The 72,089-nt window shown below is 41.5% G+C and overlaps 1 protein-coding gene across 1 annotated transcript; it reads right to left on the bottom strand.

The window, feature by feature from the left end:
- Positions 1-32,161: 32,161 nt before the first annotated feature.
- Positions 32,162-67,449, bottom strand: LOC310776664 (intelectin-like; the record flags this gene model as incomplete). Its single annotated transcript, XM_083636828.1, has 11 exons — positions 32,162-32,314; positions 34,101-34,201; positions 34,456-34,576; positions 35,375-35,533; positions 35,694-35,941; positions 36,074-36,124; positions 38,784-38,894; positions 59,347-59,480; positions 59,794-59,809; positions 60,464-60,625; positions 67,407-67,449. 11 exons carry the CDS (start codon positions 67,447-67,449, stop codon positions 32,162-32,164), a joined length of 1,299 nt encoding a protein of 432 aa, XP_083492954.1.
- Positions 67,450-72,089: the final 4,640 nt, after the last annotated feature.

Raw genomic sequence — 72,089 nt, 5'->3', positions numbered from 1 at the left:
ATTACAGACCAGCTGTTGGTCTGCTTTGGGCAAAGGGCCCAGGGCGGACCCCTTTCCAAGGATCGCTTATCACACTGGATAGTGGAGGCGATCGCGTTTGCATACTCTGCCGTGGGCAAGGTTCCCCCGGAGGGTATCAAGGCGCATTCTACGCGAGGTGTTGCTACATCCTCTGCGTTGTTGCGTGGTGTGTCGGTGGAGGACATGTGTGCCGCGGCCTCATGGTCCTCTCATCACACTTTTGTCAGGTACTACAGTCTCGACGTGTCCGGTTCGCAGTTCGCGCACGCGGTGCTGTCGGTGGCAAGAAAGTAGTATCGTTGCCACTCTAATATGTCAATCGGTTAGGCATAAACGTTGCCATATGGCCGTGGTTCACCGGTGCCTTTCGGGTCGCCCTGTGGGTGCTCCCGGCAGCAAGGTCGGTTGAATTGAGGCACTAGTGAGAGCTTGAGTTCGAAACGAAGTAAAACGTTAGGGTTGTGCTACAACCCGGGTTTTACGAGTGAGAACGAGAGCTCTCACTACCCAGCCTTGCTGCGTCGATGCGTCTCTGGGTGTGTCGGATCTCAGCTGGCTGGAAGAAATGAGTGGCGGACCCCTGGGCTGACAGGACGTCACGTGGGTGAGGCGGGTGGCCAAGTCAGCCCCGGGGGGGGCACCATGTCACCTAAGGGGGCGTGGTCGGTTTTAACTCATTGAGTGCCATGGACGTCCTTCGACGTCCAATTAAATAGTGACGTAGAGTGCCACGGACGTCCTTCGACGTCCAATGCGTTTTTTGACGGTGGGACGTCGATCAAAGCCTTCCGCAGCTCCTGTACAACTATAGTAGCTATTGGAGGTCTATAACCTATTTTACAGAACCCTTAGGTGGCGACAGTGCTCTCCAGATGACAGAAATACAGCCTGACAAAGCCGTGATCAAAGACAAACCGCGCTCATGCTGCGCGGATTGATTGCTGTTGGCAAGCAGCCCAGAGCCATCTACATGATGGCTCTGGGCTGCTTGCCAACAGCAATCAATCCGCGCACACAACTGCAGCTCCTCTGCCTGTCTGTCTGTCTGCATTTAGTTTCTCAACACACCAGAAAGGCAGCACCCAACGCCGAAGGGCCAACCCTTACCTGCAGTCGCGTTGGGCATTTCCTCATTGCTGCTGTGAGCTGCCAGGAGCCGCGCACAGAGGCTCCGAATAGACTTTGTGCGTGTGGGGAGGAGTTTACAGCTGACTCGGGGAGAGGCGGGGAGAGGGGGGGACAGGGGGGTGGGGCACGCATGCACCACAGAACTAAACCAGGTCACATCATCAAAAAAATATTAGCTAGAGTGAGTGAATGTGCTTGAAATAATGCATTTCACAAAAGGCTGAATATCTCAGCTTCCTGATAGAAAAGCATATTTTTGCTGTTTTTGACCTATCTTCTCCGGCTGATAACTAAAGAACGGAAAATGGTATCAATAAACTTTTTTTTGCTGATGATACAATAGAGTCTCCTTGTTCTTTTTGCGTGTTCGGTGTTTACATAGTAATATCACACAATATTCTGTGGGCCTCGAGAAATCACTGAAAACGCTCTGAAACTCTGGCACTGGGAGCGTCCGTTCTCCAAAAGTGGCTGGCACTCAATGAGTTAATGTAAAGTAATTTTTGGAGCAAAAATGACAGTCTTCCATAGTGCTGCGTACGCAGCGAACTAGGCACTAGTGAGAGCTCTCGTTCTCACTCGTAAAACCCGGGTTGTAGCACAACCCTAACGTTTTAAAGGTGTATTACACCCAAAATACTATATTACTTACAGTTTTAAAGGTGTATTACACCCGAATACTACAGTACTTATAGTTTTAAAGGTGTATTACACCCAAATACTACAGTACTTATAGTTTTAAAGGTGTATTACACCCAAAATACTATATTACTTATAGTTTTAAATATTGCCCTGTCCTACAGATTGTAATTCCTCATTTAAGAGGTGGCCAACCTCCACCTGAGAGCCCTGACCAAAACAGACTGCCATCCATCTTGTTTACACACGCTAAAAACTATCACAGTTTGTTTTACCATATAGCAAAAAGGCAACATTCCTGATGAAATGGTTATGGACGAAGATGATTTTAACAGTGTAGGCTACTGGTGGATTCAGATCTATGTGGCCACTTGAGCCCATAGCCTACAGTGAGGAGGAATTGCGACGTCTGGAGGGAGAGGAAGCTGTTGCTGCAGCGGCCAAAGACAGGAGCTGCGGGTCCGAACAGGAGAATGAGTTTACAGTAGGGTGAAATATATAACGTCGGCAACTTTGTTTTGTGTGTTAGCCTACTAACAAGTGTTGGGACTAATCCACTACGTTTTGTGGTAACGAGTAGTGTTCTAATTACCTTTTCAAATTCAATAACACAATTACAATTACTGAAATGTAAATGGTGTCGTTACTCGTTACTCTCCGACAGCTTCACAGGATTATTATTTGCGTAAACCAGTGGGTCTGTGAACACAGAGAGGCTCGTGTGTGTGTGGTGTGGGGAGAAAAAACACATCTAACCCACACTGTTACAACTAAACTAAACTATCATCATAAATAAAGAATAATTTATTTACATTTATTAATCAGAACATTCACAATAATCACTCAAAATCAGCAGGAGGAGGAGAGTAGGCCACAGCTGATTTACAGCCCACTCACTCTTTGATGGGGGTGGAGGTGGGGGGTGTTGTGGAAAAAGTTTGAGAAACACCTTGAAGTCCTATTTCTTGATCAATTTTTTGATCAATTGTTTTTTAATTCAAAACAATCATGACATTTTCATATATAACATATTTTTCTTCCCTTCCCTCACCTCCAAATCTCGGTCCCAGATCCCCACAAAACAGAACAGAGAAAGAAAAACTAAAACAAAAACAAAAAATAATAAATTATTATTGTTATTTTATCCCTCCACATCTCTAACGTAGTGTCCCTGGTCCCGTTCGCTGTGGCTTGAAGTCCTATTTCATATGTAATGGGCTGTATAGCCTATACTGTAAATGAGCTTGCCTTCCTAATGTGTTCATTTTTGCAGCTCATTCTTCAGGGGGAGGGACTTGTGTGGTTCAACCTTGACGATCCAAGAGGCTGCAGATGCACAAGATGATCTCTGAATCTGTCGGAACCTATTTATCTCGATGGTCGAAACCGCCTCGGCAGGTCAGACCTGCCGCGGCAGGTTGGAAAACAGCGCCCCTGCAGGTCAGTGGCAGTTATTGTGGCAGTTCGGTGATTACAAATCATGGTTGCTTAGATCATCTTCTGTTTCAGATGTGTAAACATGACTGGAAAGAAATGGTTCATAAAAGGACTGTTATAGGTGAATATCTCATCTCAGTGTGAATAATTGGTCCATGATTTTGAAATTTGTCGAAACAGATGATAAAAAGTTGGTGTTGCTTGCAATTAATTCTCTTTCCACACTTTCTTCACCTGCATCTTTGCTGGTGACCATAATTTGTTATATTACCCAGACTGCTTTTACACTAAAGTATTGCATCAAACATTTTACTGTAGAAAAAGGTTGCAAAAAAAAGAAGAAAAAAAACGAGATGCTGAGCTACTGATTATCACATCGACCAAGACATCAAGTACTTTATACCAATATAATATTCCAAAAATTACAATAAATGATGGGTGATAGAAATCATAATGCAAGCTTTATCATGACAAATCTGTCCCTGCTACATCTGTTGGATCTAATGTTGTATTGCAACAACATTCAAGGGAATTTACATTGTAAAAAGCACATGGCTAATGTGTGTGTGTGTGTGTGTGTGTGTGTGTGTGTGTGTGTGCGTGCGTGTGTGTGTGTGTGTGTGTGTCTGCCCCTGCTGCTCAGCCTCCTCCTCTTCCTTTTTTTGTTTGACCAGTTTCAGTGGTGTTTGTGTCACCTGATGAATGTTAGTCCAATATTCAGTCTTTATTTTTTATTTTTAGCTCTGTTTCATTTGTGTCCACCAACTCCAGAGGGAAATATGTGTTTCTTTAACTGTTAAATGCTCCACCATGTTCACCAGGTCGTCTCCAACCGTGTCTGTATTCTGTTTGTTCTTGAGCAGGTTGTGTACACTGTGTTACTAAAAGGGAAACCTGCACTTTCTTAGGAAGCTTTATTATTTCAGTTTATTTATAATACATTACACAACTTCTCACATGTAAACATGACATTTAGCTGTAATGCAAGTCAATAAAACACTACATGTGTAATTCACACAGCTGCTGCTGACACAGTTCAGACTTGAAGGGTCAAAATAAGCTCAGGTGAGTGAACACAAACAGTGGCAGCTGCCACTGTGCCACTGCCATAAAGTAGTATTTGGGTGTAGTACACCTGTAAAACACAAGTTATAGACATAAAGTAGTATTTGGATGTAATACACCTTTAAAACTATAAGTACTATAGTATTTGGGTGTAATACACCGTTAAAACTAAGTACTATAGTATTTGGGTGGAATACACCTTTAAAACTATAAGTACTATAGTATTTTGGTGTAATAGTGCTTTAAAACTATAAGTAATATAGTATTTGGGTCGAATACACCTGTAAAAGACAGGAAATAGTATTTGGGTTGGAATGCACCTTTAACCACTGTTTCCTGCCGTGGCAGGTCGGGAAACAGCGCCCCTACAGGTCAGTGGCAGCAACTGAACTGCCGCGGCAGGTCGGTAAACAGCGCCCCTACAAACCGGCCGCGGCAGGTCAGGAAACAGCGCCCCTACAGGTACTGGCAGCAACTCCGGCCAGTATCTGCTGCCAGTAGTTCAAACTGGCAGCGGGAAACAGCGCCCCTACAGGTACTGGCAGCAACTCCTGCCAGTATCTGCTGCCACAAAACCTGCCAGAAACAGCGCCCCTACAGGTACTGGCAGCAACTCCTGCCAGTATCTGCTGCCACAAAACCTGCCGCTGCCACTAAATGAGCCAGGCCCTACTGCCTCTGTCTGAACATGGAGCAGTAGACCAAAGGTTTGAGTTCAGTCACACCAATTTAGTTTGATCACATCAATAAATGGGCAGATGAATGTGTACAGTTTTTTTTTTAAAGGACTACAGCAACTGGATCGAGTGTTATATCCACGATATTCAAGGAAGTGCAGCCGGTGGTCTAAATTGTAAACTGCACTACACCCTCGCACCACTGAGCACCGAACCGATACATCTGCCGCTGTGGAGCAGTTGAACCCGAAATGACAGTCGAAGAAGGCTGTGTTTGAGCTCACCACTGTCATGCTAACTTAGCTAGCGAAGGTGCTAACGCTAGCGTCAATGTTAGCGCTACTAAAGTTGTCAGAGGTGTCACCTCAGACACAAAATTGTTATCCAAGATGCCATGGTATTCCCAAATATTGCATACTTTCACATGTATTCACATGCCAATACCTAAGTTTAAAGGGATACACCACTTTTTTGGAAGTTTAAGTCAAGTCAAGTCAAGTCAAGTTTATTTGTATAGCACATTTCATACACAGAAGCAATTCAAAGTGCTTCACATAAAATGGTTGACAGGAAAAGAAAAGAAAAGAAGAGAATAAAATGGACATTTAAAAGCATCACAACAAAACTTTAAAAAAGAGTATAAAAAGTGCATTAACACGTTGAGTGCCAATGACGAGATATCTCGGCTTACAGGATCCAACCATTGAGTGCCAAAGACGAGATATCTCGGCTTAAAATTTTTTTTTTTTTTTTTGACGGTGGGACATCGATCAACCCCTTTTACGTCTCCTATACCAATATTGGAGGAAGAGAATGTGTATAATCTATTTTACCGACCAGCTAAGTGGCGACAGTGCTCTCCTGACTAGAGGAAGGCAAGCAAAAAGCAGCCATTCTCATGAAAATGGATTTGGCGAAAACGCTTTCGTTTTCGCGCTGATTGCTGGCGATGCGGGATTGCAAATTTGCATAATAGATTACAGGTGGAACACACTTTGAAACACGCAGCATAAATATGACCAGAATCGCAAAAGCTTCATCAAAGCTCTCAACCAAAACTCCAAGAAGCGAGCGAGTCCATCCAGACTTCCTCAAACAGCGGCCGCGCAGACAGGCACAGGACAGCAGCAGCAAAGCAGTGAGACTGGTGACAAGCTTGTGACGGCCGCTGCAGCCAAGAAGAACGCCCACGGAGGGAGGAGTTGGAAGCAGAGGGGGGTTTCCTGCTGTTATGGAGGAAATTACTGTTCAAAACTATTGTTTAGATGTCTGACGTTTTACTGATGCCAAAAATGAATGGTTAAAGTGACTGTTCTATCGAATTTCACAAAAAGCCGTTTATCTCTGAATAATTTTTCTGACGCTGAAACCATGCTGTATTCAACTGCTAATGCTTACATAACTACTAACTCTACAAACTAACTCTTTTAGACAGAGAAAGCACACATTCTATTAGTTCTTTTGAGATATTGTGTGTTCACAAAATCTTAGCAGAAAAGAATCCTCGGGTCTTGAAAGATGAGCCAGAATCCTCAAAAAAACCCTCTGGCACAACCTACCTACAGTAAAAAAAAAACGTCTGGCAGTGAATGTGTTAAGCAACAGGCGCAGCAGTTGCAAAAAGAGCTAAAAACTTATAGAGGACTCATTGGGTTTGCATAGTAGCTGTCAGCAGTTAAAAGCGACGGTAAACATAAAAGTCTTTAGTCTATTTTTAAAAGTAAGGTTGGGGCAGATCTGAGGTCTTCAGGCAATTTGTTCCAGCTAGGCTAGCTGGCAATTTGTTCCAGCTAGGCTAGCTGGAACAAATTGCCTGAAGACCTCAGATCTAGCTGAGCTAGCAGAAGCATAGTGGGTAAATGCAGCCTTCCCATGATTTGATTTGATCCTAGGGACAGTTAATAAGCTGGACCCTGTTGACCTAAGAGTTCTAGACGGTTCGTAGCGTGGGAGCAATTCAGCTATGTATTTTGGGCCTAGGCCATTAAGTGATTTATAGACTAATAACAGTATTTTAAAATCTATTCTATGACACACTGGGCAACCAGTGTAAGGACTTAAGAACTGGAGTGATATTATCAGCTTTCTTAGTCTTCGTTAGAACTCTAGCAGCAGCATTCTGAATGAGTTGAGGTTGCCTAAGTTCTTTTTTGGAGAGACCAGAGAAAAGGCTATTGCAGTAATCTAACCTACTATAGATGAAGGCGTGAATTAGTTTTTCTAGATCCTGTCTGGACATGTATCCCCTAATTCTTGCTATATTTTTAAGATGATAAAAAGCTGATTTTCTGATTGACTTAATGTGGGAGTTAAAGTTGAGATCGGAATCAATAATAACGCCAAGATTTTTTACTTGATCCTTAGGCTTCAGGGATCGAGACTCAAGGCGTGCAGTGATTTTAAGCCTTTGTTCTTTGGGGCCAAAGACGATCACCTCTGTTACGTCTTTGTTTAGCTGTAGGAAATTCTGGCACATCCAGTTATTTATTTGATCAATGCACTGGCACAATGATTCTATGGGGGCATAGTCAGCTGAGGAAAGAGTTATATACAACTGAGTGTCGTCTGCGTAGTTATGATAGGCTACTTTGTTTTTTTGCATAATTAGGCCTAGAGGGAGCATATCAAGGTTCAAGAGAACGGGCCCCATAATGGATCCTTGAGGCACCCCACAAGTCATCCTAGTTAGGTCAGATGTGTAATTGCCAATGGAGACGAAGTACTTCCTGTCTTGAAGATAGGACTTGAACCACTGGAGGACCATACCTGATAGCCCAACCCAGTTTTCCAGTCTGTCCAATAAAATTGAGTGGTCAACAGTGTCAAATGCAGCGTTAAGATCCAGTAGCACAAGAATCAAATTTTTGCCTGAGTCTGTGTTCATTCTGATGTCATTTATGACTTTAGTAAGCGCGGTTTCTGTGCTGTGATGGGGGCGAAAGCCTGATTGGAGTTTATCTAGGAGATCATTTGAGGTTAGGAATCTATTGAGTTGTAGGTAAACAACCTTTTCAATTATTTTGGCTATAAAGGGGAGATTAGATATTGGTCTGTAGTTACTGATTACCGATGCATCAAGGCTACGCTTTTTTAGTAAGGGTTTAATAACTGCAGTTTTCAGGGACTCAGGAAAAGTGCCGGTCAAAAGGGAGCTATTAACTATTTGCAATAGGTCCGACCAAGGCCGGATTAACCATAGGGCAACCGGGGCAGGTGCCCCGGGGCCCTCGGGGTGAAGGGGCCCTCCAAAAAAAAAAAAAAAAAAAAAAAAAAATTTGGTCGGGCTCATGTTGGGCTCCACAGAACTATGACACAAATCTAAGACCAATCAGGACAAAATAAAATGTGTTTCCAAAAAGATTAAGTCTGATGATTTAGTCTCATTGGATGCCTGTGGGCAAGTGGTGACCAGGGGCGCGGGAAGTGGGGGTGCTTGTGGTGCTGCGGCACCCTCTGCTGTTTTGTATTGGAAATGTAATGTCAATTATTTTTTCATCATTGTAAAGCCACAGCACAGTGAAGAGGATATTAATGTGAAGATTAGCCTCTTCCTTTTGCTCTCATAGTGCATCAGATTCATGCATTTTACTTTAAAATGTACAAAATTTCTTTGTCCAGGGGGGAGGGCTGTGCCCCCCCTAGAAACCCCCCAGTCAGACTAATATCTTTATCCTGCTGGTGCTACCTCTTTGCAAAGCCTACAATTGCCTATGAGTGAGTGAGAAACTGAATCTCAGACACGGAATAATAACATAACAGTATAATACTAATGTTAATTTAAAATGAGATATTCCTCTAAATATGGCGAAAAAACATCCAAACATCCGGACGATGGGTAGGGGGGCCCCTGGGAGTTTCAGTGCCCCGGGGCCCCTGGGGGTGTTAATCTGGCTCTGGGTCCGACGACAGACAGTTATAAACGCTTTAAAAAAAAGCTTGTTGGAAGGGTATCGAGACAGCACGAAGATGATTTAAGGCCTTGCACAGTTTCCTCTAAGATGTCGTGGTCGATAACACTGAACTGGGACAAATTTATAGAACTAGGGATCTGCGGGTAGGATGATGTCACAGCATTTCTTGGTGTTCAGCAACGACTCGTTGCTGAACATATCATTGAACCTGTGTGCCATATTTTCAATCTTAGTCTCAAGGAGGGGTTTTTTCCTCAAGAATGGAAAATCGCCAAAATAATTCCCATACCTAAAAACAGTAGTTCATTTTGTGGTGCTAACAGTAGACCCATTAGCATTCTTCCTGCCCTCAGCAAGCTGTTAGAGAGAATTGTGTTTGATCAAATTCTGAATTACTTTTCCAGCAATGAGCTGGATTCTGTGTTTCAACATGCTTATAAGCAAAATCATTCCACTTGTACAGCATTAACAGAGATGACTGACGATTGGCTTAGTCAAATTGATCAGAAAAATATTGTTGGTGCTGTGTTGCTAGACTTTAGCGCGGCTTTTGATGTAATAGACCATGAACTATTGTTGGGTAAATTGTGTACTTATGGTTTCAGTAATAATGCTATTAGATGGATAACAAGCTATCTCTCAAAGAGGAGTCAAAGAGTGATTTTTAATGGCACTCTCTCAACTGTACGAAGTGTGGTATGTGGGGTTCCACAAGGCAGTTGCCTTGGTCCACTCCTGTTTTCACTTTTTACAAATGACTTGCCACTTGCTCTTAATAATGCATCTATTACCATGTATGCTGATGATTCTACCTTATATATAGCTAAGAATAATGTTTCTGAACTAAACAATATCCTTAAAAGTGAACTCAATTCTGTATTTGATTGGGTTGAAAACAATAAGTTGATACTTAATGTGGCAAAAACTAAAAGCATTGTTTTCGGATCAAAGTATGTATTGAGAGATGACCAGTTACTCTCCCTCTCTATGAATAATATTGCACTGGAGCAAGTCAAGGAGGTGAAACTTCTGGGTGTCACCCTGGATGATCAATTGTCCTGGACTAAACATGTTGATAACATTGTAGGTAAGATGGGTAGAGCTGTATCAATAATAAAGACCAATCAGGACAAAATAAAATGTGTTTCCAAAAAGATTAAGTCTGATGATTTAGTCTCATTGGATGCCTGTGGGCAAGTGGTGACCAGGGGCGCGGGAAGTGGGGGTGCTTGTGGTGCTGCGGCACCCTCTGCTGTTTTGTATTGGAAATGTAATGTCAATTAATTACAAATGACTTGCCACTTGCTCTTAATAATGCATCTATTACCATGTATGCTGATGATTCTACCTTATATATAGCTAAGAATAATGTTTCTGAACTAAACAATATCCTTAAAAGTGAACTCAATTCTGTATTTGATTGGGTTGAAAACAATAAGTTGATACTTAATGTGGCAAAAACTAAAAGCATTGTTTTCGGATCAAAGTATGTATTGAGAGATGACCAGTTACTCTCCCTCTCTATGAATAATATTGCACTGGAGCAAGTCAAGGAGGTGAAACTTCTGGGTGTCACCCTGGATGATCAATTGTCCTGGACTAAACATGTTGATAACATTGTAGGTAAGATGGGTAGAGCTGTATCAATAATAAAGACCAATCAGGACAAAATAAAATGTGTTTCCAAAAAGATTAAGTCTGATGATTTAGTCTCATTGGATGCCTGTGGGCAAGTGGTGACCAGGGGCGCGGGAAGTGGGGGTGCTTGTGGTGCTGCGGCACCCTCTGCTGTTTTGTATTGGAAATGTAATGTCAATTATTTTTTCATCATTGTAAAGCCACAGCACAGTGAAGAGGATATTAATGTGAAGATTAGCCTCTTCCTTTTGCTCTCATAGTGCATCAGATTCATGCATTTTACTTTAAAATGTACAAAATTTCTTTGTCCAGGGGGGGGGGCTGTGCCCCCCCTAGAAACCCCCCAGTCAGACTAATATCTTTATCTTTATCTATGAATAATATTGCACTGGAGCAAGTCAAGGAGGTGAAACTTCTGGGTGTCACCCTGGATGATCAATTGTCCTGGACTAAACATGTTGATAACATTGTAGGTAAGATGGGTAGAGCTGTATCAATAATAAAGAGGTGCGCCTGTTTTTTGAATAAGCATTCTATTAAACAGGTCACCCAGGCACTTGTGTTATCCCATCTAGACTATTGCTCAGTTGTCTGGTCTAGTGCGAATAAAAAAGGTATACACAAATTACAACTTGTGCAAAATAGAGCTGCACGGATGGTTCTGGGATGTCCTTTTAGAGCAAGTGTGCACGGCATGCATGTTAATCTTGGTTGGTTGAAAGTGGAAGATAGGTGTGTTTGTAATCTCCTCGTTTTCTTTCAAAAAAATTACACTGTCACTCAGCCAAAAAACTTATTTTCAAAAATTGTGCTTGTCCAAGATAGACACAGATACTCCACAAGACAGGCAACTATAGGGAATGTTGTTGTGCCTGTAGCTAGAACCTGTGCCATGATGAGAATGGCTATGTACAGGGCTTCCTTAAAGTGGAATATGTTGCCAAGCTACATTATTAATGCTAGGTCAAATGTGATTTTCAAAAAATCAATTAAAAGACTCTATATACCTAATGAATAACTAAATTATAAACTACTCCCTTGTCCTATGTTGAGGTGTCTTGCTATTCCTTGTATCTAGGTGTGTCTTTAATTCATTTTAATCTAGTCTTTTTTTCTTTACTTGTTATTTCCTTTTTATAGTTTGATATTGTGTTGCCTTATGATTTTGATTGATTGATTTGGGTTGTATTACTTGTTTTGTTTTATATTATGTTAATATTGGTTTTGTTATGTATTATGTATTATGTTTTTGTTTTAGTTTGCTTTAGAATTCTGTTGTAGTTCGGGTTGAATTACTAGTTTTGTTCTGTAATCATTGTAGTTATGGGTTGTATTATTTGTTTTGTTCTGTACTACTTTTGTGTATGTTTTGTTTTGTTTTGTGTTGTTTTAATTCTGTGATGCATTTTGTCAATATGCATTATGTCAATGTAAACTTATAGTTATTATGTTGTATGCATCATGCCATGTTTTAATTATGCTGTTTTAATATATTTTAGGACCCCAGGAAGACTAGCTTTCACTATTGTGATAGCTAATGGGGATCCAATAAAACAATAAACAAACAAAACAATAGCCTGCCTGATATTAATAATTTTGTCCGTAAAAAAGGCAGCAAACTCATTACATTTGACAGTAGAGAGGAACTCAGGTGCTACACAGAGAGGCGGGTTAGTCAGTCTATCAACTGTGGCAAATAGAGTGCGTGCACTGTTCACATTTTTGTTAATTATATCGGAAAAGAACGATTGTCTCGACCTTTTCAGTTCGAGGTTGTAGGTGTGAAGGCTTTCTTTGTAAATATCATAGTGAATGTGAAGATTAGTTTTCCGCCATTTACGCTCAGCTTTCCTGCAATCTTTCTTTTTGCATCTAACGGATGCAGAATTTCGCCAGGGTGCTTTAATCTTGCCAGACAGCATTTTTAACCTAACAGATGCCACACTATCAATAGCATTCAGAATTGTTGAATTGAAGTTATCGAGAATGTCATTGACAGAAGCTGATGTGGGAGGAGATAAAGAAAATGTCTCCATAAACAGCGCGCTGGTGCCTGCATTAATGTCTCGTATTTTAACGGTTTGTGACCTATTAATGATCTCAGGGGAGATTTCCATTTCAAAAAAGATGCAAAGATGGTCAGACAACGCAACATCAATAGTCAACACAGAAGAGGACTTAAAGCCCCTAGTAATAACTAAATCCAGGGTATGGCCTCGGTTGTGAGTAGGCCCTGAAACATGTTGAGACAGATCAAAAGTGTCAAGTAAGATGTTCAGTTCTTTGGCAAAATTATCATTTGGGATATCAATATGAATATTGAAATCCCCAGCAATAGATATACAGTCATGTTCCATGAAAATTAAGGAGAGTAGATCAGCAAATTCAACGAGAAAGCTGCTTGAGTATTTTGGTGGTCTATAGATATTCAGCAGTAACACAGTAGTTGAGCATTTCAGAATAGCAGCAAGGTATTCGAACGATGAGATGTCTCCAAATGTTACCTGCTTACATTGAAACATATCAGAAAAGACAATCGCTACTCCCCCCCCCTCTTATCAGCTCTGGGAGTGTCAATGAAGCTATAATTAGGCGGTGCTGATTCGGACAGAACAGCCACTCTGTTGTTCATATCGAGCCAGGTTTCGGTGAGGAACATTAAATCCAGATTATGGCTGGTAATCAGATCACTGATGAGGAGAGATTTATTTGACAGCAACCTAACATTAAGGAGTGCGGCTTTAATATTTTTAGAGCCTGGAACTTGTATCGTTTGCTTTACAAGGGGAATGGAGATTAAGTCTGATTTAGAGACAGATCGTGTTGGGGGGAAAGTATTATGTCTGTATGAAATCAAGACGGGAATCCGATAGTCAACCGATAGCAGAGCACAGCGAGCACACGTCTGTACTCTCCGAAGGCTGCAGGAAAAGTTTAGCTCATTTGCCACATCCCCCCACATAACCAAGATACACCATGGCTTACCGGCACTGTCCGCTCAGTTTACAGTGAGCTACAGACGTGAAGTTAGTAATTATCACCAGAGAATGGAGGGTAATGGTACAGCTGTTAAAAATCCACCAAAACACACATCTCACGGCGCCAAAATACATGTTGTGCTTCGGGTACTCACCACACAATGAAATATTAATCCAAAATGCACATAATTGGTCTTTTTGGAAGGAAAAGAGGTAGCCGGCACTACTTTCCAAACATGGCTGCCGACCTCTTTTCCTTCCAAAAAGACAGATTATGTGCATTTTGGATTACCATCTCATCGTGTGGTGAGTACCCAAAGCACAACATGTATTTTGGTGCTGTGAGCACTGGTGAAAGTGCACCTGAACGATCCGGTGCCTTGCTCCGGTAAAGGATTCCGTGCCTGAACAGCGCACCAGGAAGAGGGGACAGAGTGACACAGCTGCCTGTCAATCAAAACCCACAGAAGCCATCACGATCGCATTTCCAGTAAGGAAACACATCTGCTGACGTTACTGTATGTCAACATAAACAACAGTTAGTTTTCTTATAAATTCTACAAAAGCCTGCCCCGTTCCCAGCATGATGTCAGATCCATGGACATTGCATCCAGCAGCGCATCAGGAGCACATGTTAATTGATTGAACAGTGTGCAGTGAGAAGCCAAAGTGGACTTTAGTCCATGGGCCAATGCTGAAATTTTGACATATCAGTACCACCCAAGGTGACCCAATTTTGTCATTTTTGTCTTCCTACATGTCTCTAGTTTATATTTTGGTATGATAACCGTGCCGATTTGTTAGCTTAAGGATAGTTATCACCCTGTAAACAAACCTACTCCCATATAAATGACAAAACCCTGATTTCATCATGTCTCCTGAACCACACATGATAACACAGAAAATGTGATGTCTACCCCTATGTTTTCATGGTCAAGGATTACAATGACACCATATACCTGTACAACATCATAAACTGTTCACATTAGGGGTGTCACGGTACATGTATTCATCCCGTGAGTTCACGGTACGGGCATCACGGTACGGCAGTGTATGGTACGTGGAGCTCCACGACGAATACGCCGAATCCAGAAGGTGGCAGTAAAGCACCTAAACGAATGCTGTTTGAACGCCATTAAACGCCACAGAAGAAGACACGCAAAAACAACATGAGAAAGCCCTCCATTTTGTCAGTCACTTTAACGCTATGGCGAGAGGCGAGGTAGGCGAGTTTCTGCGTTGTTCGGCAGTTGTTGGGTACGTCAGTGGAAACATGCTAACGCATACCCACCCAGATGCACCGCCCAGATGCACCGCTCACCGGAGACAGGGTAAGACAGGGTAAGAACAGGCAGCACTACTACTGCCTGTTCAAAATGAATGCCCAAGGTTCCAAATAAAAAATGAAAAGATATTTTTTTTTTTGCTTTTTCCCCCGTTGTACCGTACCGTATTCGTACCGAACCGTGACCCCAAAACCGAGGTATGTGCCGAACCATGACTTTTGTCTACCGTGACACCCCTAGTTCACATGAATAGTTAATGGTGAATTCAGTGGTGTTTTGAGAAGGATACAATGCAATTAGTCCAAGGGCCAATGGTGAAATTGGTACCACCTAAGGGGACCGCACAATTTTTGTATTTTTGTCTTCCTACATGTCTCTAGTTTATATTTTGGTATGATAACCCTGCCAATCTGGTAGATTATTGATAGTTATCACTCTGTAAACAAGGCCAGGTCGACACCTGGCATAGCTACGGTGCATGGTATCGTCACCCATGTATACCCATGAGGTCCTTGCCAATCCCCAGCTTTAGCTGTGGTGGGGCATTCCTCTCCGTGTTGGAAATTAACTTTTGCATAAAGGCAACATGATTTCCGTACCAGTTTAAAAGCTACATGTATGGATTTAAAGTGGAGATGAAGCATTGAACAATACAAGTGTGGTTTGTTTGCTTTGTACCTTGGGTAAGACAGAACCCTGCAATCAAATGTGAATTACACCTACATTGGCTGCAAAACTAAAATGTATTTGCCTGTTTTTACCCTGTTTCGCCACTGAGCGCCGCCATGTTGTTGAAAGCTAGATGGTGACATCACACGCATTATAGCTCTTGTCTATGCAGCCAGGCTGCAGCGCTGCTTGTTGTTTACTCACCGGTAAAAATGGAGCACAGACATACTAACGAATGGAGAGGGGAGACATTTGAATGGAAGCACAGAGTTTGAGCACAAGCAGAGAAAATCTAAGCGTGAGCAGGGGATATTTGAGCGTGAGTGCATGAAATCTGTCCATAAAGAAAAGTAAGCGTAAAGTTTTGAGCACGAGCGTATAGTTTTGAGCGCAAGCGTACAGTTTGAGGACAAGCAGAGTAAATCTGAGCATACGCAGGGGCTTTTTGAGTCCAAGGGTCCAAAATGTGTCTGCAATGAGTTTATCAGAAGCAGGCAAGACTGTAGGGTGCGGAGGGTCGGTGAGGCCAGGTCAAACAGGAAGGAGTTGAACTCATCCAGGCATGCATGGCTCAAAATGGATGTGAAATGGTGCAAACACACCAGACGCTGAAGTGACGAAGCATCTGGAAGCGCAGCCAGTTTCATTTTGGCGCACTTGTTAGCACATTAGACCGTTCAGTCAGACCAGCCGTGATGCGGCCGGCTCGCCCCATGCAGAGATTGTTTCGGCGTCTGATCTATTTTTGTGTGAGACCCGCGAGTGATTGTGTGAAGCCAGATAGGAAGTCAGTACAAGTTGTCACCGGCGCGGAGCAAAGCAGTGCGTCTGGTGTGAATGGCCAGGCTCCTGCTCGAGCTGAATTTACACACAGCGGCACTTTGCATCTGCAGCGTCACAATCATGTTCCACCCTCCTCCCTACATGCATGCTCCAACCCGCTCTGACTGACTGGTGGCGACCATTTATGGATGACGTCATGGGTGACATCATCCAAAGATGGCCGCGCTGTGAATAAGGTCTATAGCAGGCCGTGCTCTGTGGGAAACCCCTGGACTTGTGTCGAGATCCAAGATGGCAATGGCCAAAATGCCATATGTGAGGCGTCAAAAAACACAATTCCACAGACCAATGGGTCGCCCCCTGCAGTCCATTCGAAAGAATGCAGGTTTAAGTGCACTTCCACATTGGCTTCAATTTTGACAGAGCTACCTACCCCCTTGTATGTAACACATTTATGTGTGCTGAATAGGGGTGTCACGATACACTCAGTTCACGATACGATACGTATCACGATACTGGGTTCACGATAACGATACGATACGATACGATTTTAACAATATTTTTTTAAACTTGAATAATGACAATATATGACTGGAAAAGTAGTATTTTATTTGAAATGCATAAATACAAAACATGCTGTTGTGGGAAATTGTTATTACAATAACAACTAGAAAAAACATGAGATTGGAGATAAGGCTTATCTTGAAATAGAATGAGTTACACCGTCACTTAGATTTACTTTGAACTAAAAGGTTTCTCAGCAGTATAAATTCTCATTATGCATCTTCAGTTTTTCTTCAAACTCAAACAACAAGACTTTTCTTAGTCTATTTTTTATGCATCTTCAGTTTTTCCTGTCAAGTAAACAGTTTTGCCAGAAACTCAATTGAATGGTTTCTCTCCTGTATAACTTCTCATGTGTCTCTTCAGAGACTTGTTCAACTGAACTACTTTCCACACATTGAACTTCAACAAACAAAGACGTTTCTTTGTCTATTTAAAAAAAAAAAAAAAAAAAAAAATTTTTTTTTTTTTTTTTTTTTTCCCCCCCACGATATGAGATTTCATCTCAACGATACATATCGTGACGTTTTACTATCGCGAAATTTCGTGGGACGATATATTGTGACACCCCTAGTGCTGAATGGTTTACACTTTAGATTAGCGGATGCAGAAAGTCTTGTAAATGAATTGTAAATGATTTACACATCATTTACAAGAGGTCAAGGTCAAGGTCAAGGTAAACTTTATTATCCCATAGGGAAATTCAGGTGGTCAAAGGTGCAAACATGAAAACATATAGAAACATAATAATAAACCATAAATCACATGAGGACATCAAAGGTGCAAAAATAAAACATGTAAAAGCATAAAAACATTAAATCACGAGACCTAAAAATTTCAGTTTTGTGCACTACATGTCTCCATGCAACACACACACACACACACACACACACACACACACACACACACACACACACACACACACACACACACACACACACACACACACACATACATACATACACACACACACACACACACACACACACACACACACACACAAGATAAAACATGAGGCTACAGTGCACTGTGCATACAGGTAGTTATCATCGCCCTAACATATCAAAAAGGAGGGAAAAGAAGCAAAAAACAGGCTATTAAGTTTTGCGTTTACTTTTTGTGCTGTCTTGTTCATTTAGCACTCTGATTGCAGATGGAATAAAGGACTTGCTGAACCTTGTGGTTCTAATTTTCCTTTGCAGCATCCTTCCTTTGCCCCGGTGGCTGAGTTGGAACTTGCTGTGTAAGGGGTGAGCAGGGTCATGGATGATGCGCTCGGCCTTGCCCAGAATGAGATCTTTGCACAGCTGGGCAGCAGACGTCTGATCACATCCGATGACCCTGCTTGCCAGCTTAATCATGCGCTGCAGCTTAGCTTGGTCTTGGTTGCGCATGTTCCCAAAAACACAGATCAGGCCAAAGGACAGGATGCTCTCAAGGATGGCCTTATAAAACAGTTCAACATTAAACAGTTTCACTTTTCGTAAGAAAAATAATCGCTGATGCAGCTTTTTGACCTTGGCAGTAGCACATTCATTGAACTTCAGCTGGTCATCGATTTCTATCCCTAGATATTTATAGGTCCTAACTCTTTCAATCGGTGCCTCGTTAACAAGGGTGGGTGGAACTTCTCCTCCACTCCGCCTGAAGTCTATGACCATTTCCTTTGTTTTGGTCACATTGACCTGAAGGAAGTTGTCAGAGCACCATTTGCTGAAGTGCTCCACCTCTTCCTCAAAGCTACTCAGGGAGGCATCGTCAGATTTGAGGAACCCCACCAGGGCTGTGTCGTCTGCATACTTAAAGTAAGTGTGAGTGGAGCCTAAAGCTCGACACTCATTGGTGTACAATATGTACAGTATGGAAGACAAAGCACAGCCCTGGGGGGCTCCTGTGTTGATTAATTTTAGAAGAGAAACCGCTATGTTAAAACGGACCTGCTGAGAGCGGTTCAAAAGAAAGTCATTAATCCAAATAATAAGCCTAGGATTCACATTATAATCCATCAGCTTGCTCACCAGCAGGTGAGGTTGAATGGTGTTGAACGCACTGCTGAAATCAATGAACACTATTTTCACAAAACTGTGAGGTTGTTCTAAGTGTTCATATATGCTGTTGGTCATTGTCAGCAGTGCATCATCCACCCCCCGCTCTGGCCGGTACGCAAACTGGTAGGGATCTAAGGATGTTGAGACTTCATTGAGGAGATGTTTCAGGACAATTTTTTCGAGACATTTCATGGGAACAGAGGTTAATGCAACCGGCTGCAGATCATTCATCTCTTTAGGCCTGTTGTTCTTCGGCACAGGTATTATTAAAGAGCGTTTCCACTGGTCGGGGATTACCCCTGTATCCAGGGAGCGCTGAAACAGCTTTTGAAAAGGAAAAGCAAGTGAGTCAGCGCATGATCTCAGGACCTTGCAGCTAATGCCATCTGGACCCTGAGATTTATTGATGTTAACACGCAAAAACTGCCTTTTGACCTCGTTCAGAGTAATTGTGATTTCATTAGCTGGAAGACCTGTGAGTTTATCAGCTGCTTCAGCCTGCTGTGTTGAATAATCAACAGAATCAAATCTACAGTAAAAACTGTTTAAATCATTGGCAAAAACAAAGTCATCATCGACAGTCATGGTGTGCCTTTTGTTTTTATAATCTGTCATAATTTGTAGACCTTGCCAGGCTTTCTTTGAGTCGTAGTGATTAAAAAGAGACTGTATCTTGTCTCTGTAGGCAGCCTTGCATTCTATTATTTTTTTCCTAATTTTACTTTGTACAATTTTAATTTCCTCTTTACTGCCCTTGGAGCTGAACAGCCTCTTTTTCTGATTCAGCAGTTCTTTCAGTTCTGGAGTGACCCAAGGTTTATTGTTTGGGTATAGTTTTACTGTTTTTTGGGCCATTATTAGGTCCTCACAAAACGTGATATAACTTGATACAGCGAACGCTGCATCATTAAGATCCTCACATGAGTCCATTATGATCTCCCACTCCGTGCGGTGTAGACAGTCATTCAAAGCGGCAGTTGCCTCGCTAGTCCAGCACTTGGCTTCAATTTTGCGTGTCTTTTCTCGGCGCAGCCGGGGTTGGTAGGCAGGGATGAGCCGAATCATGCTGTGGTCTGAGCTCCCTAGCCCTGGTAGAGCCTTGGCGTAATAGGCTTTATCCACGTTCCCATAGCAGCGGTCGAGGCAGGCATCCCCCCGAGTAGGGCATGTCACATATTGATGGTATGCCGGTAGAAGTTCAGTCAGACTGCACATATTAAAATCCCCGAGAATTAACTTGGCCGCATCAGGCGACTTTGCTTCAGCCTGTGCTACCAGGTCGCCTATGATGCTGGTGGCTTCCTTGACGTCAGCTGAGGGAGCAATGTAGACGACAAAAATACATATCTGGTGTATTTCACGGGGGAGGTAGTAGGGTCTTAAATTAATCGCTAAAAGTTCAATGTCCTTCGTGCATAGTCTGTGCTTTACTGTGATGTGGGCAGGGTTACAATACTTATTGTTGATAAGAGCACATATGCCGCCTCCTTTGCTCTTGCCAGAGTTTATGTCGCGGTCCGCTCTTATCAAAGTGAAGCCCTCCAGCTCAGCAGCCGAGTCGTGGTCGTTCTCTGTGAGCCAGGTCTCCGACAGACAGATCAGGCATGATTGACGGTAATCAGAGAGGTATTGCACGCAGGCTCGGAGTTCATCAGCTTTGCTGCGTATGCTCTGGACATTGCCGAGCATAATAGATGGTAAAGGTTGCCTAAAAGGCTTCTTCTTGAACCGGGTCCGGGCACCCCCTTTCTTGCCCCGCTTCCTTGTTCTGGTGGTTACCGTGTCGATATTGCGACGTGGAGGTGGTATTATGGCTGTAAATCCATCCTGGAGGACAGCAGGTGTGGCTGCATGCCTGAGATTAATCAGCGCCTCCCGGGTGTAGGTAATCCTGAGCGGTGGCCCATTAGAAAGACCAGTAGCCTGCATTGAGTAGTCCATCAAATTAACGATTAAGAGCAAAAGGAGAGCTGCTGTGGTTCCCCTCATCTTGTCCACAAAGTAATACTTAAGACTGTGTCTACAAAAAAAATAAAAAAAACGATCTCAAAAGACAAACTTTCAGACAAACAAACACAAATGCACGCGGACAAATGCACTAGACCGTGTCGCCGCAATGAGCATGTGCCACAGAGGTGAGTTACACTTAATTTACTAAAGGTTTATAGATTACTTACAACAGATTTGTGATATTTTAACATAACATTTATTAATCATTTACAAATGTATATTCATGTTTTGTAAGTGATTAGTTCATCATTAACTAAAGGCTTATACATGAGTTACGACTGAAGTTATTATAAAGTGTTACAGAAAAATAATATTTTTCTCTCCCATACCAATGATTTAATGTATTATAATTATATATAAATTATTAACTATATTTAAACTGTGTAAAAAACATTTTGGTGAGTGAGTGAAATCAGTGTGTGAATGCATGTGCACTGCTCTTGGGTTAGGCAACGGTGGGAAGGGGGGTTGCAAACACCCGCCTAAAGTTTTTTGGAGGTCACGGCTCAAAACGGTGGAGAACCCTGCTTTAGGCCTTTGTGCCGGCGTGCCACATCCTGTTCTTGGACGGTGATGTGGTGGAATGCGTGAGGCAGTGTCAGTTGTCGACCATGTTGGATGCCAGGTCAAGACTGTCAAAGCAGGTGGTGAAACTATTCAGCTCATTCGGTAAGATGAAATCTGACCAAGTGAAACACCCATGATTTAGAGATACTGTACAATTGTGAAAGGAGTCCAGTGGACGCACAAACACAGACCTGAATAGATGCAACATGATCCTCAACATTGTTTTGTTTGTTTATAAGACAGTTCTCGCTTTGATGATTACATCTTGAAATGCCACCCGGGGAAAAAAACAATATTCGTTCCAACCCAGAAAATAATCAAAAAAAATAGGCAGAATCAACCCACACAATTATAACGTTGGAAAAGATAAAGAATCAAACAGGTCTGAATTAAACTGGGTCTGGAAACTGTCCAAATTCACACTATCTTGATTTTCCCCCAGACATGAAAATATATTTAAAAAAATAAAAGAAATAATGGAAAAATATTTCTTGATGACCTTAAGAGCCCTTGCCTAACCTGAGACTCCAAACTCTGGGGAAGTATCTGCTCAAAGATATGGATGAACACTGATGGGCTGGAGATGTCGAACCTCTGCTGCAGACCATCCAGACTCAGCTGCTCCACCTTCTTGTAGCAGCTTTGCATCTTCAGCAGGTGGAAGGGCATCATGCTGATCTTCTCCATGTGCTCCACCACGGTCTCTTTGGTGCCTTCGTTGAGGGTGTTCTTGCTCATGATTGTCCACCACCTCCCTGAAAAAAACGGTGCAGACCCCGGAGAAGCCGCGGCTGGTCAGCTCCATCAGGGCATCCAGGATGGAGCTGATGTAGGGCTGGGTGCTCACCTTCAGCAACTTCCCTGCCTTGGTGAGGACCACTGCTCACATCTTGTTGGTGACGTGCTCCTTGGTGGTGAATTCATGGACGATGTGTGCGTGTGTGTGTGTGTGTGCGTGCGTGCATACGTGCGTGCGTGCACATGCTCGGTGTGTGAAGACTTCAGTCTTACCAACATGATGCTGTCATGTGAATTTAGAATATGGAACATTTTCCACATGACCAGCATTATCTTTGGCAATTAAAATCCATGTCCTGGTTTGGTTGATCATGTTGCATCTATTCAGGTCTGTGTAGTTGTCTCTTCATATAAAGTTGAACTAGACCAACAGCTTCACTATTCATCAAGACGAAAACTACCAAGGTAGGTTCCAGAAAATAAGATCTGACGAGTTACAGTTATTATTACATGCTGCATAATGTTAGCAATATTTTCCTGTTACTCTGAGTAGGCTTTCATTGTGTGTGTTTTTCATACTGCCTTGAAAGAGCCTGCATGTTTATATTGATCATATAACAACTAATCAATGCTGATACTGTATGGCAGTATCAGTATCCTTACTATCTCGCCCATAGCTCCGCCTCGCCCTATTGGCGCGTGTGTGTGTGTTGCTCACTAAATGTTATTGCATCAGTGATGTCACAATGCCTCCTTGTGTGTGTGTGCCCCATTATGATATCACTGATGACTGTGTGTGTGTGTGTGCGCCCCCCATGACATCACTGGTCAGTCTTGTCACAATGCCTCCTTGTGTGTATGTGTGACATCACTGATCAGTCTAGTCACAATGCCTCCTGACATCATCACTGATGACATCACATCATTAGCTAATTAGCCTATTTAAAAAAATCTGTCTCCAAGAACTCGTCATCTTCGGCTGTTTGGAGTCCTCTCTGAACCCCCCCTACAGCTATGCAACAATCTCTGACACTGGGGACAACTGCTGCCAAAAGACTTGTTCTGAAGGAATGGAAGTCCTCTTCACCTTCTTTTCAGGTGTGGCTGATGGACATGATTTCTGTAATACAGATGGAGAGACTCAGGTCCCTGAGAACCAACTCGCTCAAAAGGTTTTCAACTGTCTGTCCGTTTTTGGCACTTTAACGAGGTTAAGACTGATAAGTGACTGAGGTTAGGGGTGGTGTCTCGTGGACCCCTTGCGTGGGATCTCATGCACAGTGTCTCTTGCAAACACATAAGCACCTTGTGCTAGTGCTATAGCACTAAGTTGTAATGATGAATGTCGATGATGTGTTGTTTTCTCTCTTCTTTCTTTCTTTTCCTGTGTCTGAGGCTGTTTATCTTGTTTGTATGTTCTATAAAAATTAAAAATTAAATATATATATCTAAAAAATACGGCTCCGCACGGGGGGCCTTTACACACAAACAAAGTCCACATACTCAATTGTATATATATATATGATACCAGGTCCTTTCTGTGTGGAATTTACATGTTCTCCCTGTGTTCATGTGGGTTTCCTCTGGGTGCTCCGGTTTCCTCCCACCATCAAAGACAAGCATGTAAGGGTTACTAGTCCTGTCAAAGACATGTATGTTAGGATCAATACTCCAGTCAAAGACATGTATGTTAGTTAGGGTTACTAGTCCTGTCAAAGACATGTATGTTAGGGTTAATACTCCTGTCAAATACATGTATGTTAGGGTTAATACTCTTGTCAAATACATGTATGTTAGGGTTAATACTCCTGTCAAATACATGTATGTTAGGGTTAATACTCCTGTCAACGACATGAATGTTAGGGTTAATACTCCTGTCAAATACATGTATGTTAGGGTTAATACTCCTGTCAAAGACATGTCTGTTAGGGTTAGTACTCCTGTCAAAGACATGTATGTTAGGGTTAATACTCCTGTCAAATACATGTATGTTAGGGTTAATACTCCTGTCAAATACATGTATGTTAGGGTTAATACTCCTGTCAAAGACATGTATGTTAGGGTTAATACTCTGTCTGTCTGTCTGTCTGTCTGTCTGTCTGTCTGTGTGTGTGTGTGTGTGTGTGTGTGTGTGTGTGTGTGTGTGTGTGTGTGTGTGTGTGTGTGTGTGTGTGTGTCTTGCATTTAAATACAAAAGTATTTGTGACCAAATATACTTAAAGTAGCCAAAGTAAAGGTAGTCATTATGCAGAATGGCCCATTTCAGAATCATGTTATTGAACTATAATTATTTATGCATTCAATTAGCCTAATACTTTACTGCTGGGTATTTCATCTCGTGGTGAGTACCCGAGTCACAACATGTACATAGAGCTGTTTGGCGCTGTTAGAAATGTGTGTTTTTGGTGACTTTGAACGGTCGTACAGTTTCCACCAATTCATTGGCGATACCAACTAACTGGACGACTGTAGCTCACTGTATACTGTACGGAGAGTGACTGTAGTTCACTGTGTACTGTACAGAGAGTGACTGTAGCTCACTGTATACTGTAGGGAGAGTGACTGTAGCTCACTGTATACTGTACGGAGAGTGACTGTAACTCACTGTATACTGTACAGAGAGTGACTGTAGCTCACTGTATACTGTACAGAGAGTGACTGTAGCTCACTGTATACTGTACAGAGTGACTGTAGCTCACTGTATACTGTACAGAGTGACTGTAGCTCACTGTATACTGTACGGAGAGTGACGGTAGCTCACTGTATACTGTACAGAATGACTGTAGCTCACTGTATACTGTACAGAGACTGACTGTAGCTCACTGTATACTGTACAGAGTGACTGTAGCTCACTGTATACTGTACGGAGAGTGACTGTAGCTCACTGTATACTGTACAGAGAGTGACTGTAGCTCACTGTATACTGTACAGAGTGACTGTAGCTCACTGTATACTGTACGGAGAGTGACTAACTCACTGTATACTGTACAGAGTGACTGTAGCTCACTGTATACTGTACGGAGAGTGACTGTAACTCACTGTATACTGTACATAGAGTGACTGTAGCTCACTGTATACTGTACAGAGTGACTGTAGCTCACTGTATACTGTACGGAGAGTGACTGTAACTCACTGTATACTGTACAGAGTGACTGTAGCTCACTGTATACTGTACAGAGTGACTGTAGCTCACTGTATACTGTACAGAGTGACTGTAGCTCACTGTATACTGTACAGAGTGACTGCAGCTCACTGTATACTGTACAGAGAGTGACTGTAGCTCACTGTATACTGTACAGAGTGACTGTAGCTCATTGTATACTGTACATAGAGTGACTGTAGCTCACTGTATACTGTACAGAGTGACTGTAGCTCATTGTATCCTGTACATAGAGTGACTGTAGCTCACTGTATACTGTACGGAGAGTGACTGTAGCTCACTGTATACTGTACAGAGTGACTGTAGCTCACTGTATACTGTACAGAGAGTGACTGTAGCTCACTGTATACTGTACAGAGTGACTGTAGCTCACTGTATACTGTACATAGAGGGACTGTAGCTCACTGTATACTGTACAGAGTGACTGTAGCTCACTGTATACTGTACAGAGTGACTGTAACTCACTGTATACTGTACAGAGAGTGACTGTAGCTCACTGTATACTGTACAGAGAGACTGTAGCTCACTGTATACTGTACAGAGTGACTGTAACTCACTGTATACTGTACAGAGAGTGACTGTAGCTCACTGTATACTGTACAGAGTGACTGTAACTCACTGTATACTGTACATAGAGTGACTGTAGCTCACTGTATACTGTACATATAGTGACTGTAGCTCACTGTATATATACTGTACAGAGAGTGACTGTAGCTCACTGTATACTGTACAGAGAGTGACTGTAGCTCACTGTATACTGTACGGAGAGTGACGGTAAATATATTGTGTATCTTGGTTATGTATGGGTGATATGGCAAATCGGCGAAACTCCCAAAAAGTTGGTGTATCCTTTTAACATAAATACATCAGAATGTATTACTTGATTTCTAATTTGTTTTCATCTAAATCTGCAAAGTGACTTTCAAAGTGGTGTAAAAAAGTACAATATTTCCCTCTGAAATAGTAGAGTAGCGGTATAGAGTAGCATGAGATGGAAATACTCAAGTAAATGTACTAAAATTGTACTTCAGTACAGTACTTGAATAAGTGCACTGTTGACATTCCACCACTGATTGTAGTATCTCTGTCTCTTCCATAGACAAACAACAACACGGGCACGTCACCTGATCAGCTGTTTGGAGTAACATCATGACATGCCTGGACACATCACAGGCTGTTACAGACTGCTGCTTTCTGCATAACGTTACACACCAGTTACTACACGATTTGAATGGGGGGGGGGGGGTCCCAAACAGTTTGGGATGAGTTGTATTTATCTAAATATCGTGACAATCTGTGTGCGTTCATGTTGCGATATAATTGTGCATGTTGGCATTACCGCTAACGTTAACCTAGCAGCTAGGTCCTAGCTAGCTGACTAGCCCCGCTACCTTTATTGGGACAGAACTCCATTCAAAAATCTTGACAGATATTATAAAAGACTGACGGGAAAAGACAAGCCAATCACACTGACACAAGTTTGAACTTTTGGTGACATTTGCGCAGTTTGGTGGATTATCTATAGTGGCTACTCTCCATTTATTAAAGATGTTAAGCCATGTTGTACGAGGTGTGCAGGTTTGTCGATGAGGAAGGCAACATACAATTTCATTTATTTTCAATGCAGTTTGGCACACAGATAGAGAACATCACATATCGGCTTTAAAGGCAGAGCTAGCTAGCTGATAAGGTCAGTTGTTGGTGTTGTCAACTCACGTAGCTTCTTCCACATGGCGTGGTGGCAGGCTACAAATCCTTTCCGTATAGCAGAGCATACCTCCTTCGCACAGTCACATACTGTGCGCCTGCAATGTCTAGTCTACAATGTCTACAATGTCTAGTCTACAATGAAAGCCTTCCCCAGCCAGACTCTGCCAGCCCCTTTGCTGGGAGAGTCTGGAAAGCGAGACTAGTTTACGCTAGACAGACAGACAGACAGACAGACAGACAGACAGATAGAAACACAAATTTCCCTTTTCAGATGAATTTCAATAAAAAGGTTGGTGATTACTATGACTATCTAATCATTATATTTTGTATTTATGTTAAAGGTCACTTTGATTGATTTGAACTAATAATAATAATGTAGAAAAACAAATGTTTTAAATTTGGGGCGCCAATTTAGGTAAGGTGACCAGATTTCCCAAATGAAAATCGGGGACATTTTGTGGTCTGCTAGGGGGGCCCAGGGCTTTTAGAAAATTGTGTACATTTTACAGTAAAATGTATAAATCTGGTGCACTTTGAGAGCAAAAGTAAGAGGCTAGATCTATGAAGAACTTTGTGATTTTGAAACAATTGAAAAAGAAGCAGTGGTTACTAATGGTTAGGCCCTACTAGTTATCTGGCACATTTTACCACAAATAAGACAGCCTTGGTATGAGAAATAGGCTACTGGTGTATTGTGTAGAGTGGCAGGAACATAGAGAGGGACAACTTCTCTCTTTGACCTCACCAACTGGTGGATAATTTATTTCCACAAAACAAAAACATTACAGTAGTAATGTGATGTGAAAGTGATTTATTACCTCAGTAAACACTTTCCTTGAGTTTAGGGTGTCGCTCACCAGTTTCAAGTATTCAATGGCCACATGACCATATTAACTGCTAATTTAATATTAAATGCTGACAAAATAATTTAAAAAATCATGTTAATACTAAAAGGCAATTTTAATGATTAAAATTGTAATCTAGAGATACATATGACCTATTGTGTTAATTTAAACCAGGGGTTATCAAAGTTTTGATGGCTGAAGGCCAATTTAGGGAACAGTAGGCTAATGACTAGATAACAATGATCCATCGCCAATCATGTTAAAAATTGACATTTTTTTCAATGGAGTTTGGTGTACATAAAAACGTTACTGACTTCTCTGCAAAAACGTTTTACTGCACTTACTTACCAGATAGTTTTACTGTACTTTTAACTATTCAAAACAACTGGGATGGATAACCCGCTGAATGGGGTCCGGTAAACAAGGACAGCAAAAGCAGCAAGCAGACGCCGCCTCTCGTTCGCCACCTCTGGGGCTTCGGTTGCGGGCGGCTGGGTCCTGGGAAAACCACGGCACGGGCAGAGGGAGAACATCTACTCTGTGATCTACTCTGTCACACACAGGCAGCACTTTGCACAACGTGCACAAGCACAACGGGCTTTTGTGGTGCCGCAAATGCTTTGTTATCGAGTTTCTTGCCAGTATTATTATTTGACTTTGTGGCCAAAATCGGGGACATTTTCGGGGACAGCTCCAGCCGGGGACAGAGCACCGAAATCGGGGACTGTCCCCGAAAATCGGGGACGTCTGGTCACCCTAAATTTAGGCTATTTCAGGACAGCTTAGATTGTATTTTGGGACGGTTCCGGGACAATGGTGAAAAAAGTTAGTTTCGAGCCCTGCGCTCATAGCCTTTTTCTGATCAATTCCATGATTTGTTTGGTTCTCATACAGGTCCATTCTTCTGTTATCTCACATCACTAAGCCATCTCACAGGACACCTAAAGCAGGAGTTTGCAGTCATCTGACTACAAACTCCTTCTTTAGGGTTTATAAAAGTATTGTCTTGGCTGAACGTCACTCCAATGAACGTTAGGAAATTCCCCTTGATTTAGTTTGACTTTTGTTTATGCCTACAACATGTTACTTTGTATTTGAGTTCTCCCCCTGGAAGTGATTTTGGTATGAGCCATTGTATTTAAGCAAGCAGTGTTGCAACTTCACAGTAATGTTGTGTTAGCGCTTAGCCTAGCGGTACTAGGAAGCTAAGTTATCTTGATTGTCTAATGGTAACGTTTCTAACATTAGGATGCAGAGAACCTGCAGAAGCAAAAGTTACTCCACACATCTGTTCACTGTAGAGGTCGACCGATATGGGTTTTTCAATGGCCGATGCAGATCTTTAGAGAGCACGGCCGATGGCCGATATATAATGCTGATTATTTTATTTTTATGCCTCCGCCGGCGATAGCCAGGCCAGAGGCATTATGGTTTCGGGTTGTCCGTCCGTCTGTCCAATGTTCGTTAACGTGATATCTCAGGAACGCCTTGACGGAATTTCATCAAACATCGACTTGGTCTCAAGGTTGAACTGATTAGATTTTGGTTGTCAAAGGTCAAAGTTCAAGGTCACTGTGACCTCACAAACGCCATTCCTCATCTCAAAAACAGTCTTCTTCGGCTGTGTCATTTCTGGTTTCAACTGCTCCACAGCGCCGGATGTATTGTTTTTTTTAGCTTAAACTTTGGCTCTGGCATGTGGATAAGGGCTCGGTATTGTAAAACTACATAATATTTTGGGACACTCTTGGTCCCTATCATAGGATAACAACATTGTGCATGGGTAAGGCCTACATTTTTATTGTGATTGATAACGTGTATGTCGCTTGAGACCATTCCAACCGATGCGTGCAGATGACTGAGGACTTGCTACGGCGAGACTCAACCTGAAGAATGAAGGCTGAGTCTCGCGTTAAGGCTAAAAAGTTATTAACGTTTGTGAAGATTATCCTGCTGAACCCAAATTCGCGCTCCCATAAACTTTTGTTAACCACAGACCTTATTTTATGCATTTAAGTGAAATCTCCATTCTAAAACTCCTTTCACTTTTCCCCTGACGAACCCGGAAGTATACTTCCGGACTCATTCCTATTGTGGACAGTTGTTGCTTCATGGTTACATGCCGACAAGCTACATCTCTTTTTTTTTATTGCTCTAAAGCTCTTCAATAGGCTATAATAATATTGGATCAGTGTAAACAAAACATTCAAGACAGTGGGACAATATAAGATTATCGTCTATCGTGATAATTGTATTGTGGTGAATTTCGAGGAACTTTGAACTGTTTGTGAAACAGTCTAAGTCTGCTGATGCCTCACATCTTACCTACATCAGCTAATGAGACCATCAGCGAGGGCCATTTCACTTTTCACTGTCAGAATTCGGAGGGAGAAAAAAGTCTGAATTCTGAGATTAAAGTCAGAATTCTCAGATTATTAAGTCAGAATTCTGAGGGGAAAAAGTCAGCATGACAATGATGATTGTTATATTAATGGATGGCAAGAAAGACTTCAGGACGCTCAGGACGACATGTCGTGTGTTTAAAGCCCAATTTATGCTTTGTCTGCCGACACTTTTGAAACGGTCGCCGACAGAAATGAGGACTTGAGTCGACACTTTCAAGTGTCGGCGAGCAGCAGTGTCTGCTACCTGGTGAAATGTCTAGTGTCACTGACTACGTCACGATGTGTCGCGTAAGTCTGATTGGCTATATAGACGGCACGCGCTTGACTTCCTTGTTTTGGTTTTCACTCGATTGAAATGAATGAACGTGTCCCCGCTATTTTTATCAGACTGTCCTTGATGTATGACTTCGTGAAAATCACAAAGAACATTGTGACCAATTTCCCAGAGAGAGAGGTGAGTTGTGTGTTGTTTATATGCGGCTGGAGCCAAGTACGTTACATCTTGCTTCCGAGGTGGTTTCACTGTGCCTTCCCTCTCTTCTCTTGGCTGTCTGCTTATAGCGTTCGAGTGTCACGTGACCGTTGAACCGAGGCGAACATTCACTGAAGTATAAATGCAACACCATGAGCGACACTTTCTTTTTCGTCTGTGACCATGTGCTGAGCGACACTTTCTAATAAGTATAAATTAAGCTTAACTCGGTCAATTTAATATACTCTTCAAAACTCTGGTACAGGATACCAACGGTATCTGTCCACTAGGCGGCAGTGATGCACAACAACACAACAGTTGATAACACTACAGCCCCCTTTCTGTGTGCTGTATTGTACTGTACAGCAGTGCTTCTCAAATCTTTTCACATGAAGGACCCCTAAACTGACAAATTAGACCACGGACCCCCATTTGATAGGATTTTGTCACATGGTCCCCCATATGATAATAAGATTGATGCTTTTAGATGTTTTATTACAGAAAGTGTATAAAACCCATGACCAAAATAGTCATTGTGATACTTATGAATGGGATTATAGCGAAAATAAAGTACCCCCCTTTTGGCTGGGGACCCCCTGGAACCCCTTCAAGGACCCCTGGGGGTCCCCAGACCCCATTTGAGAACCACTGCTGTACAGTACAGCCAAATAGCTAACTCTAGGAAAATGTTTGTTTTCTTTAACACTTATATTTTCTTTCAATTTCTTTTGTTAGATTATCAGACTTTTATATAATAGTCCTTTGCGCTATTACCTTGTTTCAACTTTTAAACAAACAACATCCTCAACAGAAAATTACTTTATTTAGATTTGTTTCTATTCAACCTCATATTATTATCATTTAGCTACACTAGTATCCGTAAATAGAAAAAAGGAGCTTCTTGATGCTTATAGAAGGATTTAATAAAGAAGTAATGCACAGTTATACTTATTCAGTTAATACAAAGTACATCTTCAAGATAGGACAAGTCAAGTCAAGTCAAATTTTATTTATATAGCACCTTTCATACACAAAGGCAATTCAAGGTGCTTTACAAAAAAATAATCGAAAAAACAAGCAGCAAAGCAATGCACATATAAAAAACACAGCCGACAGTTTTAGTTAAAATATATACTCAAATTATTATTACATGTACAGTCCATTTGTTGGAAATGTACAGGAATTTCTTTTTAAAAATTACAGGTCGAGAGAGGCAGTAGTTTAGTAGCAGTTAAAAGCAAGAGTAAACATAAAGGTCTTTAGCTTGGATTTAAAAATAGGCAGACAAGGGCACTTTGCTACACTAGTATCCAACATGAAGGTCCTTCAGGTATCTCAGAGGGTTCCTCTCTCTTGCTGGGTAGCGTCTCTCAGCCTGAGGACGACTCTGCTCTGCTGGATGGTGGAACATCAGCGATAGAAGAGCAACACAGCAGCCTCAGTGATTTCCTTGGATGCACTCCAGCCACGATTGGTGCCATAGCCATCCCAGTCAAAGGCCGTGAAGTCTCCACATTGTCTTGGTGCACCCTCAGCGAAATATCCTCCTCCACCGATACAGGTCTATAAAAAAAGATACATAGACAGCCTTGTGTTGTGATACTTGTGAAGACATTCCTCTGTTTTACATTAGTTCTGCTATATATGGATATAAGCACATTTTTAGAGCCCTTCAAATGTAAACAAGCTTTTTTTTTTTTTTTTTACATTTTAAAGTATCTTTTAGCTCTGGCAGAGCGCTTGATACAAGGAATATCAGTTTGTAAGAGCTAATTAGTTTTAGATGTACTTGAAAGCCATAAAGTAGGCTATAAAAGATGCACATTGTCCATCTAGAAGTCCTACTCTCTTCAAGAATATGACTTTAAGATGTACAAAAGAAAAAGGTTTCTTTACATTTGAAGGGCCCTATGACGGCTGCAACACAGTCTCTTAGAAAATTGACATTTGTCCACAGCCAAAAACATTTCTATTTCACAATTTCGGCTGTAAAATTGTTAAATGGAAATGTATTTTTGAATGGTAGTTTTTACAGGGGTGGGAGTTTTGAGAGGGTTGGGCGAGGTTAGGTTTAGGCATGGGGGATGGGAGAGGTTAGGTTTAGGCATGGGGGGTGGGAGAGGTTAGGTTTAGGCATGGGGGATGGGAGAGGTTAGGTTTAGGCATGGGGGATGGGAGAGGTTAGGTTAGTGTTTCTCAAAGTGTGGGGCGGGCGGGCATCCCCCTGTGGGGTGCAGTGGCAAAACAGGGGGGGCGCAGGGGGAAATGCAGAAATGCAGCGCGGAACCAATGTTTTGACGTCTGACTTCTTTCCCGGTGAGCAATAAATGAACCCCGCTTCTCTAGTGACTTCACATTCATTCCTTGGATGGTTCATTCATATTGCCTAATATTTGAACATGTTTTGTTTTGCACAGGTTGCACTTTATTGTTACTATTCTGGAAATATGTGCAGTGCAAAACAGGTTCATTGCAGCCAGTGATAAGACTTAATTAATTTTTTTCTTGCCAAATATGTTATTTTTTGCACAGATAGAACTTTATTCATATCGTTATAAGTGATTGCACATTTCATTCAATTTGATGGAGCAATCTGGTTAACTTTGTTCTAGCAAAGTGATTGCAATTTCTGATTGATTATTTTAATGTATTATGTTTTTTTATTTGGACAACATTACTGAAAGAAAATAGAAAGGAATGGTCATGATCGCGACCCTTTTGTTACAATTGTGTTGGGGCGGTGGGGCATGAACAAGTTTCCTCCTCCAAAGTGGGGCATGAACATGTTTCCTCCTCCAAAGTGGGGCATGACAGAACATTTTTGAGAACCACTGGGTTAGGGTAAGGGGTTAGGGTTAGGCATGGGGCGTGGGAGAGGGGCCCCTGGGGTCTCCTTGAAGGGGGTCTCCCGACCACCTCAGACCCTCACCCTAAAGCTCATGAACCCCACCCCCCAAAAAAATCCATTTAACAATTTTTGAGCCGAAATTGTACAACCGAAACGTTTTCAGGCCGTGGACAAACGTTTCTATTTAACATTGTTTTGGAGACTGGGCTGGACCTTTGGTAGTCATACTACACTTGTAAGGATTCCAGGACTTTTCATTCTTTCACAGTCATGCACACAAGGACATACTTTTTTAGCTGCGACCAGCAGCTCTATAGGTCGCTCTGTCGGTCGGTTGAGACCAGCAGCTCTATAGGTCGGTCGGTTGGTTGTTCTAACAAAAAGTTCACCACCAAGCAATTCGCATATCTGGTCACAGATATTGCAAATTTGCACTTGTTGGTTTGCAATATCTGCGATTACTGACCTACGGCAACAAAGCAGTCAGATAAATGGACTCACATGTTCATTCTCGCATCCGTTTGGTTTTGTCCCAGAGCAGATGGCAGTGGCAGCACTAGAGGTGAAAGCTCTGAAGGAGATGTAGCCTGGCGTATTCCTACCTGTAGGTGAAGCACAAACAAGACTTTTCAGATTGAATCTAGGACCTGTACAGTATGTGCCATGTTCAATAAAGATTCCTGAAGCTACATGCAAAGAGCTTTCCCGGGGCACACCATATGACCACAAAAACCTGCACATTACTATTGTGTATTAGTACGCATTTTCTCAATATTGTACCAAGATCACAGCTGAGGACAAGAGCACCCCCATAGGCTATCTCTATACTACAGGATCGTTTTTTAAATTCTATTACCTCTCGTATGAGGTCCATAAAACATCTTTGTGGTCTCCGTAGTTCCATGATCATATATGATAGGGATGGACGGTCCATTGTCTCTGGGGCAAGACCCTGCATTATGTCTCACTGGGTAACGCTTTACATTGGGGGGGGAGAAAAAAAAAGTTAGTACTATTTTCTTACAGCAATCAGTCAATCAATCAGAGCAATATAAAAACACACATCCAAGCATTAACTAAGATTAATGTCACTAACTTTTTAAATGTAGCACTTTTACCAGTACGTATTACAAAGTGCTGTAAATTAAATGGAACCTAACAATCATATTAACAGACAATCAGCTATAACAATACTATCATTCAAACAAGCCACGGAGTCTGATAATGGCGTGGTTTCGACGGCGTGGACACTAGGGGCCAATGACACCATCACAGATGACATCACAATTGCTCGAGTGACATCACTCACTGATGACATCATCACCAATGACATCACAATTGCTTAGTGTCAGGGGGAGGAGGTCGGTGCGCTGGCACGAGGGGCAAGAGGTCCGGGAACACGGCAGGCAAACAGGAGAGCGAGGGGGCCAGAGGGAGGAGCCTTGAGAAGGGGGCGGACCCCCGAGTCTGGAATTTGTGTAATATCCTGTGAGAGGCAGCAATGTGCCGCACGGCATCCAGTCTGCCGGAAAGCCATTAGAAGAAGAAGATTGGCGACCTGGCCACTTTCTTTTGTGGGGCACACAGGGACAGACCCTCTTAGACGCCTCGGCCCCTAGTGGCCACACTGTAAAAACAAAGCTTGTATAGCTACTACTGGCTCCAGGCAGGCCTGCTCAAATGTGTTCATGAAATAAGGATTCTAACCCTCTAGGCTTGCAGGCCACTTAACAGTTCATCTAAAGTTATGTTAAGTGGAGAAGGTATAATCTTACTGAAAAGAGTGTGAAGAGGTTCCCTCCATATGTGGGTAAGAAGCCGCTGAGGGTATGGTATCGTAAGATGGCTCTGCTTCTCCAGTTATCCAGTGGGCTGCTGTTGGGAACATGCCACACGGACATATCTTCTGCTGCTAGGTCATAGTAACCAGGATTCTGGAAAAGACATTTAGCAAGTGAAGCAACCATCTCTGTGAAGCAACCATCCATCCATCCCTGTGTACTTGTTTCTTTCAACTGCACTTAAAAAAAAGCGTTTTCCTCACGAGTTATGTTAGTCAGTCATGCATTATGAGTCAGGAAGCATCTACTGTACCTTGAAGTCATCAGAGGTGGCACCTTCTGGCTTTCCAAAGATGTTTTTGTTGGCCCAGTTCCCATCTCCATCTGGACGATTAGCGTTGTTCCCCTGCTGGCTGGACCAGCGGTCACCTGCTGTACATTTGCCACTCATGGAGTTCTCGTGTACGCTCGCCACCAGCGTCCAGCCACCGCCTGCAGTGGTCATGTCACAGAACGTCTGGTAGATCATGCCTTGAGCAGTGGTCAGGTTGTACAACCCATCTAAAAAAGGACAGAGGAGTGTGTAGTATTTTGTGACATGACAATGTCTGGTAGCAACTGATTGGATCATCAGGATCACCTAAATAACAACAATGCAACATGAGATGAGTGAGTTTGTGCGCATCACTTCACCTGTGTCAACACTGAATTCATCTTTGAGTTCTTTGCAGCTTCTGGCAGCACCTGCATCGAAAATGTCAGATTCTCATTCATGGTATTGTAGCATCACCACCCTGCCCACATGTAGCTGCTACAGTAGAGCAGTTCTCTAAACCTATGGGAGCGCCAGCGCTCCCAAATACCATGCCCTGTTCTCAGTACCGTAACTCCTAGACCGTTTGTGCTATCAGAGAAATCTCGACGGTTCTAGAAAGAGAAGAAGCTGCGCTTTCTCCCCATATACATGACATTACGGTAATCCATTGGGAACCACGTCAGCAGGGCGACAAACAAACAGGGAAGTGAAATCAGAAAAAGACGAGAAAGAGAGAGAAAAGAAAGTCACGGTGTATTTTTTGGAACAATTCCCAGACATCAGTTTTATTTGTTTTATTTCAGTGTTTGTCCGTTGTCTTTCAGTGTTTTGTGTAGTTTTTTTTTAGTCTCAACATCTCGAAGTGTTCAATCAGAACGACCAAGCGACCTCGGAGATTCAGTCACAGTGAAGAAGACGCCACGCCATTGTAAGTACTGTGAAATACTTTTCAGTAAATATACAGTGGATATTGACTTCACTCAAACAAAAACTTTCAACTTTATTCAAATAATACTTCTCAATATCATGACCTGCATGAGTAATAACAATATGTATAGTAAATACAGAGGTGGATAGGCTATCCAAGGTGCGCCTTTACGCATGCACTTTCCCTCTGCAGTGGACCTGTGTCTGTGGCCAGACAGGAACTGTTTCAAGGAATACCACCAAGGAAAAGGCCAGAACACGTCTGGAAATTAGGAAAGACAATAAAAAGGCCAGGGAGCTCACAGACTTTGTTGGACATTGTAAATAGTTTGTATAGTTCAAATTTTCAGTTTCCAAAAAAAAAAAAAGTTTCAATTTCAGTGTACATGTACATGTACATGTGTACTTGTAAATGTGAAATCACAGTTTGTGCAAAAGAAGGCACAAAAAGCGATTTTCCCTGATGAGGAAAAAGAAGCAGAAGAACCTCTTTCCAGAAGCCCTGGGGGGCAAAAACTTTACTGACAGTTGGATAACAAGTTCATTTTCCAATTCAAATTGTGTAAATCTTTACATCTGTGGAATTATATTGCTTTCTATACTAAAAGCCTGTCAAATCCAATTCGGTTTTTTGTTTTTCTTCCCTCTAAACTGTTATTACACACTCAAGACATACTGTGAAATGTAAATAACTCCAGATAATGAAAGTTGAACTGATTCTGAACAAAGGGGCAAAAGCACTTACTCCAAAAACATTTTCTGACACTTTTACAGCCAAAACAACTAAATAAATCCAGGCGGACTGAATCAGGCTTAGGTTTAGAAAGGTTATGTGAATTATGTCCTTAAAACATGCTATCTTTGTTGGAATGACTTTAGAAGCCTCCTTTCTATATTAGGTTATAAACAAAAAATATGCTATTTTAGTCAATAAATACAATGGTAGCCACATTGCTCTGGTATTGGTCTTGATTTGGACTGGTAGTTTTGTGGTCTCAGTCTCGACTCGAACTCAACCAAGGCAGTCTTGACTACAGCCCTGGGGCTCTATCTGCCCCCTGGTCTTAAATTAGCGTTTATGGCCTGGCGCGGCGCTATCAGTAGGCGTGGTCAGGCGCATTCCCTAATTCTTCCTCGGCGCTAAAGCCGGCGCTAACCATTTAACCACGCCTTCTTAAGCATAGAATTATTCACAATTGTGGCCATTGGTGACCTGCAGTAAAGCAATGACATTCTTCCTTTCCAAGCTCCGATCCACTCGATCCAGTCCGGGTTGCGGCTGCATCTCCCTGTAGCCTACAATATAGAACGTTAACTATCGGTGACATTCCTGATACCATCCAATTCCATGATCTTTATGTTGTCAACACATAACTTTCACAATAGTGAACAAGCACCCCCAATCGGCTCATTCAGGGCAAGCAGTTTTATAACTTGTAGACTACCTGCTGCTCCTGCACATAACAGCACAGGCTAAATTATCCGACATAAATATACATTATGTAAAGTCATGGCATAAATGTGTTTTTATTGAAAAACAACATGTCAAGTAAGCTAAGTCTTGTTGCAGCGGACATCACAGTACAACCGTGTCACAGTTGTCACTCGGCTATACCACGTTGTATTTGAGACGGATATATATACGACCTTGGATTACATGTATGTTTCACATAGGGTTGTGTTTTGATTTTTATGTTTTATTTTGTCCAATATTGAAATGTTCTAGGATTGCATGTTGTGTTAACATAAATATTATTTCTATCTACCACTTAGCCTACTTAGGCTGATTTGGTTGCTTTCTCTTGTCAAAATGTATTAGCCTCAATGCATGCTGGGAGAGAAGCATGTGTGTCTTGTGTGGCATTGGGTAGGGGAGCCGGCGCAGTGAATAAGGCCTGGTTTTGAGAAGCACTAATGCCAGTTGGGAAGATCGCTTTAGGCTGGTATTTAAGGCAGAAACGCCCATTCTAGCCTATTCTGGCACTGTGCCACACGCCTCTTCAGCGTCAAGCGCATTTCGAGGCGTAAAAACATGATGCTATCTCCTAGAGTCAGGGGTACGCAGGCGCAAAGTTTTTTTTTTGCGTTTAACGCCAGTTTAGCGCCTAAAGCCAGGGAGGGAATAGAGCCCTTGATGTCTGGCTCCCCGGGGTGTCCCACCTTTCTTCAACGTCTCCAGATCCTCCACCTTCTTCTTCAGCAGCTGCAGCTCGGCCTTGGAGGCGCTCAGATCGTCGTTCTGCTTCTTCACCTCCCTCTCTGTGTCGCTCACTCTGCCTATGAGGGACGTCACTGCAGAGTCTTGAGCTGGAAGCACAGAGACAAAATCACAACAAACGTTTAACTCATTCCCTGCCATTAACGTCATATGATGTCAGGCTATTTGATCATAGGATGATCTTCTTGGCTGTTTGAACGAGATGTGCAAGCCTAATACACATAGAAAACAGACAACTAAAAGTTAATCTTAACCCGTAGTGAATCGACGGTGCTGTTTCTTTTTTACTTCCCCAGTTATATATTGCTGCTTTTATTTTTAAGATAAAAAGGCCTAGCTTCCTGTATTCTGTATACTTCAAATGGATTTATTTAAAAAAAAAAAAAACTCTCGTAACGGGACAAGCCCCGTCTTTTATTGTCACACGAACACCACAACACATGCATGCGGCCACAACACACTCATGCTGACGGTGGCCGGTGAAAAGTGTCCTCTGCATTTAACCCATCCAGGCATGTCCTTTCCTCCGGGGGGCAGGCCAGGAGCAGTGGTCCCTTTCTCGTACAGCGCCCGGGGACCAACTTCGGATGTTGTCGTCACTGGTCGGATGACGATGACGATCTGATCTTCTGCATGTTTTTGGTGGAGGGGTTATATACGGAGGAACCCCCTGGGGGAGCACGGGGAGAACATGCAAACTCCACACAGAGAGAAAGGCCCTTACGACGAGATACCCCACCTGGGCAGTGGGCACTGAGGATATGGGGGGGAACACAACCACAGCGCTCACAGTGTCCCAGGCGAGAATCGAACTCAGGACCTTCTGACTGTGAGGCGACAGCTCTACCACTGAGCCACCGCTTTATAGGATTAAACTTTAAATGAATTTTCCACATGATAGTGACACAGAAGTCACGAATGGTGATAAACTACTGCAGATTTGTCCATTACAGAATAAAAACCCAGTAAAGCCCCATAAAAAATACCTGTTTTCTATATTAGGTAATAAACTAAAAAAAACTACTTTCTACAAAGTGCTACTCTAACCCATCAAAATGTCTTAGCTGTCATGGATTGTGTTGCAGATTTGCTTTCTGTACTGTGACAAAATGTGATATTGTAAGTCGCTTTGGACAAAAGCGTCTGCTAAATGACGTAATGTAATGTAATGTAATGTAATAAACAGAAAATGTGCTATTTTAGTCAATAAATACAATGGGAGCCTTGGATAACACATTGCTCTGGTATTGGTCTTGATTTGGACTGGTAATTCTGCGGTCTCAGTTTCGACTTGAACTTGACCAAAGCGGTCTTGACTACAGGCCTGATATGCAGCTCCCCGGGGTGTCCCACCTTTGTTCTCCGTCTCCAGATCCTCCACCTTCTTCTTCTGCAGCTGCAGGTCGGCCTTGGAGGCTCTCAGATCATCGTTCTGCTTCTTCACCTCCCTCTCTGTGTCGTTCACTCTGCCTATGAGGGACGTCACTGCAGAGTCTTGAGCTGGAAGCACAGAGACAAATCACAACAAACGTTTAACTCATTCCCCACCATTAACGTCATATGATGTCAATCCATGTCAGGCAATTTGATTATGGGATGATCTTCCTGGCTGTTTGAACGAGACGTGCAAGCTTAGGCCATCTTTACACAACAACAATCTCTGCATAAAACGAGAAACTGTCATTGCATTCTTGCCTTTGATTTCGCGTTTGTGATAATGATTTGCGTGCAGATTAAAGTTGCAAAAAACTCAGAACAGCGTCAAGTTGCGTCAATTGTGTCAATTGAATTTTATTGCTCTTATTGGTTTTATTGTTGTATGCTTTTTATTTATATCTTGACTAGGGCAGTCAAACGATTAATTTTCTTAATCGCGATTAATCGTGCGATTAATTATAATTAATCGCGATTAATCGCATCTTTGTATCGCATGTTTAAAATGCTATATTTTGCATTGCAAAGCATTTTTAATTGGATATTAATCATTATTACCAGTGTGTCGTGATTGGGAATCAAATGAATGCAAAGAAATGTACTTTGTGATCTTGAATTTTAGATTTATTTTCAATTCAATAGAAGTGCAATGTAGACAGGAGGTCACAAAATGTCTACAAAATGCATCTTGAATAGAAAATAAATGCACAATAATTGTAAACACTCCAGAACCGATACTTCCGGCGGCGGCGCTGTGGAGCAGTCGAAACCCAAAATGACACAGCCGAAGAAGGCTGTATCTGAGCTAAAAACTTTGGCACTTCCATGTGAATAATGGCTCGGTATTGGAAACTGTGTATTGATAACGTGTATATCGCGTGAAGCCATTGGAGCCGACCTCCCAGTGGTTAGAGGACCGGCGCATCCGAGACTCTGAAGGAAGAATGAGTGACGAGTCTCGCGCTAACTAGCTGGCTGCTAGCTGGCCGCTAGCTACTTTTAGGTGATCGCTCGCCTCAAACTCGATACTTCGGTGATATTTTAATTCCGTTTTACACAAGGCGCAAACTACGGCTCTCGACTTATCCACTGTGCCATTTGGGAAGTAAAACGAGCCATTTAAAAGCGTATTGCTGTCGTTCTCGCCTGCACAAGCAGGAGACAGGAAACCGAACTGCTTGACTACAAGTAGCCTACGGGTGCGCGAAGGGACAAAATAGCGGCATGCGATTAACGCGATTAAAACAAAATAATGCGTTATGATCGGCGCGCGTTACCGCGCGATTAACGCTGACAGCCCTAATCTTGACCTCTGTACTTTTAACCTCTGTCCCTGTCACTGTTTTAGACACCTGAATCTCCCCACGGGGATAAATAAAGGTTTTCAATCAATCAATCAATCAAGTGAGCCAGAATAAAACTGAAACTTCTGGTTACAGCCTTCACAATAATGGCAATTAAATAAACTAATAGCCTTATTGATGCATGTTGCAAAGTAGTTTTTTTGTGTGATCCCAAATACACAGAACACATAGAAAACAGACAACTAAAAATTAATCTTAACCTGTAGTGAATCGACGGTCCTGTTTCTTTTTTAGTTAACCAGTTATATATTGCTGCTTTTATTTTTAAGATAAAAAGGCCTAGCTTCCTGTATTCTGTCTATTTCTAATAGATTTATTCAGCTTTATAAGATTAAACTTTAAATTAATTTTCCACATGATAGTGACACAGAAGTCACGAATGGTGATAAACTACTCCAGATTTGTCCATTACAGAATAAAAACCCAGTAAAGCCCCATAAAAATACCTGTTGTCTATATTAGGTAATAAACTAAAAAACTATTTGCTTTCTGTACTGTCACAAAATGTGATATTGTATCGCTTTGGACAAAAGTGTCTGCTAAATGACGTAATGTAATGTAATAAACAAAAAATTTGGTATTTTAGTCAATAAATACAATGGTAGCCTTGGATAACACATTGCTCTGTTATTGGTCTTGATTTGGACTGGTAGTTTTGCGGTCTCGGTCTCGACTCGACCAAAGTGGCCTTGAATACAGCCCTGATGTGCGGCTCCCCGGGGTGTCCCACCTTTGTTCTCCGTCTCCAGATCCTCCACCTTCTTCTTCTGCAGCTGCAGCTCGGCCTTGGAGGTGCTCAGATCATCGTTCTGCTTCTTCACCTCCCTCTCTGTGTCGTTCACTCTGCCTATGAGGGACGTCACTGCAGAGTCTTGAGCTGGAAGCAAAGAGACAAATCACAACAAAATTCCCCGCCTAGCTTCCTGTATTCTGTCTATTTCTAATGTGATTGATTTAGCTTTATAGGATTACACTTTAAATACATTTTTTACATGGTAGTGAGTGACACACAAGTCGCAAATGGTGATAAACTGCTCCAGCTTTGTCCATCACAGAATAAAAACCCAGTAACGCCCCATAAAAAAGACTTGTTTTCTATATTAGGTAATAAACCAAAAATATGCTATTTTAGTCAAATACAATGGTAGCCTTGGATAACACATTGCTCTGGTATTGGTCTTGATTTGGACTGGTAGTTTTGTGGTCTCGGTCTCGACTCGAACTTGACCAATGCAGTTTTGACTACAGCCCTGATGTGCGGCTCCCCGGGGTGTCCCACCTTTGTTCTCCAGATCCTCCACCTTCTTCTGCAGCTGCAGTTCGGCCTTGGAGGCGCTCAGATCGGCTCTGAGAGCTCCTGTGTCATTGTTCTGCTTCTTCACCTCCCTCTCTGTGTCGCTCACTCTGCCTATGAGGGACGTCACTGCAGAGTCTTGAGCTGGAAACACAGAGACAAAACCACAAACGTTTAACTCATTCCCCACCATTAACGTCATATGATGTCAATCCATGTCAGGCAATTTGATTATGGCATGATCTTTCTGGCTGTTTGAACGAGACGTGCAAGCTTAGGCCATCTTTACACAACAACAATCTCTGCATAAAACGAGAAACTGTCATTGCATTCTTGCCTTTGTGTGGTAATGATTTGCGTGCAGATTAAAGTTTCAAAAAACTCAGAACAGCGTCAAGTGAGCCAGAATAAAACTGAAACTTCTGGTTACAGCCTTCACAATAATGGCAATTAAATAAACTAATAGCCTTATTGATGCATGTTGCAAAGTTGTTTTTGTGTGTGATCAAATACACAGAACACATAGAAAACAGACAACTAAAAGTTAATCTTAACCCGTAGTGAATCGACAGTCCTGTTTTTTTTACTTACTCAGTTATATATTGCTGCTTTTATTTTGGAGGTAAAAAGGCCTAGCTTCCTGTATTCTGTCTATTTCTAACGTAATTGATTTTGCTTTATAGGATTAAACTTTAAATTAATTTTTCACACGATAGTGACACAGAAGTCACAAATGGTGATAAACTGTTCCAGCTTTGTCCATCACAGAATAAAAACCCAGTAAAACCCCATAAAAAAGACTTGTTTTCTATATTAGGTAATAAACCAAAAATATGCTATTTTAGTAAAATACAATGGTAGCCTTGGATAATACATTGCTCTGGTATTGGTCTTGATTTGGACTGGTAATTTTGCGGCCTCGGTCTCGACTCAAACTCGACCATGACTACAGCCCTAAAGTGCGGCTCTGTATACTTCAAATGGATTTATTTAGCTTTATAGGATTAAACTTTAAATTAATTTTCCACATGATAGTGACACAGAAGTCACGAATGGTGATAAACTACTGCAGATTTGTCCATTACAGAATAAAAACCCAGTAAAGCCCCATAAAAAATACCTGTTTTCTATATTAGGTAATAAACTAAAAAAAACTACTTTCTACAAAGTGCTACTTAACCCATCAAAATGTCTTAGCTGTCATGGATTGTGTTGCAGATTTGCTTTCTGTACTGTGACAAAATGTGATATTGTAAGTCGCTTTGGACAAAAGCGTCTGCTAAATGACGTAATGTAATGTAATGTAATAAACAGAAAATGTGCTATTTTAGTCAATAAATACAATGGGAGCCTTGGATAACACATTGCTCTGGTATTGGTCTTGATTTGGACTGGTAATTCTGCGGTCTCAGTTTCGACTTGAACTTGACCAAAGCGGTCTTGGCTACAGGCCTGATATGCAGCTCCCCGGGGTGTCCCACCTTTGTTCAACGTCTCCAGATCCTCCACCTTCTTCTTCTGCAGCTGCAGCTCGGCCTTGGAGGCGCTCAGATCATCGTTCTGCTTCTTCACCTCCCTCTCTGTGTCGTTCACTCTGCCTATGAGGGACGTCACTGCAGAGTCTTGAGCTGGAAGCACAGAGACAAATCACAACAAACGTTTAACTCATTCCCTGCCATTAACGTCATATGATGTCAATCCCTGTCAGGCAATTTGATTATGGGATGATCTTCCTGGCTGTTTGAACGAGACGTGCAAGCTTAGGCCATCTTTACACAACAACAATCTCTGCATAAAATGAGAAACTGTCATTGCATTCTTGCCTTTGATTTCGCGTTTGTGATAATGATTTGCGTGCAGATTAAAGTTGCAAAAAACTCAGAACAGCGTCAAGTTGCGTCAATTGTGTCAATTGAATTTTATTGCTCTTATTGGTTTTATTGTTGTATGCTTTTTATTTCTATCTTGACTAGGGCTGTCAAACGATTAATTTTCTTAATCGCGATTAATCGTGCGATTAATTATAATTAATCGCGATTAATCGCATCTTTGTATCGCATGTTTAAAATGCTATATTTTGCATTGCAAAGCATTTTTAATTGGATATTAATCATTATTACCAGTGTGTCGTGATTGGGAATCAAATGAATGCAAAGAAATGTACTTTGTGATCTTGAATTTTAGATTTATTTTCAATTCAATAGAAGTGCAATGTAGACAGGAGGTCACAAAATGTCTACAAAATGCATCTTGAATAGAAAATAAATGCACAATAATTGTAAACACTCCAGAACCGATACTTCCGGCGGCGGCGCTGTGGAGCAGTCGAAACACAAAATGACACAGCCGAAGAAGGCTGTATCTGAGCTAAAAACTTTGGCACTTCCATGTGAATAATGGCTCGGTATTGGAAACTGTGTATTGATAACGTGTATATCGCGTGAAGCCATTGGAGCCGACCTCCCAGTGGTTAGAGGACCGGCGCATCCGAGACTCTGAAGGAAGAATGAGTGACGAGTCTCGCGCTAACTAGCTGGCTGCTAGCTGGCCGCTAGCTACTTTTAGGTGATCGCTCGCCTCAAACTCGATACTTCGGTGATATTTTAATTCCGTTTTACACAAGGCGCAAACTACGGCTCTCGACTTATCCACTGTGCCATTTGGGAAGTAAAACGAGCCATTTAAAAGCGTATTGCTGTCGTTCTCGCCTGCACAAGCAGGAGACAGGAAACCGAACTGCTTGACTACAAGTAGCCTACGGGTGCGCGAAGGGACAAAATAGCGGCATGCGATTAATGCGATTAAAACAAAATAATGCGTTATGATCGGCGCGCGTTACCGCGCGATTAACGCTGACAGCCCTAATCTTGACCTCTGTACTTTTAACCTCTGTCCCTGTCACTGTTTTAGACACCTGCATCTCCCCACGGGGATAAATAAAGGTTTTCAATCAATCAATCAATCAAGTGAGCCAGAATAAAACTGAAACTTCTGGTTACAGCCTTCACAATAATGGCAATTAAATAAACTAATAGCCTTATTGATGCATGTTGCAAAGTAGTTTTTTTGTGATCCCAAATACACAGAACACATAGAAAACAGACAACTAAAAATTAATCTTAACCTGTAGTGAATCGACGGTCCTGTTTCTTTTTTAGTTACCCAGTTATATATTGCTGCTTTTATTTTTAAGATAAAAAGGCCTAGCTTCCTGTATTCTGTCTATTTCTAATAGATTTATTCAGCTTTATAAGATTAAACTTTAAATGAATTTTCCACACGATAGTGACACAGAAGTCACGAATGGTGATAAACTACTCCAGATTTGTCCATTACAGAATAAAAACCCAGTAAAGCCCCATAAAAAATACCTGTTGTCTATATTAGGTAATAAACTAAAAAACTATTTGCTTTCTGTACTGTGACAAAATGTGATATTGTATCGCTTTGGACAAAAGTGTCTGCTAAATGACGTAATGTAATGTAATAAACAAAAAATTTGCTATTTTAGTCAATAAATACAATGGTAGCCTTGGATAACACATTGCTCTGTTATTGGTCTTGATTTGGACTGGTAGTTTTGCGGTCTCGGTCTCGACTCGACCAAAGTGGCCTTGAATACAGCCCTGATGTGCGGCTCCCCGGGGTGTCCCACCTTTGTTCTCCGTCTCCAGATCCTCCACCTTCTTCTTCTGCAGCTGCAGCTCGGCCTTGGAGGCGCTCAGATCATCGTTCTGCTTCTTCACCTCCCTCTCTGTGTCGTTCACTCTGCCTATGAGGGACGTCACTGCAGAGTCTTGAGCTGGAGGCACAGAGACAAGTCACAACAAAATTCCCCGCCTAGCTTCCTGTATTCTGTCTATTTCTAATGTGATTGATTTAGCTTTATAGGATTACACTTTAAATACATTTTTTACATGATAGTGAGTGACACACAAGTCGCAAATGGTGATAAACTGCTCCAGCTTTGTCCATCACAGAATAAAAACCCAGCAACGCCCCATAAAAAAGACTTGTTTTCTATATTAGGTAATAAACCAAAAATATGCTATTTTAGTCAAATACAATGGTAGCCTTGGATAACACATTGCTCTGGTATTGGTCTTGATTTGGACTGGTAATTTTGTGGTCTCGGTCTCGACTCGAACTTGACCAATGCAGTTTTGACTACAGCCCTGATGTGCGGCTCCCCGGGGTGTCCCACCTTTGTTCTCCAGATCCTCCACCTTCTTCTGCAGCTGCAGTTCGGCCTTGGAGGCGCTCAGATCGGCTCTGAGAGCTCCTGTGTCATTGTTCTGCTTCTTCACCTCCCTCTCTGTGTCGCTCACTCTGCCTATGAGGGACGTCACTGCAGAGTCTTGAGCTGGAAACACAGAGACAAAACCACAAACGTTTAACTCATTCCCCACCATTAACGTCATATGATGTCAATCCATGTCAGGCAATTTGATTATGGCATGATCTTCCTGGCTGTTTGAAGGAGACGTGCAAGCTTAGGCCATCTTTACACAACAACACTCTCTGCATAAAATGAGAAACTGTCATTGCATTCTTGCCTTTGATTTCGCGTTTGTGGTAATGATTTGCGTGCAGATTAAAGTTTCAAAAAACTCAGAACAGCGTCAAGTGAGCCAGAATAAAACTGAAACTTCTGGTTACAGCCTTCACAATAATGGCAATTAAATAAACTAATAGCCTTATTGATGCATGTTGCAAAGTTGTTTTTGTGTGTGATCAAATACACAGAACACATAGAAAACAGACAAGTAAAAGTTAATCTTAACCCGTAGTGAATCGACAGTCCTGTTTTTTTTACTTACCCAGTTATATATTGCTGCTTTTATTTTGGAGGTAAAAAGACCTAGCTGTCTATTTCTAACGTAATTGATTTAGCTTTATAGGATTAAACTTTAAATTAATTTTTCACACGATAGTGACACAGAAGTCACAAATGGTGATAAACTGTTCCAGCTTTGTCCATCACAGAATAAAAACCCAGTAAAACCCCATAAAAAAGACTTGTTTTCTATATTAGGTAATAAACCAAAAATATGCTATTTTAGTAAAATACAATGGTAGCCTTGGATAATACATTGCTCTGGTATTGGTCTTGATTTGGACTGGTAATTTTGCGGTCTCGGTCTCGACTCAAACTCGACCATGACTACAGCCCTAAAGTGCGGCTCCCTGGGGTGTCCCACCTTTGTTCTCCGTCTCCAGATCCTCCACCTTCTTCTTCTGCAGCTGCAGCTCGGCCTTGGAGGCGCTCAGATCATCGTTCTGCTTCTTCACCTCCCTCTCTGTGTCGTTCACTCTGCCTATGAGGGACGTCACTGCAGAGTCTTGAGCTGGAAGCACAGAGACAAATCACAACAAACGTGTAACTCATTCCCTGCCATTAACGTCATATGATGTCAGGCTATTTGATCATAGGATGATCTTCTTGGCTGTTTGAACGAGACGTGCAAGCCTAATACACATAGAAAACAGACAACTATAAGTTAATCTTAACCCGTAGTGAATCGACGGTCCTGTTTCTTTTTTACTTACCCAGTTATATATTGCTGCTTTTATTTTTAAGATAAAAAGGCCTAGCTTCCTGTATTCTGTATACTTCAAATGGATTTATTTAGCTTTATAGGATTAAACTTTAAATTAATTTTCCACATGATAGTGACACAGAAGTCACGAATGGTGATAAACTACTGCAGATTTGTCCATTACAGAATAAAAACCCAGTAAAGCCCCATAAAAAATACCTGTTTTCTATATTAGGTAATAAACTAAAAAAACTACTTTCTACAAAGTGCTACTCTAACCCATCAAAATGTCTTAGCTGTCATGGATTGTGTTGCAGATTTGCTTTCTGTACTGTGACAAAATGTGATATTGTAAGTCGCTTTGGACAAAAGCGTCTGCTAAATGACGTAATGTAATGTAATGTAATAAACAGAAAATGTGCTATTTTAGTCAATAAATACAATGGGAGCCTTGGATAACACATTGCTCTGGTATTGGTCTTGATTTGGACTGGTAATTCTGCGGTCTCAGTTTCGACTTGAACTTGACCAAAGCGGTCTTGACTACAGGCCTGATATGCAGCTCCCCGGGGTGTCCCACCTTTGTTCAACGTCTCCAGATCCTCCACCTTCTTCTTCTGCAGCTGCAGCTCGGCCTTGGAGGCGCTCAGATCATCGTTCTGCTTCTTCACCTCCCTCTCTGTGTCGTTCACTCTGCCTATGAGGGACGTCACTGCAGAGTCTTGAGCTGGAAGCACAGAGACAAATCACAACAAACATTTAACTCATTCCCTGCCATTAACGTCATATGATGTCAATCCATGTCAGGCAATTTGATTATGGGATGATCTTCCTGGCTGTTTGAACGAGACGTGCAAGCTTAGGCCATCTTTACACAACAACAATCTCTGCATAAAACGAGAAACTGTCATTGCATTCTTGCCTTTGATTTCGCGTTTGTGATAATGATTTGCGTGCAGATTAAAGTTGCAAAAAACTCAGAACAGCGTCAAGTTGCGTCAATTGTGTCAATTGAATTGTATTGCTCTTATTGGTTTTATTGTTGTATGCTTTTTATTTATATCTTGACTAGGGCTGTCAAACGATTAATTTTCTTAATCGCGATTAATCGTGCGATTAATTATAATTAATCGCGATTAATCGCATCTTTGTATCGCATGTTTAAAATGCTATATTTTGCATTGCAAAGCATTTTTAATTGGAAATTAATCATTATTACCAGTGTGTCGTGATTGGGAATCAAATGAATGCAAAGAAATGTACTTTGTGATCTTGAATTTTAGATTTATTTTCAATTCAATAGAAGTGCAATGTAGACAGGAGGTCACAAAATGTCTACAAAATGCATCTTGAATAGAAAATAAATGCACAATAATTGTAAACACTCCAGAACCGATACTTCCGGCGGCGGCGCTGTGGAGCAGTCGAAACCCAAAATGACACAGCCGAAGAAGGCTGTATCTGAGCTAAAAACATTGGCACTTCCATGTGAATAATGGCTCGGTATTGGAAACTGTGTATTGATAACGTGTATATCGCGTGAAGCCATTGGAGCCGACCTCCCAGTGGTTAGAGGACCGGCGCATCCGAGACTCTGAAGGAAGAATGAGTGACGAGTCTCGCGCTAACTAGCTGGCTGCTAGCTGGCCGCTAGCTACTTTTAGGTGATCGCTCGCCTCAAACTCGATACTTCGGTGATATTTTAATTCCGTTTTACACAAGGCGCAAACTACGGCCCCTGACTTATCCACTGTGCCATTTGGGAAGTAAAACGAGCCATTTAAAAGCGTATTGCTGTTGTTCTCGCCTGCACAAGCAGGAGACAGGAAACCGAACTGCTTGACTACAAGTAGCCTACGGGTGCGCGAAGGGACAAAATAGCGGCATGCGATTAACGCGATTAAAACAAAATAATGCGTTATGATCGGCGCGCGTTACCGCGCGATTAACGCTGACAGCCCTAATCTTGACCTCTGTACTTTTAACCTCTGTCCCTGTCACTGTTTTAGACACCTGAATCTCCCCACGGGGATAAATAAAGGTTTTCAATCAATCAATCAAGTGAGCCAGAATAAAACTGAAACTTCTGGTTACAGCCTTCACAATAATGGCAATTAAATAAACGAATAGCCTTATTGATGCATGTTGCAAAGTAGTTTTTTTGTGTGATCCCAAATACACAGAACACATAGAAAACAGACAACTAAAAATTAATCTTAACCTGTAGTGAATCGACGGTCCTGTTTCTTTTTTAGTTACCCAGTTATATATTGCTGCTTTTATTTTTAAGATAAAAAGGCCTAGATTCCTGTATTCTGTCTATTTCTAATAGATTTATTTAGCTTTATAGGATTAAACTTTAAATGAATTTTAAACACGATAGTGACACAGAAGGCACGAATGGTGACAAAGTACTCCAGATTTGTCCATTACAGAATAAAAACCCAGTAAAGCCCCATAAAAAATACCTGTTGTCTATATTAGGTAATAAACTAAAAAACTATTTGCTTTCTGTACTGTGACAAAATGTGATATTGTATCGCTTTGGACAAAAGCGTCTGCTAAATGACGTAATGTAATGTAATGTAATAAACAGAAAATGTGCTATTTTAGTCAATAAATACAATGGTAGCCTTGGATAACACATTGCTCTGGTATTGGTCTTGATTTGGACTGGTAATTCTGCGGTCTCGGTCTCGACTCGACCTTGACCAAAGTGGTCTTGAATACAGCCCTGATGTGCGGCTCCCCGGGGTGTCCCACCTTTGTTCTCCATCTCCAGATCCTCCACCGTCTTCTTCTGCAGCTGCAGGTCGGCCTTGGAGGCGCTCAGATCAGCTCTGAGAGCTCCTGCGTCATCGTTCTGCTTCTTCACCTCCCTCTCTGTGTCGTTCACTCTGCCTATGAGGGACGTCACTGCAGAGTCTTGAGCTGGAAGCACAGAGACAAAATCACAACAAACATTTCACTCATTCCCCGCCATTAACGTCATATGACGTCAGGCAATTTGATCATAGGATGATCTTACTGGCTGTTTGAACGAGACGTGTAAGCTTACAGTAGGCCATGTTTACACAACAACGGTCTCTGCATAAAACAGGAAACTGTCATTGCATTCTTGCCTTTGATTTCACATTTATAGACAGCGTTTGTGATAATGATTTGCGTGCAGACTGAAGTTTCAAAAAACTCAGCAGCGTCAAGTGAGCCAGAATAAAACTGAAACTTCTGGTTACAGCCTTCACAATAATGGCAATTAAATAAACTAATAGCCTTATTGATGCATGTTGCAAAGTTGTTTTTGTGTGTGATCCCAGATATGCAGAACACATAGAAAACAGACAACTAAAAGTTAATCTTAACCTGTAGTGAATCGACGGTCCTGTTTCTCTTTTACTTACCCAGTTATATATTGCTGCTTTTATTTTTAAGATAAAAAGGCCTAGCTTCCTGTATTCTGTCTACTTCTAATGGATATATTTAGCTTTATAGGATTAAACTTTAAATTAATTTTCCACACGATAGAGACACAGAAGTCACAAATGGTGATAAACTACTCCAGATTTGTCCATTACATAATAAAAACCCAGTAAAGCCCCATAAAAAATACCTGTTTTCTATATTAGGTAATAAACAAAACAAAATACTTTCTACAAAGTGCTACTCTAATCCATCAAAATGTCTTAGCTGTCATGGATTGTGTTGCAGATTTGCTTTCTGTACTGTGACAAAATGTGATATTGTAAGTCACTTTGGACAAAGTGTCTGCTAAATGACGTAATGTAATGTAATGAACAAAAAAATTGCTATTTTAGTCAATAAATACAATGGTAGCCTTGGATAACACATTGCTCTGTTATTGGTCTTGATTTGGACTGGTAGTTTTGCGGTCTCGGTCTCGACTCGACCAAAGTGGCCTTGAATACAGCCCTGATGTGCGGCTCCCCGGGGTGTCCCACCTTTGTTCAACGTCTCCAGATCCTCCACCTTCTTCTTCTGCAGCTGCAGCTCGGCCTTGGAGGCGCTCAGATCATCGTTCTGCTTCTTCACCTCCCTCTCTGTGTCGCTCACTCTGCCTATGAGGGACGTCACTGCAGAGTCTTGAGCTGGAAGCACAGAGACAAATCACAACAAAATTCCCCGCCTAGCTTCCTGTATTCTGTCTATTTCTAATGTGATTGATTTAGCTTTATAGGATTACACTTTAAATAAATTTTTTACATGATAGTGAGTGACACACAAGTCGCAAATGGTGATAAACTGCTCCAGCTTTGTCCATCACAGAAGAAAAACCCAGTAACGCCCCATAAAAAAGACTTGTTTTCTATATTAGGTAATAAACCAAAAATATGCTATTTTAGTCAAATACAATGGTAGCCTTGGATAACACATTGCTCTGGTATTGGTCTTGATTTGGACTGGTAGTTTTGTGGTCTCGGTCTCGACTCGAACTTGACCAATGCAGTTTTGACTACAGCCCTGATGTGCGGCTCCCCGGGGTGTCCCACCTTTGTTCTCCAGATCCTCCACCTTCTTCTTCTGCAGCTGCAGTTCGGCCTTGGAGGCGCTCAGATCGGCTCTGAGAGCTCCTGTGTCATTGTTCTGCTTCTTCACCTCCCTCTCTGTGTCGCTCACTCTGCCTATGAGGGACGTCACTGCAGAGTCTTGAGCTGGAAACACAGAGACAAAACCACAAACGTTTAACTCATTCCCCACCATTAACGTCATATGATGTCAATCCATGTCAGGCAATTTGATTATGGCATGATCTTCCTGGCTGTTTGAAGGAGACGTGCAAGCTTAGGCCATCTTTACACAACAACACTCTCTGCATAAAACGAGAAACTATCATTGCATTCTTGCCTTTGATTTCGCGTTTGTGGTAATGATTTGTGTGCAGATTAAAGTTTCAAAAAACTCAGAACAGCGTCAAGTGAGCCAGAATAAAACTGAAACTTCTGGTTACAGCCTTCACAATAATGGCAATTAAATAAACTAATAGCCTTATTGATGCATGTTGCAAAGTTGTTTTTGTCTGTGATCAAATACACAGAACACATAGAAAACAGACAACTAAAAGTTAATCTTAACCCGTAGTGAATCGACAGTCCTGTTTTTTTTACTTACCCAGTTATATATTGCTGCTTTTATTTTGGAGGTAAAAAGACCTATCTGTCTATTTCTAACATAATTGATTTAGCTTTATAGGATTAAACTTTAACTTTAAATTAATTTTTCACACGATAGTGACACAGAAGTCACAAATGGTGATAAACTGTTCCAGCTTTGTCCATCACAGAATAAAAACCCAGTAAAACCCCATAAAAAAGACTTGTTTTCTATATTAGGTAATAAACCAAAAATATGCTATTTTAGTAAAATACAATGGTAGCCTTGGATAATACATTGCTCTGGTATTGGTCTTGATTTGGACTGGTAATTTTGCGGTCTCGGTCTCGACTCAAACTCGACCATGACTACAGCCCTAAAGTGCGGCTCCCCGGGGTGTCCCACCTTTGTTCTCCGTCTCCAGATCCTCCACCTTCTTCTTCTGCAGCTGCAGCTCGGCCTTGGAGGCGCTCAGATCATCGTTCTGCTTCTTCACCTCCCTCTCTGTGTCGCTCACTCTGCCTATGAGGGACGTCACTGCAGAGTCTTGAGCTGGAAGCACAGAGACAAATCACAACAAAATTCCCCGCCTAGCTTCCTGTATTCTGTCTATTTCTAATGTGATTGATTTAGCTTTATAGGATTACACTTTAAATAAATTTTTTACATGATAGTGAGTGACACAGAAGTCGCAAATGGTGATAAACTGCTCCAGCTTTGTCCATCACAGAATAAAAACCCAGTAAAACCCCATAAAAAAGACTTGTTTTCTATATTAGGTAATAAACCAAAAATATGCTATTTTAGTAAAATACAATGGTAGCCTTGGATAATACATTGCTCTGGTATTGGTCTTGATTTGGACTGGTAATTTTGCGGTCTCGGTCTCGACTCAAACTCGACCATGACTACAGCCCTGATGTGCAGCTCCCAGGGGTGTCCCACCTTTGTTCTCCAGATCCTCCACCTTCTTCTTCTGCAGCTGCAGTTCGGCCTTGGAGGCGCTCAGATCGGCTCTGAGAGCTCCTGTGTCATTGTTCTGCTTCTTCACCTCCCTCTCTGTGTCGCTCACTCTGCCTATGAGGGACGTCACTGCAGAGTCTTGAGCTGGAAACACAGAGACAAAACCACAAACGTTTAACTCATTCCCCGCTATTAACGTCATATGACGTCAATCCGTGTTTTCACCGCCATGCGATAGATGGCGCTCTTGGCCACCTCATTAAGTGCTACTTCACTCCTAAAGTTGCCCAGAAACCAGGGTTATTGTCCCACAAAACCAGCAAGCAGAGAAAAGCAACAATCTCCCTTCAGGAAGAAAGCTCCATAAAACATAAACCTTTCTATGACTGGTTTTTGAACTTGTCTTGGTTTGTATCTCTTTTTGGCTGGTGTGTGTGCGCATGCGCCACGGCGGCCTGTCATCTCCACTCGTCCATACAATTTGCGTGCCGGACCTGGGGCCCATCCTCGTCTGGTCGTCCCACTGGTCACCGCTGTACGGCGCTGTACTCCGCTTTCAAGTTGTTGCCACGGTAAGCGTGTCCACTGAGTGTGTCCACTGAGCTTCTTTTCCACAGCTCCAGCTTCTTCAGTTTTCCAGTTGTTTGCAATGATGACAGAGCGTGTATAGAGACAGAGTGTGTATAGAGACAGAGCGTGTATAGAGAAAGTTGGGAGCGTTAGAGAAAGTTGTGCACTCGTGCGTCAAGGCAGCGCTGGCGTTCCACAGCTGAGCTAACGTTGTTTTCAATCTGCTTAATTCATTGCATATTGCGGGCAGACCAGCGTGTTAACTTGTTAGCTGGTAGCTATCAAGCTAGCTCCAGCTGCTGAGCTAACGTTGTTTTCAATCTGCTTAATTCATTGCATATTGCGGGGGGACCAGCGTGTTAAAAGCTAGCTCCAGCTGCTGAGCTAACATTGTTTTCAATCTGCTTAATTGCATGTTGCGGGCGGGCCAGCGTTCTTCCAGCATTTACTTTCTGTCTGCTCCTTGTGCCCGGCTAGCAGGGTAAGTCCAACGTGCCAGAAAACCACAAAATAAACAATGAGTGCGTTTACATGCAGACAATAAACGGATAACTGAGAATAATCAGTTTATGGCAATAATCTGATTTCTGCGTTTACATGCACTTTAATAATCCGACAATAGGAAAAACCCGGGTTTACATGATTCAGTCAATTAGTCGGATTTCTCTCCAGAAGGCAGCGGTAATTCCGCAATAAAACAACAAAAGAAGTTGCAAAATGCAAAATCACATTTTCATTACTTCTTGTCTGGCTCAGAGGATGGTTTAGGTGAAAATTAGTTTGTATCTCGTTGTCGGGAGGCGTCGCTTTGGAAGTGTGAATCTGTCATATATTTCCAACTTTACCAAGCGCACAGAGACAGGCAGGCGACTGAAGCACGTCAAATAACATGAACGATACAGATCTTGACCCAACTGAATTTAAATAGCTGTCAGAAAACTGAGAGAATTAAGGTCTTTAGTGGCGGATAACTTGTGTTTTGAACAGCTGAGTAGGCTACGTTTTGTTCGTATAAATCTTTTTAATCCGTCATCTGAAAAAACCCGTCACACACAGATCACGGCTTGCACACTGAGTCCAATGCGTTTTATTAATGCGTCGTTCTATTCGCAATTCAAGACAAATATTCGTCATCTCCTGTATCCACATTACAACATAGCAGTGCAGCAACGGGGAGGCAGCAGGTCGGGAAACGCCTGTTGCAGGAGCTCCGTGCTGCTCACCATCATCTCATCAAGCCGGCTGTGGTGCGCCATGGCCGGGGAGAAGAAGCAGAAAGGGGCCAGTGAGTGAGTGAGTGAGCAGCGCGCGTCTCCAGCTGCCTCTCTCTCCCGCAACGTGTACATGCGCAGATGTAGCCTATAAACCCGAAAGAAAGCTGGTTATGCTGTATACATGCAGAGAGAACACCGATTATTGCCCAGAAACCTAGGTGTGTTTATCGGTTTATTCATAACCCGTTTATGACCATAAACGGATAAAGATAATCGGTTTATGCTGTTTACATGACCACTTGAATAATCAGGTAACTCAGAAATCCGCTAATAAACAGTTTATTGGTGTGCATGTAAACGCACTCAATGATGCTGATGATGCTGATAAGAATCAAATGATATTAGGGATATATGATTCAGTTTCAGTTGTTCTAGCCTCATAGTCTCGTAGCCTATATGAGCGACTGAAGTTTATTTATCCACCTTTTTTTAAATAACAACACGATGTGAGAAAACTGCCTCAGAAATTAGTTTATCCACTTTTTTGACCAGTGACTACAGCACTGCTCCACAGAAAATAAAGAGCTGCATGACGTTTAGATTTGACGAACGGTAGGTTCATTTAACACAAGACAAGTAGCCTAATGTTAAACTTCCTTTTTTTAGGCTACATTTTCTCCTCCAGATAACATCCAATTCTGCAATCATCCTATGAGAAACATGATATGTGCACGCTTTACCACACCGGCCATATGCTAGGTTTCGACCTAGCCTTGTTTTATTCTTGATTGTTCTATATTCATGTTTTCTCATGGGTATTATTGTAAAATGGGATACAGATAGCGTCATTCCCTTTTCTGTTTGCCTTCCAGCCAAGACCTCACGACCACAATGGAAATAAGTTTAACGACTTCATTGTCATATCCTGATTAATTATTTTATACTGTATGCTTGTTGGTGTATTTTATTTTTTAATTTGTCAAAGAAATTCAATCAATCAATCAACATTTCCAGCCTGGTGCCTCAAAGTGGTGCAATGAGCTCTTTTCCCCAGGCTCAACGCGTTGTCACACGGACCCGCTACAGTCACTCAAAGCTGAAGGATTTTTTTCACCAGACGCTGGTAAACACACACAAATCACTTCTCCTGTCAGGTAGATTAGTAATCTGCTTTGTGAACCCTCACATAATGTACATTTCTGCCGTCAGACATGCCCCCAGACCTCCAGACATCGAGCTCCAGCAGCCGCCGCCCCCTGGGAACGACGAGAGAGAGAGTAAAAGACACCTAACCGAGCAACCCTTTTGATCCAACACAACTGTTGCTATTCCCGAGCACAAGTACGCAGGGCTTTCATGAGAGGAGCTGTCAGTGACGGCTTTAGACTGGCTGTCACAGCTGTCAATCAGCCTTTTTTATATCACCAAATAACTACTTAAAAACACACTGATCAGAACAAATTAGCACTTGGACATACATTAGCATGATAGGAACTACCTAAAATGATAGAAACCACCTTTGGTGGAAAAAATATTTTATTGTTTAGTTTGGGTCATTTCCCATCCACTAACATGGCAGAGGCGGGACTTGTGAGCTATACGGGGACCGACCACCAGGGCGGCGATCTGAGATGCTTTGGCCTCACTGTAGAGAGCTCATATCCTGTCCATTCATATACAGTCAATGGTTGCAGCTTGTGAGCTTCACACGCAGCCCGCTTTCCTCAGTACTGTCACACACCACTACAGACAGGGTCGGCACTAGTCCGACACCTCACGAGTCCCACACCTCACTAGTCCGACACCTCACGAGTCTGAAAAAATGACGCATTGGACAGACATCTCATTAGTCCGACAGCTCGTTAACCCGACCACGAAAATCTCACTATTCCGACCGCTAGTTGATTTTGGTTGTTCGTATGGAGAGACTCAGGTTGCTGAGGACCAACTCACTTAGGAAGTTCTCAGCTATTTGGGACGCGTTCCTGGCCTACTTTGAGATTAGAACTGACGAATAACTGGCCCCGCTGATTTCTCATGGACTCCTTGCACGGGATTTTATGTACAGCATTTAAGCACCTTAGGTGGCTGGTAGCACCATATTGTAATGTTGGTGTGTTTTTTGTTTTTGTTTTTTTGTGTCTGTGTTTGTTTTGCCTTTGTTCTGAAAATTGAAAATACAATATTGTAAAGAAAAAATAACTGCTGCTGGTTTGAGTGGGAAGATGAAGAGGAATGGGATCGGGGTCGACGCTGTTAAGAGGTTACTAGAGGTGGATGTATCTGAAGCAAAGATAGATGAAATACTGAGGGATGCATTTAAGCAAACTCAGACAATTGTGTCTGGGTAAGAAGAGGGCGAATATTCCTTAACTGTGAGAGGCAGCAATGTGCCGCAAGGCATCCAGTCTGCCGGAAAGCCACAAGAAGAAGAAGAAAAAGAAGAAGCCTTCAATTTGAGACACAGTGTACTCGAGGAAGACCGAGAGTTAGGAACCAGACGATGGCTTCCGCCCCTGGGCTGAAATCTCTATACGGAGGACCCCTTCATGAAGGTGAAGGCGCTCAGGAGGGATGAGGAGCGGAGGAACATGAGACGAGGCACAACAGCCACGATCGAGAAGGTGTGAGAAACTGGAAACTTCAAAGAAGAAGAAGAACCAGGTCTAGAGTCAGAACATCTTAACTGTGAGAGGCAGCAATGTGACGCAAGGCATCCAGTCTGCCGGAAAGCCATTAGAAGAAGAAGAAGTAGGGAGAAGAGGACAGAAGAAGGGTGAGTTCAGGGAAAAAGGTAGTTTCTCCAGTCTCCAGCCTGGAAATCGAGCGCGTGAGATTTCTAGTAACATAAAACACAACAAAATAATGTACGGGTTTTGAGATAAACTATGTTATAATAGTTTCTCAAGCCAGTTAATGCAGTCATTTTTCAGTAGCAGTACTGCACACAGTACTAGGTGTAAGTAAGTACTCGCTGTCCCACACATCACACATCACACATCATCCCCGCGTCCCACCTGCGTTTTTCCTCTCCAGATCCTCCAACTTCTTGTTCTGCAGCTCATTGTTGGAGGCGTTCAGCTGGGATCTGAGAGCTGCTGTCTCCTTCCTCTGCTCCTCCAGCTCCCTCTCGTTGTCGCTCACTCTGTCTCTGAGGGACGACACTGCAGCATCTTGAGCTGGAAGCACAGAGACAAATCACAACAAAGCTGTTATGGATTTGTTTTTAAGCGGTGCAGCCACTTCTATAAGGGACTATGTGTGTCCGCCCTTGTGTCTGTGCTTCCATCTGTTATGGCACAGACTGTATGTCACACGGACGCACGCACACACACACACACACACACGCAGACACGCACAGACACACACAAGCATACACGCACACACACACACATACACGCACGCACGCATGCACACACACGGATGCATGGACGCACGCACACACACATCGACAGAGTTCCTACAAAGCTCTGGAAATGACTGGGAAAAGAATAGGGAATTTTCAAGGTCTTAACATTTAGAAATTACACAATTATGGAACAAGGGAGAGCATTCGCAATAGCTGTGACCAGGTATGTGATGTGATGATCTTCCATTACATTGTGATGTCATCACTCTATTGGGAGGTGTACCCCCATCCCCCCTCTTTTAGCCAATTGGCATGAAGAGAAACACACATTGAGACAGTTCAACCTCCATGCCAAGTTTTGGCCTCAAACGATCTCTGATTATGTCACCACATCATCAGATACTTGCTAACGATGTCACTTACTGTATATTGTGACATCACTGCTCTGGTGAACATTTTGTGGAACAACCAACCAACAGTGGCATAGAGCTGTTGGCCCATCATTCACACTGAGTTAGGACATCATTAGTTACTTGGTTACCTCTAATGATGTAATTGATAGGACTTATGACATCATCAATGGCATCAAACCATCTCTGATGATCTCTGATACTTGTTGCTAATGATGTCACTTATATTGTGACATCACCCCTATCTGGCTGCAGCTATTGCAAATTTGCACTTGTTACTTGATAAACAGTTAATCTATTATTACAATTATAATTAATTAATTAATCACTGAATAGCTAGTAAGCTGTGATGTGCTGTTCTCTGTGGCGTCCCACCTGCGTTCTTCCTCTCCAGATCCTCCAACTTCTTCTTCTGCAGCACGGCGTTGGAGGCACTCAGCTTGGCTCTGAGAGCTGCTGCCTCCTTCCTCAGCTCCTCCACCTGCTTCTCGGTGTCGGTCACTCTGCTTCTGAGGCATGACACTTCAGAGTGTTTTTCTGGAAGCACAGAGACAAATCACAACAAAATAGAAGCCTGTATGTTAGCCCATATTTGGCTAATTTCGCCGCAGTGGTGGTGCTGGCCAATTAGTGCATGAGGCTAGATGTGTTTAATAGAGCTTGAAATGAATAAGGTTAGATGTGTTTAATAGAGCTTGAAATGAATAAGGTTAGTTGTGTTTAATAGAGCTTGAAATGAAGAAGGTTAGATGTGTTTAATAGTGTGAATTGAATAAGGTTAGATGTGTTTAATAGAGCTTGAAATGAAGAAGGTTAGATGTGTTTAATAGAGTGTGAAATTAATAAGGTTAGATGTGTTTAATAGAGCTTGAAATTAATAAGGTTAGATGTGTTTAATAGTGTGAAATGAATAAGGTTAGATGTGTTTAATAGTGTTAAATGAATAAGGTTAGATGTGTTTAATAGAGCTTGAAATTAATAAGGTTAGATGTGTTTAATAGAGTGTGAAATGAATAAGGTTAGATGTGTTTAATAGAGCTTGAAATTAATAAGGTTAGATGTGTTTAATAGAGTCTGAAATGAATAAGGTTAGATGTGTTTAATAGAGCTTGAAATGAATAAGGTTAGATGTGTTTAATAGAGTCTGAAATGAATAAGGTTAGAGACACACGAGACTCCTTAACTCATTGAGTGCCAGCCACTTTTGGAAGACGGATGCTCCCAGTGCCAGCCCTTTCAGAGCGTTTTCAGTGATTTCTCGAGGCCCACAGAATATTGTGTGATATTACTATGTAAACACCGAACACGCCCAAAGAACGATGATACTCTATTGTATCATCAGCAAAAAAAGTTTATATCATATATCATTTTCATGATATCATTTTCCGTTCTTTAGTTATCAGCCGGAGAAGATAGGTTGTTTTCACCAAAAACAGAGGTTTCAAATTAGAAGCTGAGATAATCAGCCTTTTGTGAAATGAAGCATTTCAAGCACATCACTGACTCTGAAGCTAATATTTTCTGATGTAGTGACACCTCAAAAATAATTTCCTTCAATAAAACAGCGAAAACAAATATTTTTTAGCTGCAACCAGCAGCGCTGGCCCCTGCGTGCGCAGACCCTACACTTTCTTGCTGGTCTTGATTTACTGCTGGTGGGCATTATATATTCTAGCTTGCCAATCTGTCCATCGAGCCTGCTGTCTGGGTCTGTCTGGGTCGGTGTTGTATGCTGCCCTGCGTGCCCCACCCCCCTCGACTGCAAACCCCTCCTCCGTGGTTGTGTCTCTGGTGGCTCTGGTGGCTCGCTGCTGCGTTTGCTCTGCACTGAAAACCCAGCTTTTTCACAGCGTTCCGCGTGTATTTGTCACCGGCTCCCAGCGCTTCCAACTGAGAATAATAACAACTCCACAACTAATCATGTGGAGGGGCTGTCGCAGCGGACACGGAGGGGCTCAATTGTGGGAGCAGATTGGCTGCTGCAGGCACAGCTAACGTTATGCTTCATGCATATCGATGCATACCGATGCGGTTTCCGTTTCATCACGGGGCTTCTTCTGCTGTTTTTCCTCACCTTTCTCTAATCTGGAGAGCACTGTCGCCACCTAATGGGTCCGTAAAATAGGTTATACACATTCAACATGCCCCAAATTTTTACAGGAGATGTATCAGGCTTTGATCCACGTCCCACCGCAAAAAAACGCAATTGACGACTTTAGTCGTCATTGGCACTCTACGTTACTATTTGAATTGACGACTATAGTCGTCATTGGCACTCAATGAGTTAACATATACAAATAGTGTAGTAGCCGTACTGTACCGCACTGTAGATGCTACCATTATGTATGACTAATGTTCAATAGTATGTTTAATTAGGTATACACTATTTGCACCTAACAGAATGTTATTATGTTTAATTATGTTTAAAGTATGTTCATGCCATTTGCACTATGGGCAGTGAATACGCCACTGTCTGTGACGTGTCTTACTGGTCTATTGCTCGCTGCCTCTTGTTTTTTATTTATATATCTTTTATTTTTTGCACTATGTTGTAACGGAGCCTACAGCACAAGAATTTCACACGTGATACTTGTACTACGGAGTGACAATACAAATCTTGAATCTTGAATCTTGAATCTGTCTCCATATAGGCTATTATTCCATATTATTCTCAAACCAATCTAACTGCAGTTTAATTACTGCAAGCATGTAAATACGCTACACTATAGCAAGATCAAAGTGAAAAGAATGTTCTAAACGCATCAGCTAGAAAAATATAGCCTATCATGATGAGATTAATTAGATTGGTGAAAGTTTGTCCAGAATGATATCGTTTTCTTCTCCCCTGCTGCACAGGTAGGATGATGCACATAAATATAGCCTACATTATGTACATAAATGTGTTTTTATTGTAAAACTAAAATGTGAAGTAGAGCCAATTTATTGGAGCGGACATCACAGTAGCACAAGACAGTAGAACCGCGTTACACTGTCACTCATCTAAATCACGTTAAATCTACAAGGGATATGTTTAATAGAGCTTGAAATGAATAAGGTTAGATGTGTTTAATAGAGCTTGAAATAAATAAGGTTAGTTGTGTTTAATAGAGCTTGAAATGAAGAAGGTTAGATGTGTTTAATAGAGCTTGAAATTAATAAGGTTAGATGTGTTTAATAGAGATTGAAATGAAGAAGGTTAGATGTGTTTAATAGAGCTTGAAATAAATAAGGTTAGATGTGTTTAATAGAGATTGAAATGAAGAAGGTTAGATGTGTTTAATAGAGCTTGAAATAAATAAGGTTAGTTGTGTTTAATAGAGCTTGAAATGAAGAAGGTTAGATGTGTTTAATAGAGCTTGAAATTAATAAGGTTAGATGTGTTTAATAGAGATTGAAATGAAGAAGGTTAGATGTGTTTAATAGAGCTTGAAATAAATAAGGTTATATGTGTTTAATAGAGCTTGAAATTAATAAGGTTAGATGTGTTTAATAGAGCTTGAAATGAAGAAGGTTAGATGTGTTTAATAGAGCTTGAAATAAATAAGGTTAGATGTGTTTATTATAGCTTGAAATAAATGTAGAAGGTTAGATGTGTTTAATAGTCTGAAATTAATAAGGTTAGATGTGTTTAATAGAGCTTGAAATGAAGAAGGTTAGATGTGTTTATTATAGCTTGAAATAAATGAATAAGGTTAGATGTGTTTAATAGAGCTTGAAATGTAGAAGGTTAGATGTGTTTATTATAGCTTGAAATAAATGAATAAGGTTAGATGTGTTTAACACATTGAGTGCCAAGGACGTCTCTGGACGTCCTAAAAAAATGTAACGAGGAGTGCCAAGGACGTCTGTGGACGTCCTAAAATCATAATTCATATTATTCCATAATTCTGCTGTTTAAGGTCGTACCTAGCCAGTGAGCATGAATCCCTTCAAGGGATCACACGGCGCCACCTTAAACATCGACAGGGAAGCTGCGCCACCCACCTCAGATCCTTTACTTTGTGCATGAGACAGCAGGGAAAGACGTGATCAAAGAGGAAACCGATGCGTGCTTCAGCCAGAGCCGTACAGATTGCTCTGTCTGCAGCGGAGAGTGGGCTCGGCTGCATCCGCGCTCACAACTGAGCTCTTATGCTTCTATCTATCTCCACACGATCCCTGCCAGAAAGCCAGCATCCGAAGCCGAACGGCCAAGCCTTTTCGTTCAGTCGCGTTTTGCATTTCCTTGATGCGCGCTGGGATCCGTCCGGGGCAAAAACGGAGTCGAGAAAACAAACTCTGTGCGTGTGGGGAGGAGCCCACAGCTCAGAGGTGGAGAAGGGGGGGGGGGGGGGGGAGGGGGGGGGGGGGGGGGCACGCAGGCTGCACAGAAACCACACCACGCCACCACATCAGAAAACACCAGCCAGAGTCAGTGAATGTGCTCGAAATTAGAGTGCAAAAGGTATTCATAAAAGTGACTATATCTTGGAAAGTAAAAAAAAACGACAGAAAACCCTTGAAAGTGCACTTTTTTCAGAGGCTGTCATTTCATAATGGAACTGTCTAGAAACAAAATTTCTTCTTTGGAAGAAGCCTGAGTGTTCAATGTTTCATTAAAGTCCAGCCCCGTCAATATAGCCCTAATAGAAAAAATTCTAGAGCTGTTTTCAACTGAATGGAAGTGAATCTGGCACAGGCTGCAGACAATTTTACTGAAGCGCTGTGGCACTCAATGTGTTAATAGAGCTTGAAATGTAGAAGGTTAGATGTGTTTATTATAGCTTGAAATAAATGAATAAGGTTAGATGTGTTTAATAGAGCTTGAAATGAATAAGGTTAGATGTGTTTAATAGAGTCTGAAATTAATAAGGTTAGATGTGTTTAATAGAGCTTGAAATGTAGAAGGTTAGATGTGTTTATTATAGCTTGAAATAAATGAATAAGGTTAGATGTGTTTAATAGAGCTTGAAATGTAGAAGGTTAGATGTGTTTATTATAGCTTGAAATAAATGAATAAGGTTAGATGTGTTTAATAGAGCTTGAAATGAAGAAGGTTAGATGTGTTTATTATAGCTTGAAATAAATGAATAAGGTTAGATGTGTTTAATAGAGTCTGAAATGAATAAGGTTAGATGTGTTTAATAGAGCTTGAAATAAATGAATAAGGTTAGATGTGTTTAATAGAGTCTGAAATGAATAAGGTTAGATGTGTTTAATAGAGCTTGAAATAAATGAATAAGGTTAGATGTGTTTAATAGAGTCTGAAATGAATAAGGTTAGATGTGTTTATTATAGCTTGAAATAAATGAATAAAGTTAGATGTGTTTAATAGAGTCTGAAATGAATAAGGTTAGATGTGTTTAATAGAGCTTGAAATAAATGAATAAGGTTAGATGTGTTTAATAGAGTCTGAAATGAATAAGGTTAGATGTGTTTAATAGAGCTTGAAATAAATGAATAAAGTTAGATGTGTTTAATAGAGTCTGAAATGAATAAGGTTAGATGTGTTTAATAGAGCTTGAAATAAATGAATAAGGTTAGATGTGTTTAATAGAGTCTGAAATAAATAAGGTTAGATGTGTTTATTATAGCTTGAAATAAATGAATAAAGTTAGATGTGTTTAATAGAGTCTGAAATGAATAAGGTTAGATGTGTTTAATAGAGCTTGAAATAAATGAATAAGGTTAGATGTGTTTAATAGAGTCTGAAATGAATAAGGTTAGATGTGTTTATTATAGCTTGAAATAAATGAATAAGGTTAGATGTGTTTAATAGAGTCTGAAATGAATAAGGTTAGATGTGTTTAATAGAGTCTGAAATGAATAAGGTTAGATGTGTTTAATAGAGCTTGAAATAAATGAATAAGGTTAGATGTGTTTAATAGAGTCTGATATGAATAAGGTTAGATGTGTTTAATAGAGCTTGAAATAAATGAATAAGGTTAGATGTGTTTAATAGAGTCTGAAATGAATAAGGTTAGATGTGTTTAATAGAGTCTGAAATGAATAAGGTTAGATGTGTTTAATAGAGTCTGAAATGAATAAGGTTAGATGTGTTTAATAGAGTCTGAAATGAATAAGGTTAGATGTGTTTAATATAGCTTGAAATAAATGAATAAGGTTAGATGTGTTTAATAGAGTCTGAAATGAATAAGGTTAGATGTGTTTAATAGAGCTTGAAATAAATGAATAAGGTTAGCTGTGTTTAATAGAGTCTGAAATGAATAAGGTTAGATGTGTTTAATAGAGCTTGAAATAAATTAATAAGGTTAGATGTGTTTAATAGAGTCTGAAATGAATAAGGTTAGATGTGTTTAATAGAGTCTGAAATGAATAAGGTTAGATGTGCTTAATAGAGTCTGAAATGAATAAGGTTAGATGTGTTTAATAGAGCTTGAAATAAATGAATAAGGTTAGATGTGTTTAATAGAGCTTGAAATAAATGAATAAGGTTAGATGTGTTTAATAGAGCTTGAAATAAATGAATAAGGTTAGATGTGTTTAATAGAGCTTGAAATAAATGAATAAGGTTAGATGTGTTTAATAGAGCTTGAAATGAAGAAGGTTAGATGTGTTTAATAGAGTCTGAAATGAATAAGGTTAGATGTGTTTAATAGAGCTTGAAATTAATGAATAAGGTTAGATGTGTTTAATAGAGTCTGAAATGAATAAGGTTAGATGTGTTTAATAGAGTCTGAAATGAATAAGGTTAGATGTATTTAATAGAGCTTGAAATAAATGAAGAAGGTTAGATGTGTTTAATAGAGCTTGAAATGAAGAAGGTTAGATGTGTTTATTATAGCTTGAAATAAATGAAGAAGGTTAGATGTGTTTAATAGAGCTTGAAATGAAGAAGGTTAGATGTGTTTAATAGAGCTTGAAATGAAGAAGGTTAGATGTGTTTAATAGAGCTTGAAATGAAGAAGGTTAGATGTGGTTATTAGAGCTTGAAATAAATGAATAAGGTTAGATGTGTTTTCACTTTCCCCACCCAGGTTTATCCTGACGGTCTGGGGATAGTCACAAGCTTGCTCGCTTCTCGAACTTTTGGGCCACCACTGCCACGTTGCTGTCACAATATCAAGTGTGACATCATCAGGGATCATGGCATGAACGTGACCAAAATGAATAGCTTCAGCACTAGTCAATTTGACACGAAACACAACAAAATAAAGTCCCGATTTCGGGGGAAACATTATAATAAAGTTTCTCAAGCCAGGTACTGCAGTAGTTTTTCAGTAGTGGTACTCCACACAGTACTAGCTGTGGTTCCTCAGGGCATCCCACCTGTGTTCTCCCTACACAGTACTAGCTGTGCTTCCTCAGGGCATCCCACCTGTGTTCTCCCTCTCCAGATTCTCCACCTTCTTCTTCTGCATGCTCAGCTCAGCTTTGAGAGCTGCTGCCTCCTTCTTCTGCTCCTCCACCTCCCTCTCGGTGTCGCTCACTCTGTCTCTGAGGGACAACACTGCAGAGTCTTGAGCTGGAAGCACAGAGACAAATCACAACAATCATTTGTGTGTGTGTGTGTGTGTGTGTGTGTGTGTGTGTGTGTGTGTGTGTGTGTGTGTGTGTGTGTGTGTGTGTGTTGTCTTCTTCCAGTGTGGCTGAAAACATCCTGCCACATGAAGGAACCAGCAAACCTCAATTTCATAGTGTACATGTTAATTAACATCTTCATCAACCATTTACTAATATTAGTTAGTACCTTAATTAACATGTAAACCCTTAATAAATGTTAACAAGAGACAAGCAAGTTGCAAGCCTCAAGCATCCTCCAGCCTAGCAAACTGCACTGCATAATTCAACACTTGGGCCATCTGTAATACTCCAGCTCTCAGCAAAGAACATTGAATTCTGTCTGGTTTTCGTGCCTGCTCTTTGGGGTTTCTTTCTGGGCCACGACAAGACCTAAATAAATAAATGAATACATCTTTTTTTATGATATGAAAGAGATGTATTAAATCTTAACATTTGTGAAGCTGGAACTTGATATTTGTACTTGATAAATGACTAAAACGGTTAATCGATTTTCACCATTATAATTCATCAATCAATCAATTGCAGACTAGTTTCAGCACTAGTAAATATTACACAAAACACAACAAAATAATGTACCCGTTTTGGGATAAACTATCGGTACTCCACAGAGTACTAGGTGTAAGTAAGTACTAGCTGTGATGTGCAGTTCCCTGGGCGTCCCACCTGCGTTCTCCCTCTCCAGATCCTCTGCCTTCTCCTTCTGCAGCTGCAGCTTGACTCCAAGACATGCTGCCCTCTCCTCTGCCTCGGTCACTCTGTGGTCCAACACTGAACACAACAAGAAGCTTTCTTCAAATACAAATTAACATCAATGTAATTATTACCGAACAGAAGCATTTGTATAAAATACTGTATGTAAAAGAAGGTATAGCTAATTCGATCAAATGTCATCTAGGGGGGGGGGGGGGGGGATACAGTATCGCAATATTCTGTGTGGCAATATTATATCGATACACACAGCCAAGTATCACAATATTTTATTATATAAATTGTCAGGTGCATCATGCATGCAACATTTATGACAGGTTTTTATGACTATTAAATAAACATAAAAAATTATTGAAGTGAGATAAAACAAAGTTTTATTTTACTTTCTTTTATGCTGCTATCTTGGCCAGGCTTCCCTTGAAAAAGAGGTCTTTGTATCTCAATGGGACTGACCTGGTTAATTAAAGGCTAAATAAAAACATTTATTTTATTCATTTATAATTTGCAGTAAAAAAAAGGTAATAAATAAATATAATTAATATATCCCAATATAAGAGGGAGCAAGTGGACTTTGTCTGTCTGTCTGTTTACATTTTTGTCTCACTGATGATGTCATAGGCACAGATGTCATAGGCGTTGTGACATCATCAGTGATGTCATAGGCAATGTGACATCATTGCCTATTCAGCTTTGATATTTGTTGGCCTGGTTTGTTGACAATAAGTGATATTTTGGCTTCTAAAAATGTTTTTCACTGAGATATGACTGAACCAGTATGGCCGCTACTTCTGTTTTATCACAGACAAAGCGTATACTGAAGACAAGAGGAGACGCTCTTCTGCTTCAGTGGAACAAAGTGTCTTCGGTTGTTATCAATGTTCGATCAATGGTTTCGATCCTCGCCTGGGACACTGTGGGCGCTGTGGTTGTGTTCCCCCCCATATCCTCAGTGCCCACTGCCCAGGTGGGTTATCTCGTCGTGATGGCCTTTCTCTGTGTGGAGTTTGCATGTTCTCCCCGTACCCCCCAGGGGGTTCCTCCGTATATAACCCCCCCACTAAAAACATGCAGAAGATCAGATCGTCATCGTCATCCGACCAGTGACGACAACATCCGAAGTTGGTCCCCGGGCGCTGTACGAGAAAGCGACCACTGCTCCTGGCCTGCCCCTCGGAGGAAAGGACATGCCTGGATGGGTTAAATGCAGAGGACACTTTTCACCGGCCACCGTCAGCATGAATGTGTTGTGGCCGCATGCATGTGTTGTGGTGTTCGTGTGACAATAAAAGACGGGCTTGTCCGTTACGAGAGTTTTTATGTAAGCTTTTTGGCACAAATGGTGACGTGCGTTGTTACAGCGCGTGCATAATTATATGTACGTTTTCATCGAACATCAACGTGAAACAGGTAGGAAAAACTGAGTGGAGGAGGGCTTTAAAGATGCAATATGTAACCTTTACATTATCATTATAATATTATAGCATTAAAATGTCTAAAAACGAGTAGACCTATGTTATACAGTATATATTATTTATTTATGCACTTACATTATCCCAAATGTTTTCAAAAGTTTGTTATATGTATTATATTATATCAATAACATATGTTATTACATACATATGTATTTACCACAAATGAAAACTTACGCTTAATACAATACAAACTAATGACAAGAATATATTATAGTAGAGACAAAATTCATAGATTTGACACCAGATCCTCAGATAAATGTTTAAAATGCAGTATTCATAGTGACTCTCTCATACATGCCTTTTGGTACTGCCAACAGGTTCCTCTGAAGAAGTGTGGTTTCACAGAGGGGGAAGATGGGCACTGTGACCCCATCCGGGGCAGATCAACGTTGACTGTTGTGTTGTTGTTAGCTTAGCTTCTAGCTATTAGCTAAATAATTATATTTACAACCATAATGAACCGTGATCTGACAGAAAAAGTGTAATTTAGAGAGCGTGTGCAGCATGCCCCGCACTCGCCGCAGGCTCTCGTTATAGCCTGTTTGAGGAGACTACTCGGAGCTCAAAATCTTCCGTGGGCATCCGAATGAAGCCAAACATATTTCGGTGAGTAAAACATCATATTTTAAGCTGGAAATGAGGACAGTGGTGTAAAAAACCGAAATTCTCCTTTAATTTAAGGAAGAGTGCAGTGTCCTGTCTTGTCTTGTCTGAGGTTAAATGCAAATACAAAAATAATAAAATCAAACTGCTTCATCTCCACTTTAAACTGTATTGTGCAGTCCTACTGATAATCCCATAAAGCACATTAATGTGAAAGCAATAAGCATAGCCTACATCGTCGCTGTTGTGCCAGGACCTCGAATGTGCCTTTTTTCACCTTTTTACTTTTTGTCATAAATCAGTGCCATTGGTCACCCTTCACGTCTCTGTGTGGTTTTTAACAAATGCAACCAATGGAAAAGCATTAAAACAAGCTTGTGAGTAAATCTCGTAACGCCATTCGCCCTCAATCTGTCAGTCAAACCTCGAAATTCGTCCCCTACCTCCGTCTGTACCCCCCCACGCAGGACAGTAAACCCGGAAAAGTCACACGGCAGACGTGCTGTGTATTTCTCATATCGTTTTGACTAGGGATGCACCGATTGCCATTTTCTTGGCCGATTCCGATTTCCGATTTTTGAATAGTCTGACTTGCCGATACCGATTTTTGCCGATTCTGATTTTTTTTTCTAAAAACAACAATTGACAGCTTACACAAACGTTTTTGTAACTTTGTTTAAAAATTAAGATTCATAGAACAATTCTTACATCTAATGGGGATCCAAATAAACAAATAAACAATTCTTATCATTTGCATGAAGTAGGACCTTCTCACTCAAACACTCAAAATAAAAGTGTTCCAGGTTAGGCTACTGGACAGAGCTTTTTTGTGCAAATACAATGAATACAAAAATTAAATTAAATCCAATAGCCTATATCCCACAGCTATCATGCATTTACTTTTCCAAAAGAAAACAGGTGCAACAGAACATCAAAATGATCCATGGACAAGGAGTTTATAGACTGGCTCCAGACCAGTCCTCTTGAGTAGAGGGGAAATGAGTTTATGAGTTACAGTAACGATCTTCAGTCTGAATATCAGGCGGAGTTTACACACAGTCCGAAGTTTGGTATGCGTATTTTTATCTGCCATCCGAAAAAATATCGTCACGCACAGAAAACGTTGCACACTTGTGAGTCCGATGCATTTTTATTATTATGTCCGTCGTTCTCATGTCGTTCTATTTGCATTACGAAACAAATAGTCTCTCCTGTATCCACGTCACGTTACAACATGACTTGACAGGCTGAGGCAGCAGCGCTGATGTGGAATGGAAAAGCAGGTCGGGGAATGGTTATCATACTGGACACAATGCTCGCGTTCACCTCGCCAAGCCGGCTGTGCGCGGTGGCGGGTTGCTGGAGCACCGCTTCCCGGGGAGAGAGAGCAGAGAGAGGGGCCAGTGAGGTGAAGCGAGCCGCTCTGACTGGACTCCAGCCGAGCGGGACTCGGCCGCATCTCTGTCTCCACGGCTTATTTTCGACTTGCATGTGTGACAAACTGCGAGCTTTGTCTACTTCACTGACGGTGAAAAAAATCCACAACGAGGAAGGTATGCTGGCATGTGTGGTGTGGTGGCTGGGTGCCTGTCTCGGTGCTTTGGGGTGCGCGCACGTCATGTGAAAATCGGCTCACAGAATCGGCTATTTAGAGTGACCGGAACAGATCACCGATCGAGGCCGATCACGTGAAA

Source organism: Poromitra crassiceps (genome assembly GCF_964638095.1).
Source record: "Poromitra crassiceps genome assembly, chromosome: 5".
NCBI lineage: Eukaryota > Metazoa > Chordata > Actinopteri > Beryciformes > Melamphaidae > Poromitra > Poromitra crassiceps.
The sequence above is the reverse complement of the archived record's forward strand: the minus strand, read 5'-3'. Positions and strand labels throughout refer to the sequence as shown.